The 63,994-nt window shown below is 63.7% G+C and overlaps 2 protein-coding genes across 3 annotated transcripts in view; one reads left to right on the top strand and one right to left on the bottom strand.

The window, feature by feature from the left end:
• dpm3 (dolichyl-phosphate mannosyltransferase subunit 3, regulatory) overlaps window positions 1-8 on the top strand; it is a 6,895-nt gene extending 6,887 nt beyond the window's left edge. Inside the window, exon 3 of one of the 2 annotated variants that reach the window (XM_059643986.1) lies at window positions 1-8. This exon is cut by the window's left edge and continues 714 nt beyond it. The gene's annotated coding sequence lies outside the window, so the exon portion shown is untranslated. The other variant, XM_059643985.1, reaches the window with a different exon arrangement.
• Window positions 9-6,268: 6,260 nt separating this feature from the next.
• Window positions 6,269-60,520, bottom strand: slc50a1 (solute carrier family 50 member 1). The gene is made up of 6 exons (XM_059643987.1): window positions 60,212-60,520; window positions 53,613-53,690; window positions 49,985-50,108; window positions 15,235-15,396; window positions 10,536-10,655; window positions 6,269-7,642 (listed from the first exon to the last, which is right to left on the bottom strand). Exons 1-6 carry the CDS (start codon window positions 60,277-60,279, stop codon window positions 7,538-7,540), a joined length of 657 nt encoding a protein of 218 aa, XP_059499970.1. The 5' UTR covers window positions 60,280-60,520; the 3' UTR covers window positions 6,269-7,537.
• Window positions 60,521-63,994: the final 3,474 nt, after the last annotated feature.

Genomic DNA, 63,994 nt, shown 5'->3' on the forward strand with positions numbered 1-63,994 from the left:
GGGGGCCCTTGGAAGGTGAGAGTGCAGACGTGGTCGCGACGGCTCCTGCAGCCAAATAGCGCTGCCCCGCAGGGAACACTCTCGCGCCTTTCGGGGCTGGGAGGGAGGGAGAGGGACGGGGGCTGGGGTAGTGGGGTTTGGGGATGGAGTGTGTGTCGTGAAACCGCAGAGATCAATCAGAGCGAAGATGGAGGGAAATGGCGGTGGGGGGGAGGTGGGTCAGCTTGGCGGGATTGACATTCAGTGTGCCTCCTGGCCTCGCCTCGAGCGAGGGGTGACCGCGGTGCGCACATTCTGAACGGGGGACGACACGCCGAGAGCGAACAGCGAAGGCCGTTCGACGGGGGGGTGGGGTCAGAATCCGGATAGCCGGTTTCTCCCTTCCCAGCCCACCCCCGTTGGCAACAGATCACCAGGCTTTACCGCTGTGTGTGTGTGTGTGTGTGTTTTAGGGGTGAGGGGGCAGGGGCACTGTTTGAGTGTCAGAGCTCGGGAGGAGCACCCCCCCCCCCCCACCCCCGAATGCTGCATTTTGCCGTTTGTAACACACATGTTGGAAAACTCAATAAAATCACTTTTGATCGACTTGGCCTCAGGACTTCAAGTGCCTTGATACAATGTCTATGACACCGCCGCCCCCCCCCCCGGAAGGAGAATACGCTGCAGCTCAGTTATCGAGCGCAGTGCGACGCACGTTTCCGCCAGATATCTCCCCGGGCCATGAGAGAGCATGGAAACAGACCCTTCAGTCCAACCCGTGTGTGCTGACCCCCAGATATCCAAAATTAATCTCTTCCCATTTGCCCCCGTATCCCTCTAACCCGTTCCTATCCATGTCCCCATCCCGATGCCCTTTAAATGCTGTAACTGTACCAGCCCCCACCCACTTCCTCGTTCCACACACACACCACCCTCTGTGTGAAAACGTTACCCTGGGTTCACTTTTAAACCTTTTCCCTGAATAAAATTGCGACAGGATGGGATTTTTCACTTCATCAGATCCACACAAACGCTCCCTGACACTATTCCCGCATTTCCCACAGCCGATCCCAACGTAACCCGCACATCCCTGGGCACTATGGGACAATTTAGCACGGCCAATCCACCCTAACCCGCACATCCCTGGGCACTATGGGACAATTTAGCACGGCCAATCCACCCTAACCCGCACATCCCTGGGCACTACGGGACAATTTAGCACGGCCAATCCACCCTAACCTGCACATCCCTGGGCACTACGGGACAATTTAGCATGGCCAATCCACCCTAACCCGCACATCCCTGGGCACTACGGGACAATTTAGCACGGCCAATCCCACCCTAACCCGCACATCCCTGGGCACTACGGGGCAATTTAGCACGGCCAATCCATCCTAACCCACACATCCCTGGGCACTATGGGACAATTTAGCACGGCCAATCCACCCTAACCCGCACATCCCTGGGCACTACGGGACAATTTAGCACGGCCAATCCCACCCTAACCCGCACATCCCTGGGCACTACGGGACAATTTAGCACGGCCAATCCACCCTAACCCGCACATCCCTGGGCACTACGGGACAATTTAGCACGGCCAACCCACCCGAACCCGCACATCCCTGGGCACTACGGGACAATTTAGCACGGCCAATCCACCCTAACCCGCACATCCCTGGGCACTACGGGACAATTTAGCACAGCCAATCCACCCTAACCCGCACATCCCTGGGCACTACGGGGCAATTTAGCACGGCCAATCCACCCTAACCCGCACATCCCTGGGCACTACGGGACAATTTAGCACGGCCAATCCACCCTAACCCGCACATCCCCGGGCACTACGGGGCAATTTAGCACGGCCAATCCACCCTAACCCGCACATCCCTGGGCACTACGGGACAATTTAGCACGGCCAATCCACCCTAACCCGCACATCCCTGGGCACTACGGGACAATTTAGCACGGCCAATCCACCCTAACCCGCACATCCCTGGGCACTACGGGACAATTTAGCACGGCCAATCCACCCTAACCTGCACAGCTTTAGACTGGGAGGAAGCCCACGCAGACACGGGGGGAATGTGCAAACTCCATACAGACAGTCGCCCGAAGGTGGAATCGAACCTGGGTCCCTGGCGCCGTGAGGCAGCAGCGCTAAGCACTGAGCCGCTGTTCGGAGAGAGGGACAGCATGGGGGTAGAGAATCGAGTGGCCGCTATGTTGTAACGTATCCTGTGTGAGAAGAGAGTGCTGCAAGCTGCGATCTACATTCTAACTGTACAGACCTCCAGCTGGAAAGGGGACTGAGAGGTTTCTGTTCCTGAGAATCATACCAGGAATTACCATTTCCTGCCTTTGACACAGCGTGTCTCTAATCATAGTAATGCTGACCTGTTGTCATCCAATTCTGGGAAAGGATCAAGGTCGAGCCAACGTGATAAACAAATACACAGCATGGAAACAGCCAGTATGGTCAGCCGGTCCATGCCAGCTACGATCCCGAACTAAATTTGGTCCCTCTCGGAGGAAGCCGGGAATTGTGAGTCATGCCTATTCCTTTCAGTGAGAGTCATCTCATGACGTGCTACCATTGAGGGGTTCGGGGTAACAGATACCCCAGGAGGGAGTTTACAGACTGGAATCTGATCGAGGGGGTTCGGGGGGTTTATATACAGAATAACAGATACCCCAGGAGGGAGTTACAGACTGGAATCTGATCGAGGGGGTTCGGGGGGTTTATATACAGAATAACAGATACCCCGGGGAGGGAGTTACAGACTGGAATCTGATCGAGGGGGTTCGGGGCGGTTTATATACAGAATAACAGATACCCCCCGGGGAGGGAGTTACAGACTGGAATCTGATCGAGGGGGTTCGGGGGGTTTATATACAGAATAACAGATACCCCACGGGGAGGGAGTTACAGACTGGAATCTGATCGAGGGGGTTCTGGGGGGTTATATACAGAATAACAGATACCCCACGGGGAGGGAGTTACAGACTGGAATCTGATCGAGGGGGTTCTGGGGGGTTATATACAGAATAACAGATACCCCGCGAGGGAGTTACAGACTGGAATCTGACCGGGGGGGTTTATGTGGGGAACAACTGAAATCATTTCTCGTTAATAAAATTAGCATTTTATTCCAATTTAATTAATTAAATTCCCACAACATCCTGGGGGTTACCATCGACCAGAAACTGACCCAAACCCCTGCCCCATATCGATATGGCGGGGGTGGCAGGGGGGCTACAAGAGCAGGTCAGAGGCTGGGAATCCTGTAGCGAGTAACTCCCGTCCTGACTCCCCCAAAGCCCTATCGCACCATCGACAAGGCAGGAGTGTGAGGGAATACCACCCCCCCCCACTTGCCTGGATGGGGGCAGCTCTGAAAATCACTCGAGAAGCTCAACACCGTCCAGGGACAAAGCAGCACCCACCCCCGCCCTGGATTGACACTACATCCACAAGCCCCCGCTCCCTCCGCATCCTCCCCCCGACGCTCAGTCGCAGCGGTGTGTACCGTCTACAGCGACTCACCAAGTCAGCACCTTCCAAACCCGGGACCGCTCCCCCCCCGGAAGCCGGGGAGGGGTCAAGGGGCAGCAGGTACAGGGGAACACCTGAGACCGCCCCCTACACACACCATCCCAATGTGCCACTCCCTCAGGGTCCAATCCTCCCATCCGTCATGTGTCACTGCACCAGAAAATGTTGGTGGGTGGTGCAGCTGACCCCCAGATTCTCAAGGGTGGGGCAATTAGGGACGGGCGTCTAATTCCAGGTGAAAGCAAGACTGACTTTGAAAGTTCAAGTCTCAGCGCGGCTCGGACACCCCGCTTCTGCAGAATTACTCTGCGCTCCCGAAGGTTCTCGAACCCGGACCATTGAAGCCAACAAGAGTTTGTTGGTTCCCGTCAGGGCCAGCATCAGTCTCTGGCTAAGACTTTCCACATTAAGCAGAGGTTCACCTGCACATCTGCCAATGTGGTACACTGCATCCACTGTACCTGGTGTGGCTTCCTCTACATTGGGGAAACCAAGCGGAGGCTTGGGGACCGCTTTGCAGAACACCTCCGCTCAGTTCGCAATAAACAACTGCACCTCCCAGTCGCAAACCATTTCCACTCCTCTCCCATTCTTTAGATGACATGTCCATCATGGGCCTCCTGCAGTGCCACAATGATGCCACCCGAAGGTTGCAGGAACAGCAACTCATATTCCGCTTGGGAACCCTGCAGCCCAATGGTATCAATGTGGACTTCACCAGTTTCAAAATCTCCCCTTCCCCCACTGCATCCCAAAACCAGCCCAATTCGTCCCCTCCCCCCACTGCACCACACAACCAGCCCAGCTCTTCCCCTCCACCCACTGCATCCCAAAACCAGTCCAGCCTGTCTCTGCCTCCCTAACCTGTTCTTCCTCTTACCCATCCCTTCCTCCCACCCCAAGCCGCACCTCCATCTCCTACCTACTAACCTCATCCCACCTCCTTGACCTGTCCGTCTTCCCTGGACTGACCTATCTCCTCCCTACCTCCCAACCCATACTCTCCTCTCCACCTATCTTCTTTTCTCTCCATCTTCGGTCTGCCTCCCCCTCTCCCCATCCCCCTTTTTCTGATGAAGGGTCTAGGCCCGAAACGTCAGCTTTTGAGCTCCTGAGATGCTACTTGGCCTGCTGTGTTCATCCAGCCCCACACTGTGTTATCAATCTCTGGTTCTTTTGTTTTCCCAAAATCACATTTATTGAAACAGTTAAGGAGTAAATTCGATTAGCACAACCGAAACCGACATGTTAAATAAAATACAGTTTGGAGGTCCCTTTTCTTTCAAAAAATATATAATAATTGATCAATAGATGGATTATTTTTCCATGGACTTGGTCCCAAAAGGGTCAACAACAGAGTTTGCAGGATCGCTGCAAGGACGGTATCGAAACTGAAAGCTTATGACGACCAGGAGAGGCTCAACAGGTCAAGGGATTTCCTCTTGATAGGTCAAGGGCCTTTATAAAGGGGAAGGGGCATGGGGTGGGGGGGTCGATAGGGAAATGACAGATGTTTTTCCACTTGTCATCGGGATCGAAACGAGGCCGTGCTCAGTGGAAGATGATCACTGATAAAACCCACCAGGGATTGGGGCCAAATGGCTTCTTCACCCCACATCCCCCTCCCCAAATTCCACCATATCCCACCGCCCCCCCCCCCCCCCCACACTCCCCTTGTGTGGGAGACTCACACCCGTGGGGAGTTGGGGGGGGGCAGAAATGGGGACTCGCTCCTGTGGGGAGTTGGGGGGAAATGGGGGACTCGCTCTTGTGGGAAGTGGGGCGGGGAATGGGGGACTCGCTCCTGCAGGGAGTTGGGGGGCGAATGGGGGACTCGCTCCTGTGGGGAGTGGGGGGGAAATGGGGGACTCGCTCCTGTGGGGATTGTGGGGGGGGGGGGGAATGGGGGACTCACTCCGTGGGGAGTGGAGGGGGGGGAATGGGGGACTCGCTCCCGTAGGGAGTGGGGGGGGGGGAATGGGGGACTCACTCCCGTGGGGATTGGGGGAGAGAATGGAGTGGGGGGGGGGGAACTCGCTCCCACGGGGAGATACAGAGCGCGGCGTGGACAGAGATGGGCGTTGGGCAGTGCCAGCATGAAACAGAGGGGCTGAATGGCCTGTTTGTCTAGCTGGAACCACAAGACAACTTAAAGGAAGACCCCCCCCAACCCCAAGGTAGGGTCTGACTGGAGGTGGGGGGGAGGGGGGTAAGAGGGGCATCAAGGGGATAGTTTGTTCCTCTTGAGGCAGAATCCAGAATGAAGAACCAGGAAAACTGGAATCCCTACAGGGGCCTGGCTCATTCTATCCCTCACCGACCACCCCCCCCAACCCCCCCACCCACCCGCCGACCCTCTCTGATCCCAGCTGGCATCAAAATGGGGGTGTGGGGGGGGGGGGGGCACAAATCGGCAGTATGAAACGTGACACAGAACGGCATCCTCACTGGGTGCAGGGGGCATCAGGCAGGAAATGGGCCGAGCGGCTTGTCCATTTGTCTAGACAGACCAAGTGGCAACTCTACGACCCCCCCCCCAGCCCAAAGCCCAGTTTTGCCGGGCCCCCGTGGCGGAGGGCTCAGGAGTCCACCCATCCAGCCATGCCTGCGGTGGTTGAATAGCCAAGCAGGCACACAAGTGCCACAGTCCGGATCCCTGTGTGCCACCTTCCTTCTAAAACCCACACTTGATGCCAAGGCAGCTCCTGGGTACCAGTCACCACCAACCCACAGCGCATTCCAAACCTGCATTTCTCTAGCGCCTGTATCTCCTGTCGGCGCTGGACAAGCTTCGAGGCCGAAGGTTTGAAATCTGAACTAGGGCAGCAGGATCGGTTTGTGGTGAGTGTGTGTGGGACCCTGTACCCCGGGGAGAGTCGGTGTGTGTGTGTGTGAGAGTGTGTGTCTGTGTGTGTGTGTGTGAGAGTGCGTGTGAGTGTGAGTGTGTGTGTCTGTGTGTGAGGGTGAGTGTGCGTGTGCGTGTGCGTGTGCGTGTGCGTGTGCGGTGTGCGTGTGCGTGTGAGTGTGAGTGTGAGGGTGAGGGTGAGGGTGAGGGTGAGGGTGAGGGTGAGGGTGAGTGAGAGAGTGAGAGAGAGAGCGTGTGTGTGTGTGTGTGTGTGAGAGCGAGTGTGAGTGTGAGAGTGTGAGTGAGTGAGAGAGGAGAGAGTGTGAGACAGTGTGTGTGTGTGTGTGTGTGTGAGAGCGAGTGTGAGTGTGAGAGTGTGAGTGAGTGAGAGAGGAAGAGAGTGTGAGACAGTGTGTGTGTGTGTGTGTGTGTGTGTGTGTGTGTGTGAGAGACAGTGAGAGAGAGAGGATGTGTGTGTGCGCGCGAGGGTGAGTGTGAGTGTGAGAGAGAGTGTGTGAGAGAAAGAGAGAGCGTGTCTGTGTGTGAGTGTGTGTGTGTGTGAGTGTGTGTGTGTGTGCGTGACTGTGAGTGTGAGAGTGTGTGTGTGAGGGTGAGTGTGAGTGTGAGCGAGAGAGAGAGAGTGTGTGTGAGTGTGTGAGTGTGTGCGTGACTGTGAGTGTGAGAGTGTGTGTGTGAGGGTGAGTGTGAGCGAGAGAGAGAGAGTGTGTGTGTGTGTGTGAGTGTGTGAGTGTGTGCGTGACTGTGAGTGTGAGAGTGTGTGTGTGAGTGTGAGCGAGAGAGAGTGTATGTGTGTGTGTGTGTGTGTGTGTAAGTGTGTAAGTGTGTGAGTGTGAGTGTGAGTGTGTGAGTGAGCACTAACACTTCCAGACAGTTTGAAGATCACCCCGAACACAACCACAATCCCTCGAGTCGCAGGGTCCTGACATTTTGCTGTGAGCCTGTTGGCCGTGAACCAGATCGATCCCTTAATCCCTGTGGATCCGCTTCCAGGTCTCTCAGCTCCTGTGGGGTTTAGGCCTGGCGCGCGGCTCCCCCTTCCACCGGCAGCGAGGCAAAAAATACTGGCTTCCGGCCGGAGCTGGGCATCAGGCCGGAGCTGGGCATCCGGCCGGAGCTGGGCATCAGGCCGGAGCTGGGCATCAGGCCTGAAGGGGCCGAAAGGGGAATTTGTCCTGGACAGGCGAGAACCTCCAGAATAACCAAAACCGGACGAGGCTGGTGAGGATTCCCGGAACGTTCGGAATCTGCAGGGAAGGTTCGGGAAGTGGGCGAGGGACGCGGAAGAACGGGAACGGCAGGGAGAGAGACAAAATGCAACCAGAGTTCACCACATCACGACTGACGACAACATTGTCCCCGAATCTCTCAGCGGTTAAGGTCCCCGGGGCGTGGGTGCCATGGACCAAAAGCCCCAGGGGGTGGCATCTCCGCGCCCCGCGCCCAAACTCTTCCCCGGCATCTAGAACTTGCATTTGTCTAGCGGCCATTTCCCTCCAGACCTCAGCCCACAGCGGCCTTCCGGAGAGGAGGGTCGGAGCACAAACGCAACTCAACCGCTGTCTCTCTGCAGCGCTCGGCACTGACCCTCCGACAGCGCCCGCTCCCTCAGCACTGACCCTCCGACAGCGCCCGCTCCCTCAGCACTGACCCTCCGACAGCGCCCGCTCCCTCAGCACTGACCCTCCGACAGCGCCCACTCCCTCGGCACTGACCCTCCGACAGAGCCCGCTCCCTCAGCACTGACCCTCCGACAGCGCCCGCTCCCTCAGCACTGACCCTCCGACAGCGCCCGCTCCCTCAGCACTGACCCTCCGACAGCGCCCGCTCCCTCACCACTGACCCTCCGACAGCGCCCGCTCCCTCAGCACTGACCCTCCGACAGCGCCCGCTCCCTCAGCACTGACCCTCCGACAGCGCCCGCTCCCTCAGCGCTGACCCTCCGACAGCGCCCGCTCCCTCAGCACTGACCCTCCGACAGCACCCGCTCCCTCAGCACTGACCCTCCGACAGAGCCCGCTCCCTCAGCACTGACCCTCCGACAGCGCCCACTCCCTCAGCACTGACCCTCCGACAGCGCCCGCTCCCTCAGCACTGACCCTCCGACAGCGCCCGCTCCCTCAGCACTGACCCTCCGACGGCGCCCGCTCCCTCAGCACTGACCCTCTGACAGCGCCCGCTCCCTCAGCACTGACCCTCTGACAGCGCCCGCTCCCTCAGCACTGACCCTCCGACAGTGACCCGCTCCCTCAGCACTGACCCTCTGACAGCGCCCACTCCCTCAGCACTGACCCTCCGACAGTGACTCGCTCCCTCAGCGCTGACCCTCCGACAGCGCCCGCTCCCTCAGCGCTGACCCTCCGACAGAGCCCGCTCCCTCAGCACTGACCCTCCGACAGCGCCCACTCCCTCAGCGCTGACCCTCCGACAGCGCCCGCTCCCTCAGCACTGACCCTCCGACAGCGCCCACTCCCTCAGCGCTGACCCTCCGACAGCTCCCGCTCCCTCAGCGCTGACCCTCCGACAGCGCCCACTCCCTCAGCACTGACCCTCCGACAGCGCCCGCTCCCTCAGCACTGATACTCCGACAGCGCCCCGCTCCCTCAGCACTGACCCTCCGACAGCGCCCGCTCCCTCAGCGCCCGCTCCCTCAGCACTGACCCTCCGACAGCGCCCACTCCCTCAGCGCTGACCCTCCGACAGCTCCCGCTCCCTCAGCACTGACCCTCCGACAGCGCCCACTCCCTCAGCACTGACCCTCCGACAGCGCCCGCTCCCTCAGCACTGATACTCCGACAGCGCCCGCTCCCTCAGCACTGACCCTCCGACAGCGCCCGCTCCCTCAGCGCTGACCCTCCGACAGCGCCCGCTCCCTCAGCGCCCGCTCCCTCAGCACTGACCCTCCGACAGCGCCCGCTCCCTCAGCGCTGACCCTCCGACAGCGCCCGCTCCCTCAGCGCCCGCTCCCTCAGCACTGACCCTCCGACAGCGCCCGCTCCCTCAGCACTGATACTCCGACAGCGCCCGCTCCCTCAGCGCCCGCTCCCTCAGCGCTGACCCTCCGACAGCGCCCGCTCCCTCAGCGCTGACCCTCCGACAGCGCCCGCTCCCTCAGCGCCCGCTCCCTCAGCACTGACCCTCCGACAGCGCCCGCTCCCTCAGCGCCCGCTCCCTCAGCACTGATACTCCGACAGCGCCCGCTCCCTCAGCGCCCCGCTCCCTCAGCGCTGACCCTCCGACAGCGCCCGCTCCCTCAGCACTGACCCTCCGACAGCGCCCGCTCCCTCAGCACTGATACTCCGACAGCGCCCGCTCCCTCAGCACTGACCCTCCGACAGCGCCCGCTCCCTCAGCGCTGACCCTCCAACAGCGCCCACTCCCTGAGCACTGACCCTCCGACAGCGCCCACTCCCTCAGCACTGACCCTCCGACAGTGCCCGCTCCCTCAGCACTGACCCTCCGACAGCGCCCGCTCCCTCAGCGCTGACCCTCCGACAGCGCCCGCTCCCTCAGCGCCCTCTCCCTCAGCACTGACCCTCCGACAGCGCCCGCTCCCTCAGCGCTGACCCTCCGACAGCGCCCGCTCCCTCAGCACTGACCTTCCGACAGCGCCCGCTCCCTCAGCGCTGACCCTCCGACAGCGCCCGCTCCCTCAGCGCCCGCTCCCTCAGCACTGACCCTCCGACAGCGCCCGCTCCCTCAGCACTGACCCTCCAACAGCGCCCGCTCCCTCAGCGCTGACCCTCCGACAGCGCCCGCTCCCTCAGCGCCCGCTCCCTCAGCACTGATACTCCGACAGTGCCCGCTCCCTCAGCGCTGACCCTCCAACAGCGCCCGCTCCCTCAGCACTGACCCTCCGACAGCGCCCGCTCCCTCAGCGCTGACCCTCTGACAGCCCGCACCCTCAGCGCTGACCCTCCGACAGCGCCCGCTCCCTCAGCGCCCGCTCCCTCAGCACTGACCCTCCGACAGCGCCCGCTCCCTCAGCACTGACCCTCCGACAGCGCCCGCTCCCTCAGCACTGACCCTCTGACAGCGCCCGCTCCCTTAGCACTGACCCTCCGACAGCCCACACCCTCAGCACTGACCCTCCGACAGCCCACACCCACACCCACACCCACACCATGCTGGGTGAATTACCACGATGTAGGGGTCCGCCAGCTGGGCACCGTAGAGTGTCCATGAGGTCGATGTCAGCAGCGTGGCTACGGTCAGCGGGAATGAGAGGCACTTTGTTGACCGGGTTCGTACAATTTTGGCCTGAATAACGAGAAGGGGGGGGGGGGGGGAGGTGAAGAAATGTCACCAGAAACAGCACCAGCTACAAACCAGGCCTCAGGCCCCAGGTCACACACCAGGCCTTAGGCCCCAACACTAGTCACACTCTAGGCCTCAGGCCCCAACACTAGTCATACACCAGGCCTTAGGCCCCAACACTAGTCACACACCGGGCCTCAGACCCCAACACTAGTCACACTCTGGGCCTCAGACCCCAACACTAGTCACACTCTGGGCCTCAGACCCCAACACTAGTCACACTCTGGGCCTCAGACCCCAACACTAGTCACACACCAGGCCTTAGGCCCCAACACTAGTCACACACCAGGCCTCAGGCCCCAACACTAGTCACACACTAGGCCTCAGGCCCCAACACTCGTCACACTCTGGGCCTCAGACCCCAACACTAGTCACACTCTGGGCCTCAGACCCCAACACTAGTCACACACTAGGCCTCAGACCCCAACACTAGTCACACTCTGGGCCTCAGACCCCAACACTAGTCACACTCTGGGCCTCAGACCCCAACACTAGTCACACTCTGGGCCTCAGACCCCAACACTAGTCACACTCTGGGCCTCAGACCCCAACACTAGTCACACTCTGGGCCTCAGACCCCAACACTAGTCACACTCTGGGCCTCAGACCCCAACACTAGTCACACTCTGGGCCTCAGACCCCAACACTAGTCACACACCAGGCCTTAGGCCCCAACACTAGTCACACACCAGGCCTCAGGCCCCAACACTAGTCACACACTAGGCCTCAGGCCCCAACACTCGTCACACTCTGGGCCTCAGACCCCAACACTAGTCACACTCTGGGCCTCAGACCCCAACACTAGTCACACACTAGGCCTTAGGCCCCAACACTAGTCACACACTAGGCCTTAGGCCCCAACACTAGTCACACACCAGGCCTTAGGCCCCAACACTAGTCACACACTAGGCCTCAGGCCCCAACACTAGTCCCACACTAGGCCTTAGGTCCCAACACTCGTCACACACCGGGCCTCAGACCCCAACACTAGTCACACTCTGGGCCTCAGACCCCAACACTAGTCACACACCAGGCCTTAGGCCCCAACACTCGTCACACACTAGGCCTTAGGTCCCAACGCTCGTCACACACTAGGCCTCAGGCCCCAACACTAGTCACACATCGGGCCTCAGGCCCCAACACTAGTCACACACTAGGCCTTAGGTCCCAACACTCGTCACACACTAGGCCTTAGGCCCCAACACTAGTCACACACTAGGCCTCAGACCCCAACACTAGTCACACACCAGGCCTTAGGCCCCAACACTCGTCACACACTAGGCCTTAGGTCCCAACACTCGTCACACACTAGGCCTCAGGCCCCAACACTAGTCACACATCGGGCCTCAGGCCCCAACACTAGTCACACACTAGGCCTTAGGTCCCAACACTCGTCACACACTAGGCCTTAGGCCCCAACACTAGTCACACACTAGGCCTCAGACCCCAACACTAGTCACACACCGGGCCTCAGGCCCCAACACTAGTCACACACTAGGCCTCAGACCCCAACACTAGTCACACACCAGGCCTCAGACCCCAACACTAGTCACACACTAGGCCTTAGGTCCCAACACTCGTCACACACTAGGCCTTAGGCCCCAACACTAGTCACACACTAGGCCTCAGACCCCAACACTAGTCACACACCGGGCCTCAGGCCCCAACACTAGTCACACTCTGGGCCTCAGACCCCAACACTAGTCACACACTAGGCCTCAGGCCCCAACACTAGTCACACACCAGGCCTTAGGCCCCAACACTCGTCACACACTAGGCCTTAGGTCCCAACACTCGTCACACACTAGGCCTCAGGCCCCAACACTAGTCACACATCGGGCCTCAGGCCCCAACACTAGTCACACACTAGGCCTCAGACCCCAACACTAGTCACACACCAGGCCTCAGACCCCAACACTAGTCACACTCTGGGCCTTAGGCCCCAACACTAGTCACACACTAGGCCTTAGGCCCCAACACTAGTCACACACTAGGCCTCAGTCCCCAACACTAGTCACACACCGGGCCTCAGGCCCCAACACTAGTCACACTCTGGGCCTCAGGCCCCAACACTAGTCACACACTAGGCCTCAGACCCCAACACTAGTCACACTCTGGGCCTCAGACCCCAACACTAGTCACACACCGGGCCTCAGGCCCCAACACTAGTCACACTCTGGGCCTCAGGCCCCAACACTAGTCACACACTAGGCCTCAGGCCCCAACACTAGTCACACTCTGGGCCTCAGGCCCCAACACTAGTCACAAACCGGGCCTCAGACCCCAACACTAGTCACACACCGGGCCTCAGGCCCCAACACTAGTCACACGCTAGGCCTCAGGCCCCAACACTAGTCACACGCTAGGCCTCAGACCCCAACACTAGTCACACGCTAGGCCTCAGGCCCCAACACTAGTCACACGCTAGGCCTCAGGCCCCAACACTAGTCACACGCTAGGCCTCAGACCCCAACACTAGTCACACGCTAGGCCTCAGGCCCCAACACTAGTCACACGCTAGGCCTCAGGCCCCAACACTAGTCACACACTAGGCCTCAGGCCCCAACACTAGTCACACACTAGGCCTCAGGCCCCAACACTAGTCACACACTGGGCCTTTGGCCCAACACCACTCACAAACTAGGTCAAGGCCCTGTGCTAACATCACAGACGCCCACTGGCCCCAAAGCCAACTACACACTAGGCCAGAGACAGGAGGAACTGCGGATGCTGGAGAATCTGAGATAACACGGTGTGGAGCTGGATGAACACAGCAGGCCCAGCAGCACCAGAGGAGCAGGAAAGCTGACGTTTCGGGCCTAGACCCTTCCGGAAACCTCAGGCTTCCTGCTCCTATGAGACTGCTTGGCCTGCTGTGTTCATCCAGCCCTACACCTTGTTAAGCTCCTACACACTAGGCCACACTGCCCAGGACCAACCACACTGTAGGTCACGGGCTCCAAGGCGAAGCACACACGAGATCACAGGCCCCAGCAAACAACCACACACTCGGCAATCGGCCAATCACTCGGCTGCAAGGCCCCGGGCTGACAACACACTAGGCCACAGGTCTCAGACCAACTACACACTAGGCCCCAGGGTCTTGTGTCCAGGAAAGGTCCAAATTCCCTTCCCCTAAAATATTCTCCCTTTGTCCTTATAAATTCTGGAGTCCGCATTCCTGTCACTGCAAACAAAGAGAGAACTCTCCCCACCTAATAAACCCTCTGGGCAAAATAACAAATTCCTCACACCGCACCCTGCCTTCAAGCTGACTTCAGAATCGATTCATTCTTATGACCAACGCACCGACCAGTGCAACCGGCTTTTCTTGATCAAATTTACTGATTAATTAAAATCCCGGTGCCAGCTCTCATCCAAGTGACTAACTTCCTTGTCAACGCTTAAACTGATAGTCTCTTGGTGCCTCGTTGGTTCCTGGGGACTGGATCTGGACATGTGCACTGCATGAGTGACTCCAGGCCTGGGGCCGGGCCTGAACTCTTGCCCGAGTGATGCCTATCTCACCAAAAAAAAACACATGGTTCACTTCAGGCTAACCTCATAAGCTGGACTTCAGACAGAGTGCTAACTACATAGGTCCCGTGGCCAAAAACACACTAGGCCTCAGGCCCTCATGGCTAAACACATACTCGGCCTCAGACCCTCATGGCTAACCACACACTAAGCCCTCAGGGCGAACCACATACTAGGCCTCAGGCCCTCATGGCTAATCACACAGTCGGACTTGTGGCGAACCACAAACTAGGCCTCAGGTCCCATGTGCAAACACACATGAAGCCTCAGGCTCTGAGACCATCCACACACTAGGGCCGAATCCCACCCCGAAGCTTCTGCCTGTGGGACAATCACACATCAGACCACCAAGCACGATGGCTAATCACATATTAGGCCTCAGGCTGTGAGGCCATCCATACACTTTTACTGAGCCCTGTGGCTACCCACACACTAGGCCCCGGGCCAGTGGCTAACTCGCACACCGGGCCTCAGGCTCCGCATGGCTAACCCGCACACCGGGTCTCAGGCCCTGTGGCTAACCTGCACACCGGGCCTCAGGCCGCGTGGCTAATCTGCACACCGGGCCTCAGGCCCCGCGGCTAACCTGCACACCGGGCCTCAGGCCCCGTGGCTAACCCGCACACCGGGCCTCAGGCCCTGCGGCTAACCCACACACCGGGCCTTCAGCCCCACGGCTAACCCGCACACCGGGCCTCAGGCCGAGTGGCTAACCTGCACAGCGGGCCTCAGGCCCTGCAGCTAACCCGCACACCGGGCCTCAGGACCTGCAGCTAACCCGCACACCAGGCCTCAGGCCCAGCGGCCAACCCGCACACTAGGCCTCAGGCCTCATGGCGAACCCGTACACCGGGCATCAGGCCCCGCGGCGAACTGGGCCTCCTGCCTCTCATTAGGAGTGACACCACAGCCTCACAGAGAGAGGCTTCTAGTGTGGACGCTGGCCGCGCTGCACCCCAAACAGGCCGCTGTCACACTGATTTACCAGGTCGGCAAGTGGTGAGATGTACATGGTAATAGTGAAGGCACTGCACAGGAAGCCGAGCTGGTTCATACGGGGCTCTGCGTCTGACACCACCATCGCAAAGTAGCAATAGACCATCCCCAGGACTCCTGCAGCCAGCACAACTTTGGTCATCACCTGAAACTGAGATAGGGCCACAAAAGAGACATTTTAGAAAAGGTGGCAACTACATTTAGTCGGCCTTAGGGTTTCTGACATGGTTAGTCCATATTTTAACACTTGACCCCTATCCCGATCGCCTACCGAGGCCTTTCTCCCATGATCCTTTGCCCCATGGCCTAGCTGGACACAGCAAATGGTCAGTGTCCACCGTGGATTAGACATTTCGAGGTGGGCTGAAGAGCCATTCCCCTCAGAGACCAGGGGTTGTGGGTTCATGAGGGAGCGGGCACTGTCGGAGGGTCAACGCTGAGGGAGTGGGCGCTGTCGGAGGGTCAGTGCTGAGGGAGCGGGCCCTGTCGGAGGGTCAGTGCTGAGGGAGCGGGCGCTGTCGGAGGGTCAGTGCTGAGGGAGCGGGCGCTGTCGGAGGGTCAGTGCTGAGGGAGCGGGTGCTGTCGGAGGGTCAGCGCCGAGGGAGCGGGCGCTGTCGGAGGGTCAGCGCCGAGGGAGAGGGTGCTGTCGGAGGGTCAGCGCTGAGGGAAGCGGGCGCTGTCGGAGGGTCAGTACTGAGGGAGCGGGCACTGTCGGAGGGTCAGTGCTGAGGGAGCGGGCGCTGTCGGAGGGTCAGCGCCGAGGGAGCGGGCGCTGTCGGAGGGTCAGCGCCGAGGGAGCGGGCGCTGTCGGAGGGTCAGTGCTGAGGGAGCGGGGCGCTGTCGGAGGGTCAGTGCTGAGGGGAGCGGGGGCACTGTCGGAGGGTCAGTGCTGAGGGAGTGGGCACTGTCGTAGGGTCAGTGCTGAGGGAGAGGGCACTGTCGTAGGGTCAGTGCTGAGGGAGCGGGCACTGTCGTAGGGTCAGTGCTGAGGGAGCGGGCACTGTCGGAGGGTCAGTGCTGAGGGAGCGGGGCACTGTCGGAGGGTCAGTGCTGAGGGAGCGGGGCACTGTCGGAGGGTCAGTGCTGAGGGAGTGGGCACTGTCGTAGGGTCAGTGCTGAGGGAGAGGGCACTGTCGTAGGGTCAGTGCTGAGGGAGTGGGCACTGTCGGAGGGTCAGTGCTGAGGGAGCGGGCACTGTCGTAGGGTCAGTGCTGAGGGAGCGGGTGCTGTTGGAGGGTCAGTGCTGAGGGAGCGGGTGCTGTTGGAGGGTCAGTGCTGAGGGAGCGGGCGCTGTCGTAGGGTCAGTGCTGAGGGAGAGGGCACTGTCGTAGGGTCAGTGCTGAGGGAGAGGGCACTGTCGGAGGGTCAGTGCTGAGGGAGCGGGCACTGTCGTAGGGTCAGTGCTGAGGGAGCGGGTGCTGTTGGAGGGTCAGTGCTGAGGGAGCGGGGCACTGTCGGAGGGTCAGTGCTGAGGGAGTGGGCACTGTCGTAGGGTCAGTGCTGAGGGAGAGGGCACTGTCGTAGGGTCAGTGCTGAGGGAGTGGGCACTGTCGTAGGGTCAGTGCTGAGGGAGCGGGCACTGTCGGAGGGTCAGTGCTGAGGGAGCGGGGCACTGTCGGAGGGTCAGTGCTGAGGGAGCGGGGCACTGTCGGAGGGTCAGTGCTGAGGGAGTGGGCACTGTCGGAGGGTCAGTGCTGAGGGAGAGGGCACTGTCGTAGGGTCAGTGCTGAGGGAGTGGGCACTGTCGGAGGGTCAGTGCTGAGGGAGCGGGCACTGTCGTAGGGTCAGTGCTGAGGGAGCGGGTGCTGTTGGAGGTTCAGTGCTGAGGGAGCGGGTGCTGTTGGAGGGTCAGTGCTGAGGGAGCGGGCGCTGTCGTAGGGTCAGTGCTGAGGGAGAGGGCACTGTCGTAGGGTCAGTGCTGAGGGAGAGGGCACTGTCGGAGGGTCAGTGCTGAGGGAGCGGGCACTGTCGTAGGGTCAGTGCTGAGGGAGCGGGTGCTGTTGGAGGGTCAGTGCTGAGGGAGCGGGTGCTGTTGGAGGGTCAGTGCTGAGGGAGTGGGCACTGTCGTAGGGTCAGTGCTGAGGGAGAGGGCACTGTCGTAGGGTCAGTGCTGAGGGAGTGGGCACTGTCGGAGGGTCAGTGCTGAGGGAGCGGGTGCTGTTGGAGGGTCAGTGCTGAGGGAGCGGGTGCTGTTGGAGGGTCAGTGCTGAGGGAGCGGGGCACTGTCGGAGGGTCAGTGCTGAGGGAGCGGGGCACTGTCGGAGGGTCAGTGCTGAGGGAGCGGGGCACTGTCGGAGGGTCAGTGCTGAGGGAGTGGGCACTGTCGTAGGGTCAGTGCTGAGGGAGAGGGCACTGTCGTAGGGTCAGTGCTGAGGGAGTGGGCACTGTCGGAGGGTCAGTGCTGAGGGAGCGGGCACTGTCGTAGGGTCAGTGCTGAGGGAGCGGGTGCTGTTGGAGGGTCAGTGCTGAGGGAGCGGGTGCTGTTGGAGGGTCAGTGCTGAGGGAGCGGGCGCTGTCGTAGGGTCAGTGCTGAGGGAGAGGGCACTGTCGTAGGGTCAGTGCTGAGGGAGAGGGCACTGTCGGAGGGTCAGTGCTGAGGGAGCGGGCACTGTCGTAGGGTCAGTGCTGAGGGAGCGGGTGCTGTTGGAGGGTCAGTGCTGAGGGAGCGGGTGCTGTTGGAGGGTCAGTGCTGAGGGAGTGGGCACTGTCGTAGGGTCAGTGCTGAGGAGAGGGCACTGTCGTAGGGTCAGTGCTGAGGGAGTGGGCACTGTCGGAGGGTCAGTGCTGAGGGAGCGGGTGCTGTTGGAGGGTCAGTGCTGAGGGAGCGGGTGCTGTCGGAGGGTCAGTGCTGAGGGAGCGGGGCACTGTCGGAGGGTCAGTGCTGAGGGAGCGGGGCACTGTCGGAGGGTCAGTGCTGAGGGAGTGGGCACTGTCGTAGGGTCAGTGCTGAGGGAGAGGGCACTGTCGTAGGGTCAGTGCTGAGGGAGCGGGCACTGTCGTAGGGTCAGTGCTGAGGGAGCGGGCACTGTCGGAGGGTCAGTGCTGAGGGAGCGGGGCACTGTCGGAGGGTCAGTGCTGAGGGAGCGGGGCACTGTCGGAGGGTCAGTGCTGAGGGAGTGGGCACTGTCGTAGGGTCAGTGCTGAGGGAGAGGGCACTGTCGTAGGGTCAGTGCTGAGGGAGCGGGGCACTGTCGGAGGGTCAGTGCTGAGGGAGCGGGGCACTGTCGGAGGGTCAGTGCTGAGGGAGTGGGCACTGTCGTAGGGTCAGTGCTGAGGGAGAGGGCACTGTCGTAGGGTCAGTGCTGAGGGAGTGGGCACTGTCGGAGGGTCAGTGCTGAGGGAGCGGGCGCTGTCGTAGGGTCAGTGCTGAGGGAGCGGGTGCTGTTGGAGGGTCAGTGCTGAGGGAGCGGGCGCTGTCGGAGAGTCAGTGCTGAGGGAGCGGGGCACTGTCGGAGGGTCAGTGCTGAGGGAGCGGGCGCTGTCGTAGGGTCAGTGCTGAGGGAGAGGGCACTGTCGTAGGGTCAGTGCTGAGGGAGAGGGCACTGTCGGAGGGTCAGTGCTGAGGGAGTGGGCACTGTCGTAGGGTCAGTGCTGAGGGAGCGGGCACTGTCGGAGGGTCAGTGCTGAGGGAGCGGGGCACTGTCGGAGGGTCAGTGCTGAGGGAGCGGGGCACTGTCGGAGGGTCAGTGCTGAGGGAGTGGGCACTGTCGTAGGGTCAGTGCTGAGGGAGAGGGCACTGTCGTAGGGTCAGTGCTGAGGGAGTGGGCACTGTCGGAGGGTCAGTGCTGAGGGAGCGGGCACTGTCGTAGGGTCAGTGCTGAGGGAGCGGGTGCTGTTGGAGGGTCAGTGCTGAGGGAGCGGGTGCTGTTGGAGGGTCAGTGCTGAGGGAGCGGGCGCTGTCGTAGGGTCAGTGCTGAGGGAGAGGGCACTGTCGGAGGGTCAGTGCTGAGGGAGAGGGCACTGTCGGAGGGTCAGTGCTGAGGGAGCGGGCACTGTCGTAGGGTCAGTGCTGAGGGAGCGGGTGCTGTTGGAGGGTCAGTGCTGAGGGAGCGGGTGCTGTTGGAGGGTCAGTGCTGAGGGAGTGGGCACTGTCGTAGGGTCAGTGCTGAGGGAGAGGGCACTGTCGTAGGGTCAGTGCTGAGGGAGTGGGCACTGTCGGAGGGTCAGTGCTGAGGGAGCGGGTGCTGTTGGAGGGTCAGTGCTGAGGGAGCGGGTGCTGTCGGAGGGTCAGTGCTGAGGGAGCGGGGCACTGTCGGAGGGTCAGTGCTGAGGGAGCGGGGGCACTGTCGGAGGGTCAGTGCTGAGGGAGCGGGGCACTGTCGGAGGGTCAGTGCTGAGGGAGTGGGCACTGTCGTAGGGTCAGTGCTGAGGGAGAGGGCACTGTCGTAGGGTCAGTGCTGAGGGAGTGGGCACTGTCGGAGGGTCAGTGCTGAGGGAGCGGGCACTGTCGTAGGGTCAGTGCTGAGGGAGCGGGTGCTGTTGGAGGGTCAGTGCTGAGGGAGCGGGTGCTGTTGGAGGGTCAGTGCTGAGGGAGCGGGCGCTGTCGTAGGGTCAGTGCTGAGGGAGAGGGCACTGTCGTAGGGTCAGTGCTGAGGGAGAGGGCACTGTCGGTGGGTCAGTGCTGAGGGAGCGGGCACTGTCGTAGGGTCAGTGCTGAGGGAGCGGGTGCTGTTGGAGGGTCAGTGCTGAGGGAGCGGGTGCTGTTGGAGGGTCAGTGCTGAGGGAGTGGGCACTGTCGTAGGGTCAGTGCTGAGGGAGAGGGCACTGTCGTAGGGTCAGTGCTGAGGGAGTGGGCACTGTCGGAGGGTCAGTGCTGAGGGAGCGGGTGCTGTTGGAGGGTCAGTGCTGAGGGAGCGGGGCACTGTCGGAGGGTCAGTGCTGAGGGAGCGGGGCACTGTCGGAGGGTCAGTGCTGAGGGAGTGGGCACTGTCGTAGGGTCAGTGCTGAGGGAGAGGGCACTGTCGTAGGGTCAGTGCTGAGGGAGTGGGCACTGTCGTAGGGTCAGTGCTGAGGGAGCGGGCACTGTCGTAGGGTCAGTGCTGAGGGAGCGGGGCACTGTCGGAGGGTCAGTGCTGAGGGAGCGGGGCACTGTCGGAGGGTCAGTGCTGAGGGAGTGGGCACTGTCGTAGGGTCAGTGCTGAGGGAGAGGGCACTGTCGTAGGGTCAGTGCTGAGGGAGTGGGCACTGTCGGAGGGTCAGCGCTGAGGGAGCGGGCACTGTCGTAGGGTCAGTGCTGAGGGAGCGGGTGCTGTCGGAGGGTCAGTGCTGAGGGAGCGGGCACTGTCGGAGAGTCAGTGCTGAGGGAGCGGGCGCTGTCGGAGGGTCAGCGCTGAGGGAGCGGGCGCTGTCGGAGGGTCAGCGCTGAGGGAGCGGGCGCTGTCGGAGGGTCAGTGCTGCGGGAGCGGGCGCTGTCGTAGGGTCAGTGCTGAGGGAGAGGGCACTGTCGGAGGGTCAGTGCTGAGGGAGTGGGCACTGTCGTAGGGTCAGTGCTGAGGGAGCGGGCACTGTCGGAGGGTCAGTGCTGAGGGAGCGGGGCACTGTCGGAGGGTCAGTGCTGAGGGAGCGGGGCACTGTCGGAGGGTCAGTGCTGAGGGAGTGGGCACTGTCGGAGGGTCAGTGCTGAGGGAGAGGGCACTGTCGTAGGGTCAGTGCTGAGGGAGTGGGCACTGTCGGAGGGTCAGTGCTGAGGGAGCGGGCACTGTCGTAGGGTCAGTGCTGAGGGAGCGGGTGCTGTTGGAGGGTCAGTGCTGAGGGAGCGGGTGCTGTTGGAGGGTCAGTGCTGAAGGAGCGGGCGCTGTCGTAGGGTCAGTGCTGAGGGAGAGGGCACTGTCGTAGGGTCAGTGCTGAGGGAGAGGGCACTGTCGGAGGGTCAGTGCTGAGGGAGCGGGCACTGTCGTAGGGTCAGTGCTGAGGGAGCGGGTGCTGTTGGAGGGTCAGTGCTGAGGGAGCGGGTGCTGTTGGAGGGTCAGTGCTGAGGGAGTGGGCACTGTCGTAGGGTCAGTGCTGAGGGAGAGGGCACTGTCGTAGGGTCAGTGCTGAGGGAGTGGGCACTGTCGGAGGGTTAGTGCTGAGGGAGCGGGTGCTGTTGGAGGGTCAGTGCTGAGGGAGCGGGTGCTGTTGGAGGGTCAGTGCTGAGGGAGCGGGGCACTGTCGGAGGGTCAGTGCTGAGGGAGCGGGGCACTGTCGGAGGGTCAGTGCTGAGGGAGCGGGGCACTGTCGGAGGGTCAGTGCTGAGGGAGTGGGCACTGTCGTAGGGTCAGTGCTGAGGGAGAGGGCACTGTCGTAGGGTCAGTGCTGAGGGAGAGGGCACTGTCGTAGGGTCAGTGCTGAGGGAGTGGGCACTGTCGGAGGGTCAGTGCTGAGGGAGCGGGCACTGTCGTAGGGTCAGTGCTGAGGGAGCGGGTGCTGTTGGAGGGTCAGTGCTGAGGGAGCGGGTGCTGTTGGAGGGTCAGTGCTGAGGGAGCGGGCGCTGTCGTAGGATCAGTGCTGAGGGAGAGGGCACTGTCGTAGGGTCAGTGCTGAGGGAGAGGGCACTGTCGGAGGGTCAGTGCTGAGGGAGCGGGCACTGTCGTAGGGTCAGTGCTGAGGGAGCGGGTGCTGTTGGAGGGTCAGTGCTGAGGGAGCGGGTGCTGTTGGAGGGTCAGTGCTGAGGGAGTGGGCGCTGTCGTAGGGTCAGTGCTGAGGGAGAGGGCACTGTCGTAGGGTCAGTGCTGAGGGAGTGGGCACTGTCGGAGGGTCAGTGCTGAGGGAGCGGGTGCTGTTGGAGGGTCAGTGCTGAGGGAGCGGGTGCTGTTGGAGGGTCAGTGCTGAGGGAGCGGGGCGCTGTCGGAGGGTCAGTGCTGAGGGAGCGGGGCACTGTCGGAGGGTCAGTGCTGAGGGAGTGGGCACTGTCGTAGGGTCAGTGCTGAGGGAGAGGGCACTGTCGTAGGGTCAGTGCTGAGGGAGTGGGCACTGTCGTAGGGTCAGTGCTGAGGGAGCGGGCACTGTCGGAGGGTCAGTGCTGAGGGAGCGGGGCACTGTCGGAGGGTCAGTGCTGAGGGAGCGGGGCACTGTCGGAGGGTCAGTGCTGAGGGAGTGGGCACTGTCGTAGGGTCAGTGCTGAGGGAGAGGGCACTGTCGTAGGGTCAGTGCTGAGGGAGCGGGGCACTGTCGGAGGGTCAGTGCTGAGGGAGCGGGGCACTGTCGGAGGGTCAGTGCTGAGGGAGTGGGCACTGTCGTAGGGTCAGTGCTGAGGGAGAGGGCACTGTCGTAGGGTCAGTGCTGAGGGAGTGGGCGCTGTCGGAGGGTCAGTGCTGAGGGAGCGGGCGCTGTCGGAGGGTCAGCGCTGAGGGAGCGGGCGCTGTCGGAGGGTCAGCGCTGAGGGAGCGGGCGCTGTCGGAGGGTCAGTGCTGAGGGAGCGGGCGCTGTCGGAGGGTCAGCGCTGAGAGAGCGGGCGCTGTCGGAGGGTCAGCGCTGAGGGAGCGGGGCACTGTCGGAGGGTCAGTGCTGAGGGAGCGGGGCACTGTCGGAGGGTCAGTGCTGAGGGAGTGGGCACTGTCGTAGGGTCAGTGCTGAGGGAGAGGGCACTGTCGTAGGGTCAGTGCTGAGGGAGTGGGCACTGTCGGAGGGTCAGTGCTGAGGGAGCGGGCACTGTCGTAGGGTCAGTGCTGAGGGAGCGGGTGCTGTCGGAGGGTCAGTGCTGAGGGTGCGGGCGCTGTCGGAGGGTCAGTGCTGAGGGAGCGGGCGCTGTCGGAGGGTCAGTGCTGAGGGAGCGGGCGCTGTCGGAGGGTCAGTGCTGAGGGAGCGGGCGCTGTCGGAGGGTCAGTGCTGAGGGAGCGGGCGCTGTCGGAGGGTCAGTGCTGAGGGAGCGGGCGCTGTCGGAGGGTCAGCGCTGAGGGAGCGGGCGCTGTCGGAGGGTCAGCGCTGAGGGAGCGGGCGCTGTCGGAGGGTCAGCGCTGAGGGAGCGGGCGCTGTCGGAGGGTCAGCGCTGAGGGAGCGGGCGCTGTCGGAGGGTCAGCGCTGAGGGAGCGGGCGCTGTCGGAGGGTCAGCGCTGAGGGAGCGGGCGCTGTCGTAGGGTCAGCGCTGAGGGAGCGGGCGCTGTCGGAGGGTCAGTGCTGAGGGAGCGGGCGCTGTCGTAGGGTCAGTGCTGAGGGAGAGGGGCACTGTCGTAGGGTCAGTGCTGAGGGAGCGGGCACTGTCGGAGGGTCAGTGCTGAGGGAGCGGGCGCTGTCGTAGGGTCAGTGCTGAGGGAGCGGGCGCTGTCGGAGGGTCAGCGCTGAGGGAGCGGGCGCTGTCGGAGGGTCAGCACTGAGGGAGCGGGCGCTGTCGGAGGGTCAGTGCTGAGGGAGCGGGCGCTGTCGGAGGGTCAGCGCTGAGGGAGCGGGCGCTGTCGGAGGGTCAGCGCTGAGGGAGCGGGCGCTGTCGGAGGGTCAGCGCTGAGGGAGCGGGCGCTGTCGGAGGGTCAGCGCTGAGGGAGCGGGCGCTGTCGGAGGGTCAGCGCTGAGGGAGCGGGCGCTGTCGGAGGGTCAGCGCTGAGGGAGCGGGCGCTGTCGGAGGGTCAGCGCTGAGGGAGCGGGCGCTGTCGGAGGGTCAGCGCTGAGGGAGCGGGCGCTGTCGGAGGGTCAGCGCTGAGGGAGCGGGCGCTGTCGGAGGGTCAGCGCTGAGGGAGCGGGCGCTGTCGGAGGGTCAGCGCTGAGGGAGCGGGCGCTGTCGGAGGGTCAGCGCTGAGGGAGCGGGCGCTGTCGTAGGGTCAGCGCTGAGGGAGCGGGCGCTGTCGGAGGGTCAGCGCTGAGGGAGCGGGCGCTGTCGGAGGGTCAGCGCTGAGGGAGCGGGCGCTGTCGGAGGGTCAGCGCTGAGGGAGCGGGCGCTGTCGGAGGGTCAGCGCTGAGGGAGCGGGCGCTGTCGGAGGGTCAGCGCTGAGGGAGCGGGCGCTGTCGTAGGGTCAGCGCTGAGGGAGCGGGCGCTGTCGGAGGGTCAGCGCTGAGGGAGCGGGCGCTGTCGGAGGGTCAGCGCTGAGGGAGCGGGCGCTGTCGGAGGGTCAGCGCTGAGGGAGCGGGCGCTGTCGGAGGGTCAGCGCTGAGGGAGCGGGCGCTGTCGGAGGGTCAGTGCTGAGGGAGTGGGCACTGTCGTAGGGTCAGTGCTGAGGGAGAGGGCACTGTCGTAGGGTCAGTGCTGAGGGAGCGGGGCACTGTCGGAGGGTCAGTGCTGAGGGAGCGGGGCACTGTCGGAGGGTCAGTGCTGAGGGAGTGGGCACTGTCGTAGGGTCAGTACTGAGGGAGTGGGCACTGTCGGAGGGTCAGTGCTGAGGGAGCGGGCACTGTCGTAGGGTCAGTGCTGAGGGAGCGGGTGCTGTCGGAGGGTCAGTGCTGAGGGAGCGGGTGCTGTCGGAGGGTCAGCGCTGAGGGAGCGGGCGCTGTCGGAGGGTCAGCGCTGAGGGAGCGGGCGCTGTCGGAGGGTCAGCGCTGAGGGAGCGGGCGCTGTCGGAGGGTCAGCGCTGAGGGAGCGGGCTCTGTCGGAGGGTCAGCGCTGAGGGAGCGGGCACTGTCGGAGGGTCAGCGCTGAGGGAGCGGGCACTGTCGGAGGGTCAGCGCTGAGGGAGCGGGTGCTGTCGGAGGGTCAGCGCTGAGGGAGCGGGCTCTGTCGGAGGGTCAGCGCTGAGGGAGCGGGGCGCTGTCGGAGGGTCAGCGCTGAGGGAGCGGGCGCTGTCGGAGGGTCACCGCTGAGGGAGCGGGCGCTGTCGGAGGGTCAGCGCTGAGGGAGCGGGCGCTGTCGGAGGGTCAGCGCTGAGGGAGCGGGCGCTGTCGGAGGGTCAGTGCTGAGGGAGCGGGCGCTGTCGGAGGGTCAGTGCTGAGGGAGCGGGCGCTGTCGTAGGGTCAGTGCTGAGGGAGAGGGCGCTGTCGTAGGGTCAGTGCTGAGGGAGAGGGCGCTGTCGGAGGGTCAGTGCTGAGGGAGTGGGCGCTGTCGTAGGGTCAGTGCTGAGGGAGCGGGCACTGTCGGAGGGTCAGTGCTGAGGGAGCGGGGCACTGTCGGAGGGTCAGTGCTGAGGGAGCGGGGCACTGTCGGAGGGTCAGTGCTGAGGGAGTGGGCACTGTCGTAGGGTCAGTGCTGAGGGAGAGGGCACTGTCGTAGGGTCAGTGCTGAGGGAGTGGGCACTGTCGGAGGGTCAGTGCTGAGGGAGCGGGCACTGTCGTAGGGTCAGTGCTGAGGGAGCGGGTGCTGTTGGAGGGTCAGTGCTGAGGGAGCGGGTGCTGTTGGAGGGTCAGTGCTGAGGGAGCGGGCGCTGTCGTAGGGTCAGTGCTGAGGGAGAGGGCACTGTCGTAGGGTCAGTGCTGAGGGAGAGGGCACTGTCGGACGGTCAGTGCTGAGGGAGCGGGGCACTGTCGGAGGGTCAGTGCTGAGGGAGTGGGCACTGTCGTAGGGTCAGTGCTGAGGGAGAGGGCACTGTCGTAGGGTCAGTGCTGAGGGAGCGGGCACTGTCGGAGGGTCAGTGCTGAGGGAGCGGGCACTGTCGTAGGGTCAGTGCTGAGGGAGCGGGTGCTGTTGGAGGGTCAGTGCTGAGGGAGCGGGCGCTGTCGGAGAGTCAGTGCTGAGGGAGCGGGCGCTGTCGGAGGGTCAGTGCTGAGGGAGCGGGCGCTGTCGGAGGGTCAGCGCTGAGGGAGCGGGCGCTGTCGGAGGGTCAGCGCTGAGGGAGCGGGCGCTGGCGGAGGGTCAGCGCTGAGGGAGCGGGCGCTGTCGGAGGGTCAGTGCTGCGGGAGCGGGCGCTGTCGTAGGGTCAGTGCTGAGGGAGAGGGCACTGTCGGAGGGTCAGTGCTGAGGGAGTGGGCACTGTCGTAGGGTCAGTGCTGAGGGAGCGGGCACTGTCGGAGGGTCAGTGCTGAGGGAGCGGGGCACTGTCGGAGGGTCAGTGCTGAGGGAGCGGGGCACAGTCGGAGGGTCAGTGCTGAGGGAGTGGGCACTGTCGTAGGGTCAGTGCTGAGGGAGAGGGCACTGTCGTAGGGTCAGTGCTGAGGGAGTGGGCACTGTCGGAGGGTCAGTGCTGAGGGAGCGGGCACTGTCGTAGGGTCAGTGCTGAGGGAGCGGGTGCTGTTGGAGGGTCAGTGCTGAGGGAGCGGGTGCTGTTGGAGGGTCAGTGGTGAGGGAGCGGGCGCTGTCGTAGGGTCAGTGCTGAGGGAGAGGGCACTGTCGTAGGGTCAGTGCTGAGGGAGAGGGCACTGTCGGAGGGTCAGTGCTGAGGGAGCGGGCACTGTCGTAGGGTCAGTGCTGAGGGAGCGGGTGCTGTTGGAGGGTCAGTGCTGAGGGAGCGGGTGCTGTTGGAGGGTCAGTGCTGAGGGAGTGGGCACTGTCGTAGGGTCAGTGCTGAGGGAGAGGGCACTGTCGTAGGGTCAGTGCTGAGGGAGTGGGCACTGTCGGAGGGTTAGTGCTGAGGGAGCGGGTGCTGTTGGAGGGTCAGTGCTGAGGGAGCGGGTGCTGTTGGAGGGTCAGTGCTGAGGGAGCGGGGCACTGTCGGAGGGTCAGTGCTGAGGGAGCGGGGCACTGTCGGAGGGTCAGTGCTGAGGGAGCGGGGCACTGTCGGAGGGTCAGTGCTGAGGGAGTGGGCACTGTCGTAGGGTCAGTGCTGAGGGAGAGGGCACTGTCGTAGGGTCAGTGCTGAGGGAGTGGGCACTGTCGGAGGGTCAGTGCTGAGGGAGCGGGCACTGTCGTAGGGTCAGTGCTGAGGGAGCGGGTGCTGTTGGAGGGTCAGTGCTGAGGGAGCGGGTGCTGTTGGAGGGTCAGTGCTGAGGGAGCGGGCGCTGTCGTAGGATCAGTGCTGAGGGAGAGGGCACTGTCGTAGGGTCAGTGCTGAGGGAGAGGGCACTGTCGGAGGGTCAGTGCTGAGGGAGCGGGCACTGTCGTAGGGTCAGTGCTGAGGGAGCGGGTGCTGTTGGAGGGTCAGTGCTGAGGGAGCGGGTGCTGTTGGAGGGTCAGTGCTGAGGGAGTGGGCGCTGTCGTAGGGTCAGTGCTGAGGGAGAGGGCACTGTCGTAGGGTCAGTGCTGAGGGAGTGGGCACTGTCGGAGGGTCAGTGCTGAGGGAGCGGGTGCTGTTGGAGGGTCAGTGCTGAGGGAGCGGGTGCTGTTGGAGGGTCAGTGCTGAGGGAGTGGGCACTGTCGTAGGGTCAGTGCTGAGGGAGTGGGCACTGTCGTAGGGTCAGTGCTGAGGGAGCGGGCACTGTCGGAGGGTCAGTGCTGAGGGAGCGGGGCACTGTCGGAGGGTCAGTGCTGAGGGAGCGGGGCACTGTCGGAGGGTCAGTGCTGAGGGAGTGGGCACTGTCGTAGGGTCAGTGCTGAGGGAGAGGGCACTGTCGTAGGGTCAGTGCTGAGGGAGCGGGGCACTGTCGGAGGGTCAGTGCTGAGGGAGCGGGGCACTGTCGGAGGGTCAGTGCTGAGGGAGTGGGCACTGTCGTAGGGTCAGTGCTGAGGGAGAGGGCACTGTCGTAGGGTCAGTGCTGAGGGAGTGGGCACTGTCGGAGGGTCAGTGCTGAGGGAGCGGGCGCTGTCGGAGGGTCAGCGCTGAGGGAGCGGGCGCTGTCGGAGGGTCAGCGCTGAGGGAGCGGGCGCTGTCGGAGGGTCAGCGCTGAGGGAGCGGGCGCTGTCGGAGGGTCAGCGCTGAGGGAGCGGGCGCTGTCGGAGGGTCAGCGCTGAGGGAGCGGGCGCTGTCGGAGGGTCAGCGCTGAGGGAGCGGGCGCTGTCGGAGGGTCAGCGCTGAGGGAGCGGGCGCTGTCGGAGGGTCAGCGCTGAGGGAGCGGGCGCTGTCGGAGGGTCAGCGCTGAGGGAGCGGGCGCTGTCGTAGGGTCAGCGCTGAGGGAGCGGGCGCTGTCGGAGGGTCAGCGCTGAGGGAGCGGGCGCTGTCGGAGGGTCAGCGCTGAGGGAGCGGGCGCTGTCGGAGGGTCAGTGCTGAGGGAGCGGGCGCTGTCGGAGGGTCAGCGCTGAGGGAGCGGGCGCTGTCGGAGGGTCAGCGCTGAGGGAGCGGGCGCTGTCGTAGGGTCAGCGCTGAGGGAGCGGGCGCTGTCGGAGGGTCAGCGCTGAGGGAGCGGGCGCTGTCGGAGGGTCAGCGCTGAGGGAGCGGGCGCTGTCGGAGGGTCAGCGCTGAGGGAGCGGGCGCTGTCGGAGGGTCAGTGCTGAGGGAGCGGGCGCTGTCGGAGGGTCAGCGCTGAGGGAGCGGGCGCTGTCGGAGGGTCAGCGCTGAGGGAGCGGGCGCTGTCGTAGGGTCAGCGCTGAGGGAGCGGGCGCTGTCGGAGGGTCAGTGCTGAGGGAGCGGGCGCTGTCGGAGGGTCAGCGCTGAGGGAGCGGGCGCTGTCGGAGGGTCAGCGCTGAGGGAGCGGGCGCTGTCGGAGGGTCAGCGCTGAGGGAGCGGGCGCTGTCGGAGGGTCAGCGCTGAGGGAGCGGGCGCTGTCGGAGGGTCAGCGCTGAGGGAGCGGGCGCTGTCGGAGGGTCAGCGCTGAGGAAGCGGGCGCTGTCGGAGTGTCAGCGCTGAGGGAGCGGGCGCTGTCGGAGTGTCAGCGCTGAGGGAGCGGGCGCTGTCGTAGGGTCAGCGCTGAGGGAGCGGGCGCTGTCGGAGGGTCAGCGCTGAGGGAGCGGGCGCTGTCGGAGGGTCAGCGCTGAGGGAGCGGGCGCTGTCGGAGGGTCAGCGCTGAGGGAGCGGGCGCTGTCGGAGGGTCAGCGCTGAGGGAGCGGGCGCTGTCGGAGGGTCAGCGCTGAGGGAGCGGGCGCTGTCGGAGGGTCAGCGCTGAGGGAGCGGGCGCTGTCGGAGGGTCAGCGCTGAGGGAGCGGGCGCTGTCGGAGGGTCAGCGCTGAGGGAGCGGGCGCTGTCGGAGGGTCAGCGCTGAGGGAGCGGGCGCTGTCGGAGGGTCAGCGCTGAGGGAGCGGGCGCTGTCGGAGGGTCAGCGCTGAGGGAGCGGGCGCTGTCGGAGGGTCAGCGCTGAGGGAGCGGGCGCTGTCGGAGGGTCAGTGCTGAGGGAGTGGGCACTGTCGTAGGGTCAGTGCTGAGGGAGTGGGCACTGTCGGAGGGTCAGTGCTGAGGGAGCGGGCACTGTCGTAGGGTCAGTGCTGAGGGAGCGGGTGCTGTCGGAGGGTCAGTGCTGAGGGAGCGGGCGCTGTCGGAGGGTCAGCGCTGAGGGAGCGGGCGCTGTCGGAGGGTCAGCGCTGAGGGAGCGGGCGCTGTCGGAGGGTCAGCGCTGAGGGAGCGGGCGCTGTCGGAGGGTCAGCGCTGAGGGAGCGGGCGCTGTCGGAGGGTCAGCGCTGAGGGAGCGGGCGCTGTCGGAGGGTCAGCGCTGAGGGAGCGGGCGCTGTCGGAGGGTCAGCGCTGAGGGAGCGGGCGCTGTCGGAGGGTCAGCGCTGAGGGAGCGGGCGCTGTCGGAGGGTCAGTGCTGAGGGAGTGGGCACTGTCGTAGGGTCAGTGCTGAGGGAGAGGGCACTGTCGTAGGGTCAGTGCTGAGGGAGCGGGGCACTGTCGGAGGGTCAGTGCTGAGGGAGCGGGGCACTGTCGGAGGGTCAGTGCTGAGGGAGTGGGCACTGTCGTAGGGGCAGTGCTGAGGGAGAGGGCACTGTCGTAGGGTCAGTACTGAGGGAGTGGGCACTGTCGGAGGGTCAGTGCTGAGGGAGTGGGCACTGTCGTAGGGTCAGTGCTGAGGGAGCGGGTGCTGTCGGAGGGTCAGTGCTGAGGGAGCGGGCGCTGTCGGAGAGTCAGCGCTGAGGGAGCGGGCGCTGTCGGAGGGTCAGCGCTGAGGGAGCGGGCGCTGTCGGAGGGTCAGCGCTGAGGGAGCGGGCGCTGTCGGAGGGTCAGCGCTGAGGGAGCGGGCTCTGTCGGAGGGTCAGCGCTGAGGGAGCGGGCACTGTCGGAGGGTCAGCGCTGAGGGAGCGGGCACTGTCGGAGGGTCAGCGCTGAGGGAGCGGGTACTGTCGGAGGGTCAGCGCTGAGGGAGCGGGCTCTGTCGGAGGGTCAGCGCTGAGGGAGCGGGCGCTGTCGGAGGGTCAGCGCTGAGGGAGCGGGCGCTGTCGGAGGGTCACCGCTGAGGGAGCGGGCGCTGTCGGAGGGTCAGCGCTGAGGGAGCGGGCGCTGTCGGAGGGTCAGCGCTGAGGGAGCGGGCGCTGTCGGAGGGTCAGTGCTGAGGGAGCGGGCGCTGTCGGAGGGTCAGTGCTGAGGGAGCGGGCGCTGTCGTAGGGTCAGTGCTGAGGGAGAGGGCGCTGTCGTAGGGTCAGTGCTGAGGGAGAGGGCGCTGTCGGAGGGTCAGTGCTGAGGGAGTGGGCGCTGTCGTAGGGTCAGTGCTGAGGGAGCGGGCACTGTCGGAGGGTCAGTGCTGAGGGAGCGGGGCACTGTCGGAGGGTCAGTGCTGAGGGAGCGGGGCACTGTCGGAGGGTCAGTGCTGAGGGAGTGGGCACTGTCGTAGGGTCAGTGCTGAGGGAGAGGGCACTGTCGTAGGGTCAGTGCTGAGGGAGTGGGCACTGTCGGAGGGTCAGTGCTGAGGGAGCGGGCACTGTCGTAGGGTCAGTGCTGAGGGAGCGGGTGCTGTTGGAGGGTCAGTGCTGAGGGAGCGGGTGCTGTTGGAGGGTCAGTGCTGAGGGAGCGGGCGCTGTCGTAGGGTCAGTGCTGAGGGAGAGGGCACTGTCGTAGGGTCAGTGCTGAGGGAGAGGGCACTGTCGGACGGTCAGTGCTGAGGGAGCGGGGCACTGTCGGAGGGTCAGTGCTGAGGGAGTGGGCACTGTCGTAGGGTCAGTGCTGAGGGAGAGGGCACTGTCGTAGGGTCAGTGCTGAGGGAGCGGGCACTGTCGGAGGGTCAGTGCTGAGGGAGCGGGCACTGTCGTAGGGTCAGTGCTGAGGGAGCGGGTGCTGTTGGAGGGTCAGTGCTGAGGGAGCGGGCGCTGTCGGAGAGTCAGTGCTGAGGGAGCGGGCGCTGTCGGAGGGTCAGTGCTGAGGGAGCGGGCGCTGTCGGAGGGTCAGCGCTGAGGGAGCGGGCGCTGTCGGAGGGTCAGCGCTGAGGGAGCGGGCGCTGTCGGAGGGTCAGCGCTGAGGGAGCGGGCGCTGTCGGAGGGTCAGTGCTGCGGGAGCGGGCGCTGTCGTAGGGTCAGTGCTGAGGGAGAGGGCACTGTCGGAGGGTCAGTGCTGAGGGAGTGGGCACTGTCGTAGGGTCAGTGCTGAGGGAGCGGGCACTGTCGGAGGGTCAGTGCTGAGGGAGCGGGGCACTGTCGGAGGGTCAGTGCTGAGGGAGCGGGGCACTGTCGGAGGGTCAGTGCTGAGGGAGTGGGCACTGTCGTAGGGTCAGTGCTGAGGGAGAGGGCACTGTCGTAGGGTCAGTGCTGAGGGAGTGGGCACTGTCGGAGGGTCAGTGCTGAGGGAGCGGGCACTGTCGTAGGGTCAGTGCTGAGGGAGCGGGTGCTGTCGGAGGGTCAGTGCTGAGGGAGCGGGTGCTGTTGGAGGGTCAGTGCTGAGGGAGCGGGCGCTGTCGTAGGGTCAGTGCTGAGGGAGAGGGCACTGTCGTAGGGTCAGTGCTGAGGGAGAGGGCACTGTCGGAGGGTCAGTGCTGAGGGAGCGGGCGCTGTCGGAGGGTCAGTGCTGAGGGAGCGGGCGCTGTCGGAGGGTCAGTGCTGAGGGAGCGGGCGCTGTCGGAGGGTCAGCGCTGAGGGAGCGGGCGCTGTCGGAGGGTCAGCGCTGAGGGAGCGGGCGCTGTCGGAGGGTCAGCGCTGAGGGAGCGGGCGCTGTCGGAGGGTCAGCGCTGAGGGAGCGGGCGCTGTCGGAGGGTCAGCGCTGAGGGAGCGGGCGCTGTCGGAGGGTCAGCGCTGAGGGAGCGGGCGCTGTCGTAGGGTCAGCGCTGAGGGAGCGGGCGCTGTCGGAGGGTCAGTGCTGAGGGAGCGGGCGCTGTCGGAGGGTCAGCGCTGAGGGAGCGGGCGCTGTCGGAGGGTCAGCGCTGAGGGAGCGGGCGCTGTCGGAGGGTCAGCGCTGAGGGAGCGGGCGCTGTCGGAGGGTCAGCGCTGAGGGAGCGGGCGCTGTCGTAGGGTCAGCGGTGAGGGAGCGGGCGCTGTCGGAGGGTCAGTGCTGAGGGAGTGGGCGCTGTCGTAGGGTCAGTGCTGAGGGAGAGGGGCACTGTCGTAGGGTCAGTGCTGAGGGAGCGGGCGCTGTCGGAGGGTCAGTGCTGAGGGTGCGGGCGCTGTCGGAGGGTCAGTGCTGAGGGAGCGGGCGCTGTCGGAGGGTCAGTGCTGAGGGAGCGGGCGCTGTCGGAGGGTCAGCGCTGAGGGAGCGGGCGCTGTCGGAGGGTCAGCGCTGAGGGAGCGGGCGCTGTCGGAGGGTCAGCGCTGAGGGAGCGGGCGCTGTCGGAGGGTCAGCGCTGAGGGAGCGGGCGCTGTCGGAGGGTCAGCGCTGAGGGAGCGGGCGCTGTCGGAGGGTCAGCGCTGAGGGAGCGGGCGCTGTCGGAGGGTCAGCGCTGAGGGAGCGGGCGCTGTCGGAGGGTCAGCGCTGAGGGAGCGGGCGCTGTCGGAGGGTCAGCGCTGAGGGAGCGGGCGCTGTCGTAGGGTCAGCGCTGAGGGAGCGGGCGCTGTCGGAGGGTCAGCGCTGAGGGAGCGGGCGCTGTCGTAGGGTCAGCGCTGAGGGAGCGGGCGCTGTCGGAGGGTCAGCGCTGAGGGAGCGGGCGCTGTCGGAGGGTCAGCGCTGAGGGAGCGGGCGCTGTCGGAGGGTCAGCGCTGAGGGAGCGGGCGCTGTCGGAGGGTCAGCGCTGAGGGAGCGGGCGCTGTCGGAGGGTCAGCGCTGAGGGAGCGGGCGCTGTCGGAGGGTCAGCGCTGAGGGAGCGGGCGCTGTCGGAGGGTCAGCGCTGAGGGAGCGGGCGCTGTCGGAGGGTCAGCGCTGAGGGAGCGGGCGCTGTCGGAGGGTCAGCGCTGAGGGAGCGGGCGCTGTCGGAGGGTCAGCGCTGAGGGAGCGGGCGCTGTCGGAGGGTCAGCGCTGAGGGAGCGGGCGCTGTCGGAGGGTCAGCGCTGAGGGAGCGGGCGCTGTCGGAGGGTCAGCGCTGAGGGAGCGGGCGCTGTCGGAGGGTCAGCGCTGAGGGAGCGGGCGCTGTCGGAGGGTCAGTGCTGAGGGAGTGGGCACTGTCGTAGGGTCAGTGCTGAGGGAGAGGGCACTGTCGTAGGGTCAGTGCTGAGGGAGCGGGGCACTGTCGGAGGGTCAGTGCTGAGGGAGCGGGGCACTGTCGGAGGGTCAGTGCTGAGGGAGTGGGCACTGTCGTAGGGGCAGTGCTGAGGGAGAGGGCACTGTCGTAGGGTCAGTACTGAGGGAGTGGGCACTGTCGGAGGGTCAGTGCTGAGGGAGTGGGCACTGTCGTAGGGTCAGTGCTGAGGGAGCGGGTGCTGTCGGAGGGTCAGCGCTGAGGGAGCGGGCGCTGTCGGAGAGTCAGCGCTGAGGGAGCGGGCGCTGTCGGAGGGTCAGCGCTGAGGGAGCGGGCGCTGTCGGAGGGTCAGCGCTGAGGGAGCGGGCGCTGTCGGAGGGTCAGCGCTGAGGGAGCGGGCTCTGTCGGAGGGTCAGCGCTGAGGGAGCGGGCACTGTCGGAGGGTCAGCGCTGAGGGAGCGGGCACTGTCGGAGGGTCAGCGCTGAGGGAGCGGGTACTGTCGGAGGGTCAGCGCTGAGGGAGCGGGCTCTGTCGGAGGGTCAGCGCTGAGGGAGCGGGCGCTGTCGGAGGGTCAGCGCTGAGGGAGCGGGCGCTGTCGGAGGGTCACCGCTGAGGGAGCGGGCGCTGTCGGAGGGTCAGCGCTGAGGGAGCGGGCGCTGTCGGAGGGTCAGCGCTGAGGGAGCGGGCGCTGTCGGAGGGTCAGTGCTGAGGGAGCGGGCGCTGTCGGAGGGTCAGTGCTGAGGGAGCGGGCGCTGTCGTAGGGTCAGTGCTGAGGGAGAGGGCGCTGTCGTAGGGTCAGTGCTGAGGGAGAGGGCGCTGTCGGAGGGTCAGTGCTGAGGGAGTGGGCGCTGTCGTAGGGTCAGTGCTGAGGGAGCGGGCACTGTCGGAGGGTCAGTGCTGAGGGAGCGGGGCACTGTCGGAGGGTCAGTGCTGAGGGAGCGGGGCACTGTCGGAGGGTCAGTGCTGAGGGAGTGGGCACTGTCGTAGGGTCAGTGCTGAGGGAGAGGGCACTGTCGTAGGGTCAGTGCTGAGGGAGTGGGCACTGTCGGAGGGTCAGTGCTGAGGGAGCGGGCACTGTCGTAGGGTCAGTGCTGAGGGAGCGGGTGCTGTTGGAGGGTCAGTGCTGAGGGAGCGGGTGCTGTTGGAGGGTCAGTGCTGAGGGAGCGGGCGCTGTCGTAGGGTCAGTGCTGAGGGAGAGGGCACTGTCGTAGGGTCAGTGCTGAGGGAGAGGGCACTGTCGGACGGTCAGTGCTGAGGGAGCGGGGCACTGTCGGAGGGTCAGTGCTGAGGGAGTGGGCACTGTCGTAGGGTCAGTGCTGAGGGAGAGGGCACTGTCGTAGGGTCAGTGCTGAGGGAGCGGGCACTGTCGGAGGGTCAGTGCTGAGGGAGCGGGCACTGTCGTAGGGTCAGTGCTGAGGGAGCGGGTGCTGTTGGAGGGTCAGTGCTGAGGGAGCGGGCGCTGTCGGAGAGTCAGTGCTGAGGGAGCGGGCGCTGTCGGAGGGTCAGTGCTGAGGGAGCGGGCGCTGTCGGAGGGTCAGCGCTGAGGGAGCGGGCGCTGTCGGAGGGTCAGCGCTGAGGGAGCGGGCGCTGTCGGAGGGTCAGCGCTGAGGGAGCGGGCGCTGTCGGAGGGTCAGTGCTGCGGGAGCGGGCGCTGTCGTAGGGTCAGTGCTGAGGGAGAGGGCACTGTCGGAGGGTCAGTGCTGAGGGAGTGGGCACTGTCGTAGGGTCAGTGCTGAGGGAGCGGGCACTGTCGGAGGGTCAGTGCTGAGGGAGCGGGGCACTGTCGGAGGGTCAGTGCTGAGGGAGCGGGGCACTGTCGGAGGGTCAGTGCTGAGGGAGTGGGCACTGTCGTAGGGTCAGTGCTGAGGGAGAGGGCACTGTCGTAGGGTCAGTGCTGAGGGAGTGGGCACTGTCGGAGGGTCAGTGCTGAGGGAGCGGGCACTGTCGTAGGGTCAGTGCTGAGGGAGCGGGTGCTGTCGGAGGGTCAGTGCTGAGGGAGCGGGTGCTGTTGGAGGGTCAGTGCTGAGGGAGCGGGCGCTGTCGTAGGGTCAGTGCTGAGGGAGAGGGCACTGTCGTAGGGTCAGTGCTGAGGGAGAGGGCGCTGTCGGAGGGTCAGTGCTGAGGGAGCGGGCCACTGTCGGAGGGTCAGTGCTGAGGGAGCGGGGCACTGTCGGAGGGTCAGTGCTGAGGGAGTGGGCACTGTCGTAGGGTCAGTGCTGAGGGAGAGGGCACTGTCGTAGGGTCAGTGCTGAGGGAGTGGGCACTGTCGGAGGGTCAGTGCTGAGGGAGCGGGCACTGTCGTAGGGTCAGTGCTGAGGGAGCGGGTGCTGTTGGAGGGTCAGTGCTGAGGGAGCGGGTGCTGTTGGAGGGTCAGTGCTGAGGGAGCGGGCGCTGTCGTAGGGTCAGTGCTGAGGGAGAGGGCACTGTCGTAGGGTCAGTGCTGAGGGAGAGGGCACTGTCGGACGGTCAGTGCTGAGGGAGCGGGGCACTGTCGGAGGGTCAGTGCTGAGGGAGTGGGCACTGTCGTAGGGTCAGTGCTGAGGGAGAGGGCACTGTCGTAGGGTCAGTGCTGAGGGAGCGGGCACTGTCGGAGGGTCAGTGCTGAGGGAGCGGGCACTGTCGTAGGGTCAGTGCTGAGGGAGCGGGTGCTGTTGGAGGGTCAGTGCTGAGGGAGCGGGCGCTGTCGGAGAGTCAGTGCTGAGGGAGCGGGCGCTGTCGGAGGGTCAGTGCTGAGGGAGCGGGCGCTGTCGGAGGGTCAGCGCTGAGGGAGCGGGCGCTGTCGGAGGGTCAGCGCTGAGGGAGCGGGCGCTGTCGGAGGGTCAGCGCTGAGGGAGCGGGCGCTGTCGGAGGGTCAGTGCTGCGGGAGCGGGCGCTGTCGTAGGGTCAGTGCTGAGGGAGAGGGCACTGTCGGAGGGTCAGTGCTGAGGGAGTGGGCACTGTCGTAGGGTCAGTGCTGAGGGAGCGGGCACTGTCGGAGGGTCAGTGCTGAGGGAGCGGGGCACTGTCGGAGGGTCAGTGCTGAGGGAGCGGGGCACTGTCGGAGGGTCAGTGCTGAGGGAGTGGGCACTGTCGTAGGGTCAGTGCTGAGGGAGAGGGCACTGTCGTAGGGTCAGTGCTGAGGGAGTGGGCACTGTCGGAGGGTCAGTGCTGAGGGAGCGGGCACTGTCGTAGGGTCAGTGCTGAGGGAGCGGGTGCTGTCGGAGGGTCAGTGCTGAGGGAGCGGGTGCTGTTGGAGGGTCAGTGCTGAGGGAGCGGGCGCTGTCGTAGGGTCAGTGCTGAGGGAGAGGGCACTGTCGTAGGGTCAGTGCTGAGGGAGAGGGCGCTGTCGGAGGGTCAGTGCTGAGGGAGCGGGCGCTGTCGGAGGGTCAGTGCTGAGGGAGCGGGCGCTGTCGGAGGGTCAGTGCTGAGGGAGCGGGCGCTGTCGGAGGGTCAGCGCTGAGGGAGCGGGCGCTGTCGGAGGGTCAGCGCTGAGGGAGCGGGCGCTGTCGGAGGGACAGCGCTGAGGGAGCGGGCGCTGTCGGAGGGTCAGCGCTGAGGGAGCGGGCGCTGTCGGAGGGTCAGCGCTGAGGGAGCGGGCGCTGTCGTAGGGTCAGCGCTGAGGGAGCGGGCGCTGTCGGAGGGTCAGCGCTGAGGGAGCGGGCGCTGTCGGAGGGTCAGCGCTGAGGGAGCGGGCGCTGTCGTAGGGTCAGCGCTGAGGGAGCGGGCGCTGTCGGAGGGTCAGTGCTGAGGGAGTGGGCGCTGTCGTAGGGTCAGTGCTGAGGGAGAGGGGCACTGTCGTAGGGTCAGTGCTGAGGGAGTGGGCACTGTCGGAGGGTCAGTGCTGAGGGAGCGGGCACTGTCGTAGGGTCAGTGCTGAGGGAGCGGGTGCTGTCGGAGGGTCAGTGCTGAGGGTGCGGGCGCTGTCGGAGGGTCAGTGCTGAGGGAGCGGGCGCTGTCGGAGGGTCAGCGCTGAGGGAGCGGGCGCTGTCGGAGGGTCAGCGCTGAGGGAGCGGGCGCTGTCGGAGGGTCAGCGCTGAGGGAGCGGGCGCTGTCGGAGGGTCAGCGCTGAGGGAGCGGGCGCTGTCGGAGGGTCAGCGCTGAGGGAGCGGGCGCTGTCGGAGGGTCAGCGCTGAGGGAGCGGGCGCTGTCGGAGGGTCAGCGCTGAGGGAGCGGGCGCTGTCGGAGGGTCAGCGCTGAGGGAGCGGGCGCTGTCGGAGGGTCAGCGCTGAGGGAGCGGGCGCTGTCGGAGGGTCAGCGCTGAGGGAGCGGGCGCTGTCGTAGGGTCAGCGCTGAGGGAGCGGGCGCTGTCGGAGGGTCAGCGCTGAGGGAGCGGGCGCTGTCGGAGGGTCAGCGCTGAGGGAGCGGGCGCTGTCGGAGGGTCAGCGCTGAGGGAGCGGGCGCTGTCGGAGGGTCAGCGCTGAGGGAGCGGGCGCTGTCGGAGGGTCAGCGCTGAGGGAGCGGGCGCTGTCGGAGGGTCAGCGCTGAGGGAGCGGGCGCTGTCGGAGGGTCAGCGCTGAGGGAGCGGGCGCTGTCGGAGGGTCAGCGCTGAGGGAGCGGGCGCTGTCGGAGGGTCAGCGCTGAGGGAGCGGGCGCTGTCGGAGGGTCAGCGCTGAGGGAGCGGGCGCTGTCGTAGGGTCAGCGCTGAGGGAGCGGGCGCTGTCGGAGGGTCAGCGCTGAGGGAGCGGGCGCTGTCGGAGGGTCAGCGCTGAGGGAGCGGGCGCTGTCGGAGGGTCAGCGCTGAGGGAGCGGGCGCTGTCGGAGGGTCAGCGCTGAGGGAGCGGGCGCTGTCGGAGGGTCAGCGCTGAGGGAGCGGGCGCTGTCGGAGTGTCAGCGCTGAGGGAGCGGGCGCTGTCGGAGTGTCAGCGCTGAGGGAGCGGGCGCTGTCGGAGGGTCAGCGCTGAGGGAGCGGGCGCTGTCGGAGGGTCAGCGCTGAGGGAGCGGGCGCTGTCGTAGGGTCAGCGCTGAGGGAGCGGGCGCTGTCGGAGGGTCAGCGCTGAGGGAGCGGGCGCTGTCGGAGGGTCAGCGCTGAGGGAGCGGGCGCTGTCGGAGGGTCAGCGCTGAGGGAGCGGGCGCTGTCGGAGGGTCAGCGCTGAGGGAGCGGGCGCTGTCGGAGGGTCAGCGCTGAGGGAGCGGGCGCTGTCGTAGGGTCAGCGCTGAGGGAGCGGGCGCTGTCGGAGGGTCAGCGCTGAGGGAGCGGGCGCTGTCGGAGGGTCAGCGCTGAGGGAGCGGGCGCTGTCGGAGGGTCAGCGCTGAGGGAGCGGGCGCTGTCGGAGGGTCAGCGCTGAGGGAGCGGGCGCTGTCGGAGGGTCAGCGCTGAGGGAGCGGGCGCTGTCGGAGGGTCAGTGCTGAGGGAGTGGGCGCTGTCGTAGGGTCAGTGCTGAGGGAGAGGGCACTGTCGTAGGGTCAGTGCTGAGGGAGCGGGGCACTGTCGGAGGGTCAGTGCTGAGGGAGCGGGGCACTGTCGGAGGGTCAGTGCTGAGGGAGTGGGCACTGTCGTAGGGTCAGTGCTGAGGGAGAGGGCACTGTCGTAGGGTCAGTGCTGAGGGAGTGGGCACTGTCGGAGGGTCAGTGCTGAGGGAGCGGGCACTGTCGTAGGGTCAGCGCTGAGGGAGCGGGCGCTGTCGGAGGGTCAGTGCTGAGGGAGTGGGCGCTGTCGTAGGGTCAGTGCTGAGGGAGAGGGGCACTGTCGTAGGGTCAGTGCTGAGGGAGTGGGCACTGTCGGAGGGTCAGCGCTGAGGGAGCGGGCGCTGTCGGAGGGTCAGCGCTGAGGGAGCGGGCGCTGTCGGAGGGTCAGCGCTGAGGGAGCGGGCGCTGTCGGAGGGTCAGCGCTGAGGGAGCGGGCGCTGTCGGAGGGTCAGCGCTGAGGGAGCGGGCGCTGTCGGAGGGTCAGCGCTGAGGGAGCGGGCGCTGTCGGAGGGTCAGCGCTGAGGGAGCGGGCGCTGTCGGAGTGTCAGCGCTGAGGGAGCGGGCGCTGTCGGAGGGTCAGCGCTGAGGGAGCGGGCGCTGTCGGAGGGTCAGCGCTGAGGGAGCGGGCGCTGTCGGAGGGTCAGCGCTGAGGGAGCGGGCGCTGTCGTAGGGTCAGCGCTGAGGGAGCGGGCGCTGTCGGAGGGTCAGCGCTGAGGGAGCGGGCGCTGTCGGAGGGTCAGCGCTGAGGGAGCGGGCGCTGTCGGAGGGTCAGCGCTGAGGGAGCGGGCGCTGTCGGAGGGTCAGCGCTGAGGGAGCGGGCGCTGTCGGAGGGTCAGCGCTGAGGGAGCGGGCGCTGTCGTAGGGTCAGCGCTGAGGGAGCGGGCGCTGTCGGAGGGTCAGCGCTGAGGGAGCGGGCGCTGTCGGAGGGTCAGCGCTGAGGGAGCGGGCGCTGTCGGAGGGTCAGCGCTGAGGGAGCGGGCGCTGTCGGAGGGTCAGCGCTGAGGGAGCGGGCGCTGTCGGAGGGTCAGCGCTGAGGGAGCGGGCGCTGTCGGAGGGTCAGTGCTGAGGGAGTGGGCGCTGTCGTAGGGTCAGTGCTGAGGGAGAGGGCACTGTCGTAGGGTCAGTGCTGAGGGAGCGGGGCACTGTCGGAGGGTCAGTGCTGAGGGAGCGGGGCACTGTCGGAGGGTCAGTGCTGAGGGAGTGGGCACTGTCGTAGGGTCAGTGCTGAGGGAGAGGGCACTGTCGTAGGGTCAGTGCTGAGGGAGTGGGCACTGTCGGAGGGTCAGTGCTGAGGGAGCGGGCACTGTCGTAGGGTCAGCGCTGAGGGAGCGGGCGCTGTCGGAGGGTCAGTGCTGAGGGAGTGGGCGCTGTCGTAGGGTCAGTGCTGAGGGAGAGGGGCACTGTCGTAGGGTCAGTGCTGAGGGAGTGGGCACTGTCGGAGGGTCAGTGCTGAGGGAGCGGGCACTGTCGTAGGGTCAGTGCTGAGGGAGCGGGTGCTGTCGGAGGGTCAGTGCTGAGGGTGCGGGCGCTGTCGGAGGGTCAGTGCTGAGGGAGCGGGCGCTGTCGGAGGGTCAGCGCTGAGGGAGCGGGCGCTGTCGGAGGGTCAGCGCTGAGGGAGCGGGCGCTGTCGGAGGGTCAGCGCTGAGGGAGCGGGCGCTGTCGGAGGGTCAGCGCTGAGGGAGCGGGCGCTGTCGGAGGGTCAGCGCTGAGGGAGCGGGCGCTGTCGGAGGGTCAGCGCTGAGGGAGCGGGCGCTGTCGGAGGGTCAGCGCTGAGGGAGCGGGCGCTGTCGGAGGGTCAGCGCTGAGGGAGCGGGCGCTGTCGGAGGGTCAGCGCTGAGGGAGCGGGCGCTGTCGTAGGGTCAGCGCTGAGGGAGCGGGCGCTGTCGGAGGGTCAGCGCTGAGGGAGCGGGCGCTGTCGGAGGGTCAGCGCTGAGGGAGCGGGCGCTGTCGGAGGGTCAGCGCTGAGGGAGCGGGCGCTGTCGGAGGGTCAGCGCTGAGGGAGCGGGCGCTGTCGGAGGGTCAGCGCTGAGGGAGCGGGCGCTGTCGGAGGGTCAGCGCTGAGGGAGCGGGCGCTGTCGGAGGGTCAGCGCTGAGGGAGCGGGCGCTGTCGGAGGGTCAGCGCTGAGGGAGCGGGCGCTGTCGGAGGGTCAGCGCTGAGGGAGCGGGCGCTGTCGGAGGGTCAGCGCTGAGGGAGCGGGCGCTGTCGGAGGGTCAGCGCTGAGGGAGCGGGCGCTGTCGGAGGGTCAGCGCTGAGGGAGCGGGCGCTGTCGGAGGGTCAGCGCTGAGGGAGCGGGCGCTGTCGGAGGGTCAGCGCTGAGGGAGCGGGCGCTGTCGGAGGGTCAGCGCTGAGGGAGCGGGCGCTGTCGGAGGGTCAGCGCTGAGGGAGCGGGCGCTGTCGGAGGGTCAGCGCTGAGGGAGCGGGCGCTGTCGGAGGGTCAGCGCTGAGGGAGCGGGCGCTGTCGGAGGGTCAGCGCTGAGGGAGCGGGCGCTGTCGGAGGGTCAGCGCTGAGGGAGCGGGCGCTGTCGGAGGGTCAGCGCTGAGGGAGCGGGCGCTGTCGGAGTGTCAGCGCTGAGGGAGCGGGCGCTGTCGGAGTGTCAGCGCTGAGGGAGCGGGCGCTGTCGGAGGGTCAGCGCTGAGGGAGCGGGCGCTGTCGTAGGGTCAGCGCTGAGGGAGCGGGCGCTGTCGGAGGGTCAGCGCTGAGGGAGCGGGCGCTGTCGGAGGGTCAGCGCTGAGGGAGCGGGCGCTGTCGGAGGGTCAGCGCTGAGGGAGCGGGCGCTGTCGGAGGGTCAGCGCTGAGGGAGCGGGCGCTGTCGGAGGGTCAGCGCTGAGGGAGCGGGCGCTGTCGGAGGGTCAGCGCTGAGGGAGCGGGCGCTGTCGTAGGGTCAGCGCTGAGGGAGCGGGCGCTGTCGGAGGGTCAGCGCTGAGGGAGCGGGCGCTGTCGGAGGGTCAGCGCTGAGGGAGCGGGCGCTGTCGGAGGGTCAGCGCTGAGGGAGCGGGCGCTGTCGGAGGGTCAGCGCTGAGGGAGCGGGCGCTGTCGGAGGGTCAGCGCTGAGGGAGCGGGCGCTGTCGGAGGGTCAGTGCTGAGGGAGTGGGCGCTGTCGTAGGGTCAGTGCTGAGGGAGAGGGCACTGTCGTAGGGTCAGTGCTGAGGGAGCGGGGCACTGTCGGAGGGTCAGTGCTGAGGGAGCGGGGCACTGTCGGAGGGTCAGTGCTGAGGGAGTGGGCACTGTCGTAGGGTCAGTGCTGAGGGAGAGGGCACTGTCGTAGGGTCAGTGCTGAGGGAGCGGGCACTGTCGTAGGGTCAGTGCTGAGGGAGCGGGCGCTGTCGGAGGGTCAGTGCTGAGGGAGCGGGCGCTGTCGTAGGGTCAGTGCTGAGGGAGCGGGTGCTGTCGGAGGGTCAGTGCTGAGGGTGCGGGCGCTGTCGGAGGGTCAGTGCTGAGGGAGCGGGCGCTGTCGTAGGGTCAGTGCTGAGGGAGCGGGGCACTGTCGGAGGGTCAGTGCTGAGGGAGCGGGGCACTGTCGGAGGGTCAGTGCTGAGGGAGCGGGCACTGTCGTAGGGTCAGTGCTGAGGGAGTGGGCGCTGTCGGAGGGTCAGCGCTGAGGGAGCGGGCGCTGTCGGAGGGTCAGCGCTGAGGGAGCGGGCGCTGTCGGAGGGTCAGCGCTGAGGGAGCGGGCTCTGTCGGAGGGTCAGCGCTGAGGGAGCGGGCGCTGTCGGAGGGTCAGCGCTGAGGGAGCGGGCGCTGTCGGAGGGTCAGCGCTGAGGGAGCGGGCTCTGTCGGAGGGTCAGCGCTGAGGGAGCGGGCGCTGTCGGAGGGTCAGCGCTGAGGGAGCGGGCGCTGTCGGAGGGTCAGCGCTGAGGGAGCGGGCGCTGTCGGAGGGTCAGCGCTGAGGGAGCGGGCGCTGTCGGAGGGTCAGCGCTGAGGGAGCGGGCGCTGTCGGAGGGTCAGCGCTGAGGGAGCGGGCGCTGTCGGAGGGTCAGCGCTGAGGGTGCGGGCGCTGTCGGAGGGTCAGCGCTGAGGGAGCGGGCGCTGTCGGAGGGTCAGCGCTGAGGGAGCGGGCGCTGTCGGAGGGTCAGCGCTGAGGGAGCGGGCGCTGTCGGAGGGTCAGCGCTGAGGGAGCGGGCGCTGTCGGAGGGTCAGCGCTGAGGGAGCGGGCGCTGTCGGAGGGTCAGCGCTGAGGGAGCGGGCGCTGTCGGAGGGTCAGCGCTGAGGGAGCGGGCGCTGTCGGAGGGTCAGCGCTGAGGGAGCGGGCGCTGTCGGAGGGTCAGCGCTGAGGGAGCGGGCGCTGTCGGAGGGTCAGCGCTGAGGGAGCGGGCGCTGTCGGAGGGTCAGCGCTGAGGGAGCGGGCGCAGTCGTAGGGTCAGCGCTGAGGGAGCGGGCGCTGTCGGAGGGTCAGCGCTGAGGGAGCGGGCGCTGTCGGAGTGTCAGCGCTGAGGGAGCGGGCGCTGTCGGAGTGTCAGCGCTGAGGGAGCGGGCGCTGTCGGAGGGTCAGCGCTGAGGGAGCGGGCGCTGTCGGAGGGTCAGCGCTGAGGGAGCGGGCGCTGTCGGAGGGTCAGCGCTGAGGGAGCGGGCGCTGTCGGAGGGTCAGCGCTGAGGGAGCGGGCGCTGTCGGAGGGTCAGCGCTGAGGGAGCGGGCGCTGTCGGAGGGTCAGCGCTGAGGGAGCGGGCGCTGTCGGAGGGTCAGCGCTGAGGGAGCGGGCGCTGTCGGAGGGTCAGCGCTGAGGGAGCGGGCTCTGTCGGAGGGTCAGCGCTGAGGGAGCGGGCGCTGTCGGAGGGTCAGCGCTGAGGGAGCGGGCGCTGTCGGAGGGTCAGCGCTGAGGGAGCGGGCTCTGTCGGAGGGTCAGCGCTGAGGGAGCGGGCGCTGTCGGAGGGTCAGCGCTGAGGGAGCGGGCGCTGTCGGAGGGTCAGCGCTGAGGGAGCGGGCGCTGTCGGAGTGTCAGCGCTGAGGGAGCGGGCGCTGTCGGAGGGTCAGCGCTGAGGGAGCGGGCGCTGTCGGAGGGTCAGCGCTGAGGGAGCGGGCGCTGTCGGAGGGTCAGCGCTGAGGGTGCGGGCGCTGTCGGAGGGTCAGCGCTGAGGGAGCGGGCGCTGTCGGAGGGTCAGCGCTGAGGGAGCGGGCGCTGTCGGAGGGTCAGCGCTGAGGGAGCGGGCGCTGTCGGAGGGTCAGCGCTGAGGGAGCGGGCGCTGTCGGAGGGTCAGCGCTGAGGGAGCGGGCGCTGTCGGAGGGTCAGCGCTGAGGGAGCGGGCGCTGTCGGAGGGTCAGCGCTGAGGGAGCGGGCGCTGTCGGAGGGTCAGCGCTGAGGGAGCGGGCGCTGTCGGAGGGTCAGCGCTGAGGGAGCGGGCGCTGTCGGAGGTCAGCGCTGAGGGAGCGGGCGCTGTCGGAGGGTCAGCGCTGAGGGAGCGGGCGCAGTCGTAGGGTCAGCGCTGAGGGAGCGGGCGCTGTCGGAGGGTCAGCGCTGAGGGAGCGGGCGCTGTCGGAGGGTCAGCGCTGAGGGAGCGGGCGCTGTCGGAGGGTCAGCGCTGAGGGAGCGGGCGCTGTCGGAGGGTCAGCGCTGAGGGAGCGGGCGCTGTCGGAGGGTCAGCGCTGAGGGAGCGGGCGCTGTCGGAGGGTCAGCGCTGAGGGAGCGGGCGCTGTCGGAGGGTCAGCGCTGAGGGAGCGGGCGCTGTCGGAGGGTCAGCGCTGAGGGAGCGGGCTCTGTCGGAGGGTCAGCGCTGAGGGAGCGGGCGCTGTCGGAGGGTCAGCGCTGAGGGAGCGGGCGCTGTCGGAGGGTCAGCGCTGAGGGAGCGGGCGCTGTCGGAGGGTCAGCGCTGAGGGAGCGGGCTCTGTCGGAGGGTCAGCGCTGAGGGAGCGGGCGCTGTCGGAGGGTCAGCGCTGAGGGAGCGGGCGCTGTCGGAGGGTCAGCGCTGAGGGAGCGGGCGCTGTCGGAGGGTCAGCGCTGAGGGAGCGGGCGCTGTCGGAGGGTCAGCGCTGAGGGAGCGGGCGCTGTCGGAGGGTCAGCGCTGAGGGAGCGGGCGCTGTCGGAGGGTCAGCGCTGAGGGAGCGGGCGCTGTCGGAGGGTCAGCGCTGAGGGAGCGGGCGCTGTCGGAGGGTCAGCGCTGAGGGAGCGGGCGCTGTCGGAGGGTCAGCGCTGAGGGAGCGGGCGCTGTCGGAGGGTCAGCGCTGAGGGAGCGGGCGCTGTCGGAGGGTCAGCGCTGAGGGAGCGGGCGCTGTCGGAGGGTCAGCGCTGAGGGAGCGGGCGCTGTCGGAGGGTCAGCGCTGAGGGAGCGGGCGCTGTCGGAGGGGTCAGCGCTGAGGGAGCGGGCGCTGTCGGAGGGTCAGCGCTGAGGGAGCGGGCGCTGTCGTAGGGTCAGCGCTGAGGGAGCGGGCGCTGTCGGAGGGTCAGCGCTGAGGGAGCGGGCGCTGTCGGAGGGTCAGCGCTGAGGGAGCGGGCGCTGTCGGAGGGTCAGCGCTGAGGGAGCGGGCGCTGTCGGAGGGTCAGCGCTGAGGGAGCGGGCTCTGTCGGAGGGTCAGCGCTGAGGGAGCGGGCGCTGTCGGAGGGTCAGCGCTGAGGGAGCGGGCGCTGTCGGAGGGTCAGCGCTGAGGGAGCGGGCGCTGTCGGAGGGTCAGCGCTGAGGGAGCGGGCTCTGTCGGAGGGTCAGCGCTGAGGGAGCGGGCGCTGTCGGAGGGTCAGCGCTGAGGGAGCGGGCGCTGTCGGAGGGTCAGCGCTGAGGGAGCGGGCGCTGTCGGAGGGTCAGCGCTGAGGGAGCGGGCGCTGTCGGAGGGTCAGCGCTGAGGGAGCGGGCGCTGTCGGAGGGTCAGCGCTGCGGGAGCGGGCGCTGTCGGAGGGTCAGCGCTGAGGGAGCGGGCGCTGTCGGAGGGTCAGCGCTGAGGGAGCGGGCGCTGTCGGAGGGTCAGCGCTGAGGGAGCGGGCGCTGTCGGAGGGTCAGCGCTGAGGGAGCGGGCGCTGTCGGAGGGTCAGCGCTGAGGGAGCGGGCGCTGTCGGAGGGTCAGCGCTGAGGGAGCGGGCGCTGTCGGAGGGTCAGCGCTGAGGGAGCGGGCGCTGTCGGAGGGTCAGCGCTGAGGGAGCGGGCGCTGTCGTAGGGTCAGCGCTGAGGGAGCGGGCGCTGTCGGAGGGTCAGCGCTGAGGGAGCGGGCGCTGTCGGAGGGTCAGCGCTGAGGGAGCGGGCTCTGTCGGAGGGTCAGCGCTGAGGGAGCGGGCGCTGTCGGAGGGTCAGCGCTGAGGGAGCGGGCGCTGTCGGAGGGTCAGCGCTGAGGGAGCGGGCGCTGTCGGAGGGTCAGCGCTGAGGGAGCGGGCTCTGTCGGAGGGTCAGCGCTGAGGGAGCGGGCGCTGTCGGAGGGTCAGCGCTGAGGGAGCGGGCGCTGTCGGAGGGTCAGCGCTGAGGGAGCGGGCTCTGTCGGAGGGTCAGCGCTGAGGGAGCGGGCGCTGTCGGAGGGTCAGCGCTGAGGGAGCGGGCGCTGTCGGAGGGTCAGCGCTGAGGGAGCGGGCGCTGTCGGAGGGTCAGCGCTGAGGGAGCGGGCGCTGTCGGAGGGTCAGCGCTGAGGGAGCGGGCGCTGTCGGAGGGTCAGCGCTGAGGGAGCGGGCGCTGTCGGAGGGTCAGCGCTGAGGGAGCGGGCGCTGTCGGAGGGTCAGCGCTGAGGGAGCGGGCGCTGTCGGAGGGTCAGCGCTGAGGGAGCGGGCGCTGTCGGAGGGTCAGCGCTGAGGGAGCGGGCGCTGTCGGAGGGTCAGCGCTGAGGGAGCGGGCGCTGTCGGAGGGTCAGCGCTGAGGGAGGGGCGGGCGGGGGCTGTCGGAGGGTCAGCGCTGAGGGAGCGGGCGCTGTCGGAGGGTCAGCGCTGAGGGAGCGGGCGCTGTCGGAGGGTCAGCGCTGAGGGAGCGGGCGCTGTCGGAGGGTCAGCGCTGAGGGAGCGGGCGCTGTCGGAGGGTCAGCGCTGAGGGAGCGGGCGCTGTCGGAGGGTCAGCGCTGAGGGAGCGGGCGCTGTCGGAGGGTCAGCGCTGAGGGAGCGGGCGCTGTCGGAGGGTCAGCGCTGAGGGAGCGGGCGCTGTCGGAGGGTCAGCGCTGAGGGAGCGGGCGCTGTCGGAGGGTCAGCGCTGAGGGAGCGGGGCGCTGTCGGAGGGTCAGTGCTGAGGGAGTGGGCGCTGTCGTAGGGTCAGTGCTGAGGGAGAGGGCACTGTCGTAGGGTCAGTGCTGAGGGAGCGGGGCACTGTCGGAGGGTCAGTGCTGAGGGAGCGGGGCACTGTCGGAGGGTCAGTGCTGACGGAGTGGGCACTGTCGTAGGGTCAGTGCTGAGGGAGAGGGCACTGTCGTAGGGTCAGTGCTGAGGGAGTGGGCACTGTCGGAGGGTCAGTGCTGAGGGAGCGGGCGCTGTCGTAGCGTCAGTGCTGAGGGAGCGGGTGCTGTTGGAGGGTCAGTGCTGAGGGAGCGGGCGCTGTCGGAGAGTCAGTGCTGAGGGAGCGGGCGCTGTCGGAGGGTCAGTGCTGAGGGAGCGGGCGCTGTCGGAGGGTCAGCGCTGAGGGAGCGGGCGCTGTCGGAGGGTCAACGCTGAGGGAGCGGGCGCTGTCGGAGGGTCAGCGCTGAGGAGCGGGCTCTGTCGGAGGGTCAGCGCTGAGGGAGCGGGCGCTGTCGGAGGGTCAGCGCTGAGGGAGCGGGCGCTGTCGGAGGGTCAGCGCTGAGGGAGCGGGCGCTGTCGGAGGGTCAGCGCTGAGGGAGCGGGCGCTGTCGGAGGGTCAGTGCTGAGGGAGCGGGCGCTGTCGGAGGGTCAGCGCTGAGGGAGCGGGCGCTGTCGGAGGGTCAACGCTGAGGGAGCGGGCGCTGTCGGAGGGTCAGCGCTGAGGGAGCGGGCTCTGTCGGAGGGTCAGCGCTGAGGGAGCGGGCGCTGTCGGAGGGTCAGCGCTGAGGGAGCGGGCGCTGTCGGAGGGTCAGCGCTGAGGGAGCGGGCGCTGTCGGAGGGTCAGCGCTGAGGGAGCGGGCGCTGTCGGAGGGTCAGTGCTGAGGGAGCGGGCGCTGTCGGAGGGTCAGTGCTGAGGGAGCGGGCGCTGTCGTAGGGTCAGTGCTGAGGGAGAGGGCGCTGTCTTAGGGTCAGTGCTGAGGGAGAGGGCACTGTCGGAGGGTCAGTGCTGAGGGAGTGGGCACTGTCGTAGGGTCAGTGCTGAGGGAGCGGGCACTGTCGGAGGGTCGGAGCGGGGCACTGTCGGAGGGTCAGTGCTGAGGGAGCGGGGCACTGTCGGAGGGTCAGTGCTGAGGGAGTGGGCACTGTCGTAGGGTCAGTGCTGAGGGAGAGGGCACTGTCGTAGGGTCAGTGCTGAGGGAGTGGGCACTGTCGGAGGGTCAGTGCTGAGGGAGCGGGCACTGTCGTAGGGTCAGTGCTGAGGGAGCGGGTGCTGTTGGAGGGTCAGTGCTGAGGGAGCGGGTGCTGTTGGAGGGTCAGTGCTGAGGGAGCGGGCGCTGTCGTAGGGTCAGTGCTGAGGGAGAGGGCACTGTCGTAGGGTCAGTGCTGAGGGAGAGGGCACTGTCGGACGGTCAGTGCTGAGGGAGCGGGGCACTGTCGGAGGGTCAGTGCTGAGGGAGTGGGCACTGTCGTAGGGTCAGTGCTGAGGGAGAGGGCACTGTCGTAGGGTCAGTGCTGAGGGAGCGGGCACTGTCGGAGGGTCAGTGCTGAGGGAGCGGGCACTGTCGTAGGGTCAGTGCTGAGGGAGCGGGTGCTGTTGGAGGGTCAGTGCTGAGGGAGCGGGCACTGTCGGAGAGTCAGTGCTGAGGGAGCGGGCGCTGTCGGAGGGTCAGTGCTGAGGGAGCGGGCGCTGTCGGAGGGTCAGCGCTGAGGGAGCGGGCGCTGTCGGAGGGTCAGCGCTGAGGGAGCGGGCGCTGTCGGAGGGTCAGTGCTGCGGGAGCGGGCGCTGTCGTAGGGTCAGTGCTGAGGGAGAGGGCACTGTCGGAGGGTCAGTGCTGAGGGAGTGGGCACTGTCGTAGGGTCAGCGCTGAGGGAGCGGGCGCTGTCGGAGGGTCAGTGCTGAGGGAGCGGGGCACTGTCGGAGGGTCAGTGCTGAGGGAGCGGGCGCTGTCGGAGGGTCAGCGCTGAGGGAGCGGGCGCTGTCGGAGGGTCAGCGCTGAGGGAGCGGGCGCTGTCGGAGGGTCAGCGCTGAGGGAGCGGGCGCTGTCGGAGGGTCAGCGCTGAGGGAGCGGGCGCTGTCGGAGGGTCAGCGCTGAGGGAGCGGGCGCTGTCGGAGGGTCAGCGCTGAGGGAGCGGGCGCTGTCGGAGGGTCAGCGCTGAGGGAGCGGGCGCTGTCGGAGGGTCAGCGCTGAGGGAGCGGGCGCTGTCGGAGGGTCAGCGCTGAGGGAGCGGGCGCTGTCGGAGGGTCAGCGCTGAGGGAGCGGGCGCTGTCGGAGGGTCAGCGCTGAGGGAGCGGGCGCTGTCGGAGGGTCAGCGCTGAGGGAGCGGGCTCTGTCGGAGGGTCAGCGCTGAGGGAGCGGGCGCTGTCGGAGGGTCAGCGCTGAGGGAGCGGGCGCTGTCGGAGGGTCAGCGCTGAGGGAGCGGGCGCTGTCGGAGGGTCAGCGCTGAGGGAGCGGGCTCTGTCGGAGGGTCAGCGCTGAGGGAGCGGGCGCTGTCGGAGGGTCAGCGCTGAGGGAGCGGGCGCTGTCGGAGGGTCAGCGCTGAGGGAGCGGGCGCTGTCGGAGGGTCAGCGCTGAGGGAGCGGGCGCTGTCGGAGGGTCAGCGCTGAGGGAGCGGGCGCTGTCGGAGGGTCAGCGCTGAGGGAGCGGGCGCTGTCGGAGGGTCAGCGCTGAGGGAGCGGGCGCTGTCGGAGGGTCAGCGCTGAGGGAGCGGACGCTGTCGGAGGGTCAGCGCTGAGGGAGCGGGCGCTGTCGGAGGGTCAGCGCTGAGGGAGCGGGCGCTGTCGGAGGGTCAGTGCTGAGGGAGCGGGCTCTGTCGGAGGGTCAGCGCTGAGGGGTGGTCTTGGGAAGTAACTCTAACCCTCGCTGGGCCTACACGTGACTCCAGACCCCGCCACGGGGTGTGACTCTCTGAGAGCGAGACTCTCAGCTCGAGGGGGCGATTAGGGACGAGAGGCCGACAGTCCGACTCCCACCACCCCCCACCCATCAACCAACGATAATTTCTCCAAGAGGCCCCACCTCCCTCTCCTACTGATGGACCCTGGCCCCACCCTGCTGGAGGGAGAGGGGGGGGGTCAGCCGCCCACCCCACCGCACCCCCCTACCCTGCAGGGATATTTGAGGGGGAGGTCCACGGCCGAGCACCCACCTTCTCGTTGCTGAAGTAGAGGTAGGCCAGGATGTAGCAGATCTGCAGAGAGATGCCAATAGAGTTGACCGTCATCAACGTCCAATCAGCCTTGAGTTGGCCGTAGTACAGCCATCCACAGTTACTGTGGTGGGGGGGGGGTGGGGGCAACAGAAACAGAGCTGGTCAAACAGCCTCAAGCTTTCTACGATTCCCTCAAACGCCCCCATAACAATACCCCGTCCCCCCCCCATGCCCTGACAACGCTCAGGTGTTGCGGCTTGAGACTGGGGTGGAGGAGAGCCGCAGGCTCCACTTGAGGCCTAGTCCCGGCGTGGCGGCGCGGGGAGCGGGGGAGTCGGCGGGGGGGGAGAGAGAGGGCGTTTTGGGGAGAGAGGGGGCTGGCGGAGAGAGAGAGGTGGGAGGGATGGGGGCAGGAGGAGATGTGGGGGTAGGAGAGACAGAGGGCGGGGAGGACAGGGAGAGGGGGACGGTGGTGGGGGGGGGGGAGAGAAACAGTGTGGAGGGGGAAGAGAGAGGGTGGAGGGGGAGAGAGAGACGGTGGAGGGGAGACAGAGAGGGTGGAGGGGAGAGAGAGAGAGAGAGAGGGTGGAGGGGGAGAGAGAGAAAGGGTGGGAGGGGGAGAGAGAGAAAGGGTGGGGGGGGCAGAGAGAGAGAGAGGGTGGGGGGGGCAGAGAGAGGGAGGGAGGACGGGGAGGAGACGGGGGCGGTGACGAGAGAGGGAGATTTTCCTGTTACCGAGGCTGGGAATGGGGTTTGGGGAGGGGGGTTTGGGAGTTGGGGAGGTGTGGGGGTAGCGTATGAGGGGCTTTATGGGGGTGGGGGCTGTGGGGGGAGCAGGGGGGGGAGTCGGGTGGTGCTGGCGTGGGTTGTGTTGTGGGGCTGTGGAGGGGGTTGGAGGGTGGCATGTGGGGTGGGATCGGTAGGGTGTACAGGTGTTGTGGGGGTGGGGGGTGTGGGGATGTGTGCGGGTGGGGGTGGGAGGTTGTTGGGTGGGAGTGAGTGGTGGAAGAGAGTCAGACAGGATTTTATCGCTCCCCCACCCCCCCGAATAAACAGGAGGGTCACAGTGGTGGGGCTGTTTGGGGGCGGGGGGACCATACAATATGGGAGCACGGACTATGTTTCTCATCCCCAACCCTTTGACGCCCCCCCCTCCCCAATACTCCGCTCCCCCACCCCCAACCCCCAAATCCCGCAGTAATCAGGAACCTAGCCACGTCAGTCTTAAAGATCTCAATGATCTGGCTTGGTCCCTCTGGCCTCTGTGACAATGAGTTCACAGACTCCCCCACCCTCTTCGTCCACCCCAATTCCTCCTCGTCTCAGTTGGAAAGGGCCATCCCTTCACCCTGAGGCCATTCTCTGGGGCGCCAGTCTCTCCCCCAAGTCCCCTCTAACCTCTCTACGTAAATTTCGATCAGATCCATCCCCCAGTCCTTATCCTTCTAAACTCCATACCCTGACGGCTCAAACAATCTTCATGTGATGAGCCCATCATCCCTAGGATCGGGAGATAACAGGGCGTGAAGCTGGATGAACACAGCAGGCCCAGCAGCATCAGAGGAGCAGGAAAGCTGACGTTTTGGGCCTAGACCCATCTTCAGATACAGCCCCATTTCTGATGAAGGGTCTAGGCCGAAACGTCAGCCTTCCTGCTCCTCTGATGCTGCTGGGCCTGCTGTGTCCATCCAGCCCCACACCTTGTTATCTCAGATTCTCCAGCATCTGCAGTTCCTACTACCCCATCCCTGGATCATTCTCTGCACAATTATTTCATATTATTCATTCACAGATGAGAGGCATGACTGGCCTGGCCCAGTATTTATTGTCCCATCCCCTAATCGTCCCAGGGGGGCAGTTAAGAGTCAACCACAAGGCCCTTCGGCCCAACTCGTCCATGCTGACCGTAATCCGAACACAACCAGTCCCGTTTGGCCCCTATCCCTCTAAACCCTTCCATCCCGATGCCTATTAAATGCTGTCACTGTACCGGCCCCCCACCTACTTCCAATTTTGGCGTCGTCAATCCCCACTGGTTTCCCAGCACCTCAGCATCGATTCGGGATAAACATCCGCGAGCGGGATGCCTGGGATTTGGTAGTCGGCGATGTGCTCGTTCAGGGATAAGGATGGACCGTGAGGATGCTGCCCTCCCTGGGAGTGGTGGCGGTGGGGGGAGGCTGAGAGAGGGAGAGACTTCCAAAATTCGCGAGCGGTGGGGGGAGGGCTGGACACAGCAGATAGGGAGAAAGCATTCCGCTCGGAAAAGAGAGAAGGGAAGTGCAAACGAGGTGAAGGGAGTAGTGAGGAAAATCTCTCCCCCCCAACCCAACCCGCAGAGAGGAGTCAGGATATGGAATGTACTGTCTTGGAAAGGTTTGGCAAGGGGAGGGCATTAGGATGGTGATTTTGGGTGGAATTGGAGACTTGGCGGGTGTTAACGGCGGGAGATTGGCGCGGAAGAGCGGGAGCAGGTAGGCAGTAGGGCTAGCATATGGACGATGGGCTCAATAGCCTCCAGCTATGGTATGACATCTCTGCAGAAAGCCTCAGATCGGAACCACAAATGAGGCCCTTTGGCCCATACCATCCCACCAGGGCCTCCTGTTCCTCTAACGCCACCTCTCCTCCTCAAAGTCAGGGTGGGAGCCCATGGGTAGGGCGTAAGAGGGGGTTTGAGTCAGCCCCCATCTGGCGCACAGCAAGATCCAAAGGATTAAAGGAAACGGAAGGGGGTTACCATTGACTGAAACTGACCCGAGCCCCCTGCCCCATATCGATATGCGGGTGGGGGGGATGCTACAAGAGCAGGTCAGAGGCTGGGAATCCTGCAACGAGTGACTCCTGTCCCGACTCCCCACAAAAGCCCTGTCCCAGCATCGACAAGGCAGGAGTGTGAGGGAATATTACACCCCCCCCCCCCCCACCATTGCCCCGGATGGGGGCAGCTCCGACAAGCCGTCAAAAAGCTCGACACTGTCCAAGGACAGAGCAGCACCCCCCCCACCACCCACCTTGGATTGGGACCACATCCACAAGCCCCCGCTCCCTCTGCCCCCCGACCGCTCAGTCGCAGCAGTGTGTCCTGTCCACAGCGTCTCCCCAAGTCAGCACCTTCCAAGCCTGGGACCTCTACCCCCCTGGGGGGGGGCAAGGGGCAGCAGGTACAGGGGAACACCAGCCCCCTGCACGTTCCCCTCCGAGCCCCCAGATCCTGGAACCCCCTCCCTAAGGTCACATTGTGGTTGGGGGGGGGGGTGATCTGCAGCGGTTCAAGATGGCAGCTCACGCCCACCTTCTGAAAGCAGTGCGGCGGGGGGCGGGCAGGGGGAGGCACGTCCAATTCAGGGGGAACGGATCCCAAGCCGGCTTGGATACATAAATGCAGTCGGGCCATCCTATCGCAGGGCAGAGGGGGCTGAATGGCCAGGTCTCTCTCCCAAATCGTCCGGGGGGAGGGCGAGCGGGCCCGGCCGTGTTTCCCCGTGCACCACCCCGCCCCCCCCCCCGCCCCAACCCGATCTGCTCGGGCTCTGTGGCACCCCCCCCCCCCCAGCCAGCACTCCCAAACCCCCTCCGCAATCCCCTGCCCTCCCCCCCCCCGCCCCCCCCGCCATGGACTTACTTAATGGCGGTTGTGAGAAAAGGCAGGAACTGGACATCTGCCGTGCTGGCCCCGGACATCATCCGTTGCACATCCGACCTTGAGGGGGGGAGGGGGTGGGTGGGCAGAGATTGTTGTGGGGGGGGGGGTGGTGGAAGAGCGAACAAGGAAACAACAGTAACTTTCGTTAGTGTAGCTGATGCCCCCCACAGAGGACGCCCCCCCCACAACCCCTGCACATCTCTCTGTTGGAAACGTCCCTCCGCCTGCAGCACCCCCCTCCCCCTCACCGATGAGGAACAGCCCGGCCCGCCAATCACTTCCCTAATTTCCCACTAAATCCAGGGATTTCTCCAACTCGCTACGTTCGAAGGCCCCCCCCCCCCCATACCCCGGCACCTCTTCCTCTGTATATTGTGGGCAGTGAAGAAAGCGAATGGCACGCTGGCCTTCATCACAAGAGGAATTGAGTATAGGAGCAAAGAGGTCCTTCTGCAGCTGTACAGGGCCCTGGTGAGACCGCACCTGGAGTATCGTGTACAGTTTTGGTCTCCCAATTTGAGGAAGACATTCTTGCTATTGAGGGAGTGCAGCATAGGTTCACGAGGTCAATTCCCGGAATGGCGGGACTATCATATGTTGAAAGATTGGAGGGACTGGGCTTGTATACACTGGAGTTTAGGAGGATGAGAGGGGATCTGATTGAGACGTAGAAGATTATTAAGGGATTGGACACTCTGGAGGCAGGAAGCATGTTTCCGCTGATGGGGGGAGTCCAGAACCAGAGGACACAGTTTAAAAATAAGGGGGAGCCATTTAGAACAAGAGTTGAGGAAAAACTTCTTCACCCAGAGAGTGGTGGATATATGGAATGCTCTGCTCTAGAAGGCAGTGGAGGCCAAGTCTCTGGATACTTTCAAGAAAGAGATGGATAGAGCTCTTAAAGATAGTGGAATCAAGGGTTACGGGGGTAAGGCAGGAGCAGGATACTGATTGTGGATGATCAGCCATGATCATAATGAATGGTGGTGCTGGCTCGAAGGGCCGAATGGCCTACTCCAGCACCTATTGTCTATAACATCAACATTTTTCAAAGTGTTCGCTATTTATTTGCGCCCCGCTCTGGCTGTTCTCTAGCTTCCACATTCTTCCCCACAGGGAACACAGATGTAAAATACTCACTTAGTATCTACTCCCCCCCGACTCCCCGCTGCAGCTCCTGCTGTTCCACACACTTAGGGAGCCCCTAAAGGACCACCCTCTCTCCCTAGTTACCTTTTTTGTCCTTAAAGTATTTATCAAATCCCTTTGGATTCTCCTTGCCCTCATTTTCCAAAAGCCCCTCATGTCCCACCTCCTGATCTCCCTTTTAAAAATACACCTTACGCTCTTATAGAGATTCACTCCATCCATGTTGACACACAGAGCACAGCCCAGCTCAGGCTCTTCGGCCCACGATGCTGCGCCGACCTGTTCTCCTACTCTCAGATCAGTCTACCCTGCATTTTACTATCCTCCACGTGCCCAGTCCGGGCTGCATCCTGGTAAATCTCCCCTGCACTCTCTCTAAAGCTCCCACATTTGCCTATATACATTTGTACACACACTTTACCTTCACTAGAACCTCAATTTCTCCAGTCGTCCAGCATTCCCCACACCTACCGGCCTGGCTGTTCGCCCGAACAGGAGCATACTGTCCCTGGGCTCTCGTTATCTCGTGTTCAATGACCTGTGAACATTTGCTTCCCCGGTCAACTTTTGAACGATCCTGCCTCATACCATCCAAACTGTCCTTCCTGCAATTTTAACCTGCAGAGATCCTATCCCGTCATTACAAATAGAATTATGCTCACTGGTTCCCAAAACACTGCCCAACTGACACCGCACTCACCTCCCCTACCCCATTTCGTGTTGCTGTAGCTGAAAACAATTCCTCTCCTACCAAGTGCATAACACGTTGGCAGTTCCAGTGAAGGTTTAGAAAGTTAAAACCCCCTCCCACCACAACCCGATCTCGGGAGCAAAGGCTGCGGTACAGAGACATCATGCGGAGTGAGGTCCTACAGTTATAGTGCACAGGAAGAGACCCGTGCTGACACACATATCCGAAATTAATCCAATCCCACTTGCCCCCCTATCCCTCTAAGCCCTTCCTATCCATGTCCCCATCCCGATCCCTTTTAAATGCTGTCACTGTACCAGCCCCCACCCACTTCCTCCTTCCATACACGCACCACCCTCTGTGTGAAAAAGTTACCCCTCAGGTCCCGTTCCCTCTCACCTTAAACCTATGCCCCTCTAGTTTTGGGCTCCCCCTACCCCTGGGGTAAAAGACCTTGTCTATCCCCCCTGCCCATGCCCCTCATGGTTTTATAAACCTCTATAAGGTGCCCACCCCACCTCAGCCTCCGACGCTCCGGGGAAAACAGCCCCAGCCTCTCCCTCAAGTTCAAACCCCCCCAAACCCGGGCACATCCTTGTTAATTTTTTTCTGCATCCTTTCAAGTTTCGCACCATTTCGATCTTTAGGCTGCAAATATAGGTCAATTCAACACAGTCATAGAATCCCTACCGTGTGGAAGCAGGCCATTCATCCCATCAAAGTGCGCCGATCTTCTGAACAGCATCTCACCCAGACCCACTCCCACTACCCTATCCCTCTAACCCTGCGTCTGGTAGCTCACCCTAACCCGCACATCCCTGGGCACTACGGGACAATTTAGCACGGCCAATCCCACCCTAACCCGCACATCCCTGGGCACTACGGGACAATTTAGCACAGCCAATCCACCCTAACCCGCACATCCCTGGGCACTACGGGACAATTTAGCACGGCCAATCCACCCTAACCCGCACATCCCTGGGCACTACGGGGCAATTTAGCACGGCCAACCCACCCTAACCTGTACATCCCTGGGCACTATGGGACAATTTAGCACGGCCAATCCACCCTAACCCGCACATCCCTGGGCACTACGGGACAATTTAGCACGGCCGATCCACCCTAACCCCCACATCCCTGGGCACTATGGGACAATTTAGCACGGCCGATCCACCCTAACCCACACATCCCTGGGCACTATGGGACAATTTAGCACGGCCAATCCAATCTAACCCGCACATCCCTGGGCACTACGGGACAATTTAGCACGGCCAATCCACCCTAACCCGCACATCCCTGGGCACTATGGGACAATTTAGCACGGCCGATCCACCCTAACCCCCACATCCCTGGGCACTACGGGACAATTTAGCACGGCCGATCCACCCTAACCCGCACGTCCCTGGGCACTACGGGACAATTTAGCACGGCCAATCCACCCTAACCCACACATCCCTGGGCACTACGGGACAATTTAGCACGGCCAATCCACCCTAACCCGCACATCCCTGGGCACTACGGGACAATTTAGCACGGCCAATCCACCCTAACCCGCACATCCCTGGGCACTACGGGGCAATTTAGCACGGCCAATCCACCCTAACCCACACATCCCTGGGCACTATGGGACAATTTAGCACGGCCAACCCACCCTAACCCGCACATTCTGGGCACTACGGGGCAATTTAGCACGGCCAATCCACCCTAACCCACACATCCCTGGGCACTATGGGACAATTTAGCACGGCCAACCCACCCTAACCCGCACATCCCTGGGCACTACAGGACAATTTAGCACGGCCAATCCCACCCTAACCCGCACATTCTGGGCACTACAGGACAATTTAGCACGGCCAATCCACCCTAATCCGCACATCCCTGGCCACTACAGGACAATTTAGCACGGCCAATCCACCCTAACCCGCACATCCCTGGGCACTATGGGACAATTTAGCACGGCCAAACCACCCTAACCCGCACATCCCTGGACCGTGGGAGAGACCCGGAGTGCCCAGATGTGAGTGTGCAAACTCCACACAGACGGTCGCCCGAGGGTGGAATCGAACCCTGGTGCCATGAGGCAGCAGCGCTAAGCACTGAGCCACCGTGCCACCCCCCCATGCCCACCTCCCTGGGAATGAACGGACTGCCTTATCGAGAGCAGCGAAAGACACTGGGCCTCGACTGATCAGCGTTGAGAAGAACAGGGTGCGCTCATACTGAAAAATACAAGGTTAAAGTCATGAGGAGCATCGGTACAGTTAGCAGTAGGTAGGTGTCGTTTTCCTAGGGTGGGGTATTTCAAGACTAGGGGGCATGCTTTGAGGCGTGAGGGGAGAAAAGACATGAGAAGCAAATTTTTTTGCTGTGTTTTTTCCCGTTGCGTTGACTTCCAGAGGAAGTGGGGCGCGCGGGCACAGTTACAATATTCAAAAGATTTCGGATAAGTCCACACGTCAGAAAGGAATAAGGTCCAGCAGTGGGCAGTTTCGTTTGGGGTTATGTCTGACACAGACTGGTTGACCAGTTTCTGCGCTGTGTAACTCTATCCAGCCTCTCCCTACAGCTCAAACCCTCCAAGCCAAGCAGCGCCCTTGTAAATCTTTTCTGAGCCCTTTCGAGGTTAACGACATCCTCGCTATAGCAAGGAGACCAGAATTACACACCATATTCCGAAAGTGGCCCTAACCACAGCCCCAACATGACCCTCCCAACTCCTACACTCAATACACTGCCCCACAAAAGGCAAGCGTCCCGAATGCCCGGGATTCCTCAAAGATTCAGGGGAAGTTCAGGGTGTTCCTCTAACCATCTTCTATCCGGCTCCCCGTCTCTCCCTATTTATTAGAGAATCCCCTTCCCCCTCCCCTCATTTCTGAAGCAGGGTCCCGACCCGAAACGTCAGCTTTCCTGCTCCTCTGATGCTGCTTGGCTCGCTGTGTTCATCCAGCTCCACACCATGTTATCTGAAGTTCAGGGTGGGTTATTTTGAAGGTGGGGGGAGGTGAAATGTGGCTTGGCTTCTGAGGGAATCCTCTAAGATTTGGGGAGGGGGTTTGATTTTCAGAGAATCCCTCTTAAGATCTGGGGTAGGGCCTTGGCCTTTAGAGGCTGGGGGGGGAGGGTGGGGGGTGACACTTATCAGAGATAATGATCAGGGAGAGTTTCAAGAGGTGGGGTATGCGGAACTGATCAGATATTGATCAGGGGGCATTTCGGGGGATGGGGGAGGTGAAACTGAGAAGAGATTTTGATCGGGGGTGTTTTCGGCAACTGTGGAACTGATCAGAGATATTGATCAAGGCTAGTTTCAGGGAGTTGGGGGGGCTGAAACTGATCAGCGATATTGATCAGTGGAGGTGAAACTGATCGGCGATATTGATCGGGGGAGCTGAAACTGATTGGCGATATTGATCGGGGGAGGTGAAACTGATCGGCAGTATTGATTAGAGGAAGTTTCGGGGGGTGGAGGAGGTGAAACTAATCATAGATATTGATCGGGGGAGGTGAAGCTGATTAGAGATATTGATCAGAGATAAGGTCCGAAACGTCAGCTTTTGTGCTCCTGAGATGCTGCTTGGCCTGCTGTGTTCATCCGGCTCCACACTCTGTTATCTTGGAGATATTGATCAGCTATGTTTCAAGGGGTATGTGGTACTGATCAGATATTGATTAGGGAGAGTTTCAGGGGGTCGGGAGGTGAAACTGATCAGAGATACTGATGAGGGGATGTTTCAGGAGCTAAAACTGATCTGAGATATTGATCCGGAGGGGTTTCGGGGGTGATATTGATCTGGGGGAGTTAGGGGGTGAAATTGATCAGAGATATTGATCAGGAGGGGTTTCAGGAGCTGATATCAATCAGGGGGATGTTTCAGGAGGTGAAACTGATCAGAGATATTGATAAGGGGATGTTTCAGGAGGTGATATTGATCAGGGAGAGTTTCGGGGGTGAAGCTGATCAGAGATATTGATCAGGAGGGGTGATATTGATCAGGGGGAGTTTCGGGGGTGAAGCTGATCAGAGATATTGATCAGGAGGGGTGATATTGATCAGGGGGAGTTTCGAGGGGTGAAGCTGATCAGAGATATTGATCAGGGGGAGTTTCGGGGGTGAAGCTGATCAGAGATATTGATCAGGGGGAGTTTCGGGGGTGAAGCTGATCAGAGACATTGATCAGGAGGGGTGATATTGATCAGGGGGAGTTTCGGGGGTGAAGCTGATCAGAGATATTGATCAGGGGGAGTTTCGGGGGTGAAGCTGATCAGAGATATTGATCAGGAGGGGTGATATTGATCAGGGGGAGTTTCGGGGGTGAAGCTGATCAGAGATATTGATCGGGGGAGTTTCGGGGGTGAAGCTGATCAGAGATATTGATCAGGAGGGGTGATATTGATCAGGGGGAGTTTCGGGGGTGAAGCTGATCAGAGATATTGATCAGGAGGGGTGATATTGATCAGGGGGAGTTTCGGGGGTGAAGCTGATCAGAGATATCGATCAGGATGGGTGATATTGATCGGGGGGAGTTTCGAGGGTGAAGCTGATCAGAGATATTGATCAGGAGGGGTTTCAGGGGGTGAAGCTGATCAGAGATATTGATCAGGAGGGGTGATATTGATCAGGGGGAGTTTCGGGGGTGAAGCTGATCAGAGATATTGATCAGGAGGGGTTTCAGGGGCTGATATTGATCAGGGGGATGTTTCAGGCAGTTAGTTCCCTCGCTCGGGGATTACTTACAGGCCTGTGCCGAACATCCAAACCGTGAAGACCAGGCAGCAACACGACAGGAACTGAAGGCTGTCCATGTTGGTGTGGGGAGCCTGTTCTCACTCCCTCCGGGTTACTTTGTTGCCGGAGCCAATACACTCCGCGACAATGTCGCACTGCCCCCGGCTGCAGTGTATCGAGTGGCCGCAGCGTGTGCCTGAGGGACAGGGCAGGCAGCAGTGAGCACAAGGGACACAGGCGGAGGGTGGGGAGACCCCGGCCCACACCACCCCCCCCCCCCCCACACCAGGGCAGGGCTCAGACTCAAACACAGGCAGAACACACAGACACGTGGACAAATGGCGGAAACAGGAAGCAGTTCCCATTGAGATCTGCCACCCTCCCTCCCCAAGTCCGTCTGAGTGAGAGAGAGAGAGAGAGAGTGAGTGAGTATGTAGAGAGAGAGAGAGAGAGAGAGTGTGAGTGAGTATGTAGAGAGAGAGTGTGAGTGAGTATGTAGAGAGAGAGAGAGAGTGAGTATGTAGAGAGAGAGAGAGAGAGTGAGTATGTAGAGAGAGAGAGAGAGAGAGTGAGTATGTAGAGAGAGAGAGAGTGTGAGTATGTAGAGAGAGAGAGAGTGTGAGTATGTAGAGAGAGAGAGTGAGTATGTAGAGAGAGAGAGAGTGTGAGTGAGTATGTAGAGAGAGAGTGAGAGAGTGTGAGTGAGTATGTAGAGAGAGAGAGAGTGAGAGTATGTAGAGAGAGAGAGAGAGTGAGAGAGTGTGAGTATGTAGAGAGAGAGAGAGAGTGAGAGAGTGTGAGTGAGTATGTAGAGAGAGAGAGAGTGAGTATGTAGAGAGAGAGAGAGTGGGAGTGAGTATGTAGAGAGAGAGAGAGAGAGTGTGAGTGAGTATGTAGAGAGAGAGAGAGAGTGAGAGTGTGAGTGAGTATGTAGAGAGAGTGTGAGTGAGTATGTAGAGAGAGAGAGAGTGTGAGTGAGTATGTAGAGAGAGAGAGAGAGTGAGTATGTAGAGAGAGAGAGAGAGAGAGAAAGTGAGTATGTAGAGAGAGAGTGAGTATGTAGAGAGAGAGAGAGTGAGTATGTAGAGAGAGAGAGAGAGAGTGAGTATGTAGAGAGAGAGAGAGAGTGAGTATGTAGAGAGAGAGAGAGAGAGTGAGTATGTAGAGAGAGAGAGAGTGAGTATGTAGAGAGAGAGAGAGTGAGTATGTAGAGAGAGAGAGAGAGAGAGTGAGTATGTAGAGAGAGAGAGTGAGTATGTAGAGAGAGAGTGAGAGAGTGTGAGTGAGTATGTAGAGAGAGAGAGAGTGAGAGAGTGTGAGTATGTAGAGAGAGAGAGAGTGTGAGTATGTAGAGAGAGTGAGAGAGTGTGAGTGAGTATGTCGAGAGAGAGAGAGAGTGAGTATGTCGAGAGAGAGAGAGAGTGAGTATGTAGAGAGAGAGAGAGAGAGAGAGTGAGTATGTAGAGAGAGAGAGAGAGAGAGTGAGTATGTAGAGAGAGAGTGTGAGTGAGTATGTAGAGAGAGAGAGAGTGTGTGTGAGTATGTAGAGAGAGAGAGAGAGAGAGAGAGAGTGAGTATGTAGAGAGAGAGAGAGTGAGTATGTAGAGAGAGAGTGAGTATGTAGAGAGAGAGAGTGTGAGTGAGTATGTAGAGAGAGTGAGTGACCGAGTATGTAGAGAGAGTGAGTGACCGAGTATGTAGAGAGAGAGAGTGACCGAGTATGTAGAGAGAGAGAGTGACCGAGTATGTAGAGAGAGAGAGTGACCGAGTATGTAGAGAGAGAGAGAGAGTGAGTATGTAGAGAGAGAGAGAGAGAGTGTGAGTGAGTGAGTATGTAGAGAGAGAGAGAGTGTGAGTGAGTGAGTATGTAGAGAGAGAGAGAGAGTGTGAGTGAGTGAGTATGTAGAGAGAGAGAGTGAGTGAGTATGTAGAGAGAGAGTGTGAGTGAGTATGTAGAGAGAGAGTGTGAGTGAGTATGTAGAGAGAGAGTGTGAGTGAGTATGTAGAGAGAGAGTGTGAGTGAGTATGTAGAGAGAGAGAGAGTGTGTGTGTGTGAGTGAGTATGTAGAGAGAGAGAGTGTGTGTGAGTATGTAGAGAGAGAGAGAGAGTGAGTATGTAGAGAGAGAGAGAGAGTGAGTATGTAGAGAGAGAGAGAGAGTGAGTATGTAGAGAGAGAGAGAGAGTGAGTATGTAGAGAGAGAGAGAGAGTGAGTATGTAGAGAGAGAGAGAGAGAGAGTGAGTATGTAGAGAGAGAGAGAGTGAGTATGTAGAGAGAGAGAGTGTGAGTGAGTATGTAGAGAGAGAGAGAGAGAGTGTGAGTGAGTATGTAGAGAGAGAGAGTGAGTGTGAGTGAGTATGTAGAGAGAGAGTGTGAGTGAGTATGTAGAGAGAGAGAGAGTGTGTGTGTGTGAGTGAGTATGTAGAGAGAGAGAGAGTGTGTGTGAGTATGTAGAGAGAGAGAGAGAGTGAGTATGTAGAGAGAGAGAGAGAGTGAGTATGTAGAGAGAGAGAGAGAGTGAGTATGTAGAGAGAGAGAGAGAGTGAGTATGTAGAGAGAGAGAGAGAGTGAGTATGTAGAGAGAGAGAGAGAGAGTGAGTATGTAGAGAGAGAGAGAGTGAGTATGTAGAGAGAGAGTGAGTATGTAGAGAGAGAGGTAGAGAGAGAGAGTGTGAGTGAGTATGTAGAGAGAGAGAGAGAGAGTGTGAGTGAGTATGTAGAGAGAGAGAGTGAGTGTGAGTGAGTATGTAGAGAGAGAGTGAGAGAGTGTGAGTGAGTATGTAGAGAGAGAGTGAGAGAGTGTGAGTGAGTATGTAGAGAGAGAGTGAGAGAGTGTGAGTGAGTATGTAGAGAGAGAGAGTGAGAGAGTGTGAGTATGTAGAGAGAGAGAGAGTGAGAGAGTGTGAGTATGTAGAGAGAGTGTGAGTGAGTATGTAGAGAGAGAGAGAGAGTGAGTATGTAGAGAGAGAGAGAGAGAGAGAGAGAGTGAGTATGTAGAGAGAGAGAGAGAGAGAGAGTATGTAGAGAGAGAGAGAGAGAGAGTGAGTATGTAGAGAGAGAGAGAGAGTGAGTATGTAGAGAGAGAGAGAGAGAGAGAGAGTGAGTATGTAGAGAGAGAGAGAGAGAGAGAGTGAGTATGTAGAGAGAGAGAGAGAGCGAGAGTGAGTATGTAGTGAGAGAGAGTGAGTATGTAGTGAGAGAGAGTGAGTATGTAGAGAGAGAGAGAGAGAGAGAGAGTGCGTATGTAGAGACAGAGAGAGAGAGTGAGTGAGTATGTAGAGAGAGAGAGAGAGTGAGTGAGTATGTAGAGAGAGAGAGTGTGAGTGAGTATGTAGAGAGAGAGAGAGAGTGTGAGTGAGTATGTAGAGAGAGAGAGAGTGAGTGTGAGTGAGTATGTAGAGAGAGAGAGAGTGAGAGAGTGTGAGTATGTAGAGAGAGTGAGAGAGTGTGAGTGAGTATGTAGAGAGAGTGTGAGTGAGTATGTAGAGAGAGAGAGAGTGAGTATGTAGAGAGAGAGAGAGAGAGAGAGTGAGTATGGAGAGAGAGAGAGAGTATGTAGAGAGAGAGAGAGAGAGAGTGAGTATGTAGAGAGAGAGAGAGAGTGAGTATGTAGAGAGAGAGAGAGAGAGAGTATGTAGAGAGAGAGAGAGAGAGAGTGAGAGAGAGTGAGTATGTAGTGAGAGAGAGTGAGTATGTAGAGAGAGAGAGAGTGAGAGAGAGTGAGTATGTAGAGACAGAGAGAGAGAGAGTGAGTGAGTATGTAGAGAGAGAGAGAGTGTGTGTGTGTGTGAG

Source organism: Stegostoma tigrinum, unplaced genomic scaffold, assembly GCF_030684315.1.
Source record: "Stegostoma tigrinum isolate sSteTig4 unplaced genomic scaffold, sSteTig4.hap1 scaffold_381, whole genome shotgun sequence".
In the NCBI taxonomy this organism is placed as follows: Eukaryota; Metazoa; Chordata; class Chondrichthyes; order Orectolobiformes; family Stegostomatidae; genus Stegostoma; species Stegostoma tigrinum.

Excerpts from the sequence above, each read along its gene's own strand:
- slc50a1 (XM_059643987.1), bottom strand. The coding sequence starts at position 60,279 with ATGGACAGCCTTCAGTTCCTGTCGTGTTGCTGCCTGGTCTTCACGGTT. Across the intron at positions 53,691-60,211 it reads TGGATGTTCGGCACAGGCCT|GTCGGATGTGCAACGGATGA; the intron begins GTAAGTAATCCC and ends CCCCCCCTCAAG. Across the intron at positions 50,109-53,612 it reads TTTCTCACAACCGCCATTAA|TAACTGTGGATGGCTGTACT; the intron begins GTAAGTCCATGG and ends CCCCCACCACAG.